Genomic DNA, 72,089 nt, shown 5'->3' with positions numbered 1-72,089 from the left:
ACGCTTCAAGAGGTTTCCCTTCAATCCTTCCTTTTACTGCTTTCTGTGTGCATATTTAAACTGTCATCATGTAGATAGTCAATTTATAATTGCTTAGAATAAATAGGGGTAATTTAGTAATTTTACGCTGTTATTTTAGAAAATAATCTGTCATAGGGAACCCGAAAGGGGCGCTGTGGGGTGCTAACACCTTCCCCACGCGTAACCGACTCCCTTACCCAACTCTGGTTGTAGTGGCCAAAGTTGATTTTTAAATCAATTGCCTTATCCCTTTTTCCAATGTTTTGAGTAAAACATTGGTGGCGACTCCACGAACCCTCCTTTTACGAAAACCACTAATCCATGGAGGGTCCCGCTTGGGATTAATATGGATTGGTGAGCCTTTTAATAAAATTGCTCGTTTGACGAGGTCTCAGTTTGAGAATAAGTCATTCTAGCAATCCACTATTTTTAAACAAATAAACGAGTCCAACCATCCTTCGCGAATGCCGAAAGCCCGTTTCGGGCCGGTGGCGACAATGTTCCTTAGATGTTTCACACCTACAAAACCCCATGGCCTCTGACATACCATCATTACACTTGACGCAACCACTAAAATGGCTGCATGTTTAGGAGGCAAAAGATTCAAAATTTAGAGGTGAAAAACATTTTTTTTGCCACTGACATATTGAACTCTTCTCCCAAGAGTTAAATACTTGGGGAAAAATTATGTACCAGATAGGTCTCGAACTCTCGAAGACCTATCGATTCTCTGCCTAGTACCTAGAGAAGGCCACCATGATTACATAGTAAGGATTTGGATAATGCTCGTCAAGATTGAACAGAGCATTCCTCTAGGTTGAGGACTACTCGGCTTGCTAGATACATTCCTTCAAGACTAAGCCTAGTAGAAAGTAACATCTGACTGTTACACATCAATAAAATGTATTGAATGCACTTAAGTATCCAATCCAATAATGGTAACATTTTCTAACCTATATATACACTTGCATTTCACCTTCAAAGGGTACACATACTCTTGAGATTACATACATACAAGCAAAATACTTACTTAGTTTAGCATCAAAGTCTTTTTTGCATGTACAACCACAATTTTTTATTTCAAGGGTCGAGGATCGAAAACAACCAAGGACTTTGGATAAATGCCTTTTTTTTGCAACACACACACACACACACACACACACACACACACATATATATATATAAATGAGGAGGGATCCACTTACTCGAAGAGTAAATCTTGGTAAAAGACTTATTTCACTCAATAACTTATGTTCTACATCAAATTTCAACAGTCAAATCGTTTAATTAAAAATTCTTAATATATAGATCAAGTGTATATATATTTGAAAAAATGGAAACTATTTGATATTTTATTTCATTAACTCAAATTGACGGATAATCATAAAAAAATTTATATATTGATTTGAATCTATATAACAAAATATCATACAGTTTTTAAATTTTTAAAAAATTTGCAGACTTGATCTATAAATTAAGAACTTTTAATTTAATGGTGGGTTCACTAAAATTTAATGTAAAACATGAATTAATGAATGAATTAAGTCAACCAAGTTTACATATTTTTTTAAAAATTGAAAATGATTTAATACTAAATTTCATTAATTCAAATCAAGGTATAAAATAATTTTCTGAGTATCTTTTAATTTGAAATAATGAAGCAAAATATCAATAATTTTTAATTTAAAAAAAAATTGTAAACTTGATTTATTCATTAAGAATTTTTAATTTAACAATTAGATAACTAAATTTTGATATTAGTTATGAATAGAGTAAGTTTACTAAAATTGACTTTTGTAATAAGTGGATCCCTTTTATTTATTTACTAGAGGAGTCAAGGCACTTCGTACCTCTAATAATTATACGCAGACAAATATTAGAAATTGTAAAAAATATAACTTTTTTATATATTCAAGGACATAAAGGTCTATTAAAAAGTGAAAACTAAAAGGGTGGTTACTAAAATGTATCCCCTTTATAATAAGTATATATATATATATATATATATATATATATATATATATATATATGAAAAGCACAAAGATTAAGGATAAACAAATCAACTCATATATATTAAAAATGAACAATTATTTTTGCACGAGAGTGTCTTTAAGAGTTATTATTCGATAAATTTTATTTAAGAATTCTCTAAACTTCATATTTGATTTAATTTCATATTTATTATGAAATAAATTTTCATATTTTTAAAATAAATTATCAATAGATAAAAGTAATTTTATCTTACAATATAAATTATTTATCTTAAATATAAAATATAATTTATATATTTAAAATATCTACTTATATTAATTTTAAATATATATTTAAATATAATAGTTATTTATATATATAATTTATTATAAATTTTAATTATATATAATAAATATTTAACATGTAAAATGTATGTTTTAAAATACTAATTTTCACATATTAAAGTATTATTTTGATTTATTGACTTATTTGGAGTTACTTCTATATAATCCACGAGTTTCTCTATGACTATATAAGATGTACAACATGTCCAGGCCGTGCTAAGGCAAGACCATTAAGACCTTTGTCTTAGTCCCAACTGATTTATATATATATATATATATATATATATATATATATATATATATATATATATATATATATATAATTTATATAATTATTATTTATAATTAATTTTTTAATACATAAAATTATACAATTTTTTGAAAATCTGTTTATACATATATTATTGTAGAGTTATTGATTGAATTTTTTTTTATAATTAAAAACTTATATTTGTTTGAATTGAATAAAAATGTTATTAAAGTAAATATAAAGGTTAAATTTCATAAAAGTATTATAATTTATAAGAAAATGATAGTGAATATAACAATAAGAACATTTTATTAAAGATTAATTCTTCTAATTTTTATAAAAAAATTTAAAAATATTTTATTTTATTTTTTCACAACTTATTTAAAAATTTTAAAATATAAAATAACTTTAAAATTCTTATTTGAATCTCAATAAATAAGATTTTAAAAAAGTAAATATTGTATTGTTAGAGATTATGACTTTTTTTTTCTAAATTGAAATAAATAAATAAAATATTAACAAATAAATTAGTATTTCATTATAAATATCAAATTATATTAAAAATTATTTTTAAAATGTGTTACATATGTTAATTTATGGAATATTATTAATAATATTTATAATTACTTTTGTAAATCATATTTATAATTATTTTTCAAAATTAAAATTTTTAGATTAGTTAGAGACTATGTTGCAAAATAATTATTGAAAGAATTATCATTAAATGAGATTTTCAAAATTTTAAACTATTGGATTTTATTAACAACTTTTATGAAAAATTAAAATAAAAAATTATCAATTATTTAAGAGTAAATTTCAAATAAAATTTTTGGTTTAAGCCTTAAATTTCTTAGACACGCCCTTGAGCATGTATGAGACACCATTCATCATACCTTCGCAAAGTTGGCCTAGCTAGATCTTGTAATCATCACACTTGTCAAATATTTTTTAAAGGCTTGCTATACTCTAATTGAACTGCTGGTAACTAGAAAAAGATAATTAATATAACACGAGTATGTTGAAAAAAGATCTAAAAATTAGATTATTTTAATTAATAACTATTGTTATGATTACTTATAATTAAAATAAAATTCTATTTCAGTGAGTTTATTGATAATCAATTTTAAGATATTTAATTTTTTGAATATAAAAAAATATAAGTTGAAAAATAATCATAAATTTCAAAATTTTAAATTTTTAAAAATAATTTATTTTCTTTTAAAAAATCTATTTGTAAATTGAAGTTGTTATCTTAAATATACAACTTATTTTACAAATATTTGTTTTTTTTTTTTTTGTAAAAAAAACAGTTGAAATGTTAGATTAATTTGCTCCACTAAGAATAATTCTGCTTAACTATCCTTAATCAACTAATTATTGACATATCGAATCATGCACACTTCACTTAGATTAGCCAATAATCCCATGGAACCCCAAATTCAAAAACTCTATCACTACTGTCATAGATTCTTATCTATATTTGTTCTCACATGCTTCTCTTTATTTGAATATAGAGTTTGTCTTGGTAAAATTTTTCAAGTAATTTATATAAATCCTCTTTTATTAATTTGTTTAAAATCTTATTTTTAAATTCTACAAAAGTTAGTTTTAACTTCCTTAGAATTACTTTTGAAAAAATTTATCCAAAGATACTCCTATATTTTAATTTTTTCTTCCTTCTTTGACTGACATGAGACACATGCAAAGAAATTTAAGATATATATATATATATATATATATATATATATATATATATATATATATATATAAGCAAATATGGAATACTTGGGATTTTGGTGTCAAAATATTATATGTGGCCTCAGCTTTTACACTCACACCCTTTCCTTCTTAAGTTATAACTTAACATAATGGAAGCTTCTAATTAAAGAGATTCTCAACAAACACATATTTCATTATGGAAAGCAACTTATTTTTTAAGCAAGTAACTAAATTAAATTATTGTTTAATTAGCACAATAATCACATGGATGAAAATAATGCCACCTCCACTTATTTATTTGCTATAACAAATTTTCGGGTAATATTAAGTGTGCGTGACCACATTTGCAAACAAAAAAAATAAGAAAAGGATCGAATTAAATTCAAAATCAATGCAACTTATAAACAATAAAAATGCATTCAAACCTAGACACAAATATTAAAATGTTCACACCAATATATGGAAACTGTCACTAACACAATATTAAAATTACAATTTTACCCAAAAAAAAGTATTACAATTACAAAAGAAAAAATAATTAACACACTTGAATGTTGTTTTATGCGAGTTTAATTGTCTTTATTCAACCTTTTACTATTTTCTTTGTTGTATGTGGTGTTGAGTCTCTATGCTTGATTTTTTTTTTTATAAAAGTATTTTATTTTTTATGAAATAAGTTTTTTTTTATTTATAAATTTTTGATGTTATTAATTAAACTTCCTTTTCTAAAAACAAGCAATTTTCTACTCTCTTTTTTTATAAGTAACTTCTATCTTAAAGAATTGTTTTTTTTAAACACTTGTTTGAAATCACTTTTTTCTTTTTAAGTTTAAACAAAATGACTCATTACTTTCTTAATTTCTTAATTTACGTGTATACCATTTTGAAAGAACAATTTTTGTTTCCAAAATAAATTTTTTTTTTGGTATATGAAAAACAAGCATCTATCTTTGATTAAATGTTGATCCACCTAAATCACTTGAGTTAAATCTATATGAAGTGCTATAACTATAAAGGCAACCTTGTGAATTGTAGAGTTCGTGCAATTATTGTTTCCTCTAGCAGCTAGTTATTTCATGGAAGCTGCAACGTTCAAATCTTTGCACCCACCCATTCTCTCACGCTGACCAAAAAACTTTAATTATTATATTTATATTTATTTTACTTGTCTTAAACACGTGTGAACTGTGACCATAACCCAGATATATATATATATATTTATTTATTTTTATTTAAGTCCCAACGTTACTGCTTCTAGTCTTTGCCAAGACTACCACGAACAAAACAAAAACCACAACTTTCACAAACGACGACCAATTTCCGTCACCTCCACAGATTTGAAATCTTAATTTATTTATTTTTCTTAATACTAATTATAACACCCCACTACGCAGACACAGTCCTCCTCTTATATAAATCCAAATTACATGCTTTATTTCTCATCTCAGTGTTGTCTTTTGAAAATTAAATTATTGACATCATATATTTTATTGACATCATATATACATATAATATATTTTTCACATATATACACGTGTTTCTCTTAAACACCTCTTCAAATTATTAGGGAAAAAAATAAAATAATACGTGCTTATATATAAAGTAGTATTCTCGAATTATTAATTTGTTTATGAAGGGTTAATTTTTATAATTTAGGTTAATTATTTTAAATTTTAATCGAGAAGCAATGAATAAATGTAGAAGGTGATTTGATTTTGGATTATGAACACATACATTCATATATAATCAAATCTCATAACGAACACTTGGTGATTGTAGAATTCGTTATGAGATATGAAGGGTCGATCAGATATTCTCAAATTTGATTGTTATTAATGTCAAGATAATGCTTAGATAGTAGAAATCACATCCCACGAGTGTAGGATAATTCTAAATTATCAATTTTAAGATACTACATGAATCATATTCATACAAAATAAATATTACATTCATTTTTATTTATAAGACCCAACTTTAAATGATTATTTTTTTTATAAGAGATTCAAATTATATTATCTCATATTAATTATTTTTTAAAACTTAAATACTCCTAATTAAAGTGTATTTTCTTTCTTTAATAAAATACATTAATTATAAATTATTTAAAAAATATTCATTTTAATTAATTAAAGAAAAGATGAATATTAATTAAAAAATAAAAATAATATAAAACATGCACTTAATTAATTAAAAGATATATAAACATTAAATAGAAAAAATAATTTTTTAATAAATATATATATATATATATACTAATATACATATATATGTATATATTAATAAATAAAGTATTTTTTTTTTAAATTTGGATGAATGATATAATTGAGAGGCGAAGGAAGTGGTGAAATTTGAAACGATAATCTAGAAAATCCAATAGCTAGGGTATGGTATCTGAAATACACAACAAACAATTAATACACAGTAATGTCATTATCCTAATGATGGAGCCGCCTCAGAATTCCACCTTAGACTACTACTGCTACCACCCTCTTAATATTCCAATTTATCTACGCTCATGATGATAAATAAAACTCAATTTTCACGACACACACTTGGACAATTTTCGTGTGGTTCACGACACCATGGCTCTATATATGTATATATCCTTTGGACTTTCTTTTCTCTTTCCTCACATTCGATGTATGTGTCCATAAAATTTGCCACGTTAACATTAAGCGCCGCCCCCACCATTTATATTTGCCCTTCATCTTTTTACCACACCCACTTTTAGTTTCAATTCCTTGCTATCTATTCTATACTTGCTCTTTTTCTCTCTACCTAGGATCACAAAGATATATATACTCACAAGGAAAATTGGGGTTCATTTCAATGGAGAATTATTCCATGTTGTTTCCTTGTCCTGATTCTTCCAGCTACCCAACTGGGGTGGGAAGTTCTCAGCATGGTTTTAGTGGTCAAAGCTCCAATGCGTTTCTTGGTCTAAGGCCTAGTAATGATCAAAGTAGTGATGATCATGAGAAGAGAGGAGAAGATGCCATGTTATTGTCTCAGATCAGTGGTAGTGTTAGTGGTAGCATTAATGTGACCGATCAATTAGGTGGTTCTGGAAATGGTAAAAAGAAAGGAGAGAAAAAGGTTAGAAAGCCTAGATATGCTTTTCAAACGAGGAGCCAAGTTGATATTCTTGATGATGGTTATCGATGGAGGAAGTATGGCCAAAAAGCTGTTAAAAACAACAAGTTCCCAAGGTTAGTTGAACTCTTAATTTGTTTCATACATGTTGTTTTTCCTATGCTTTCTTTTGCTTTTGTTTTTGTTTTTCTCCTTGTGGCTGTGGCGCCTGCTAAATTTGACTTGGAAAAAAATACGTGTGTGATTGTGCTAAGAATATGACAAGACCCCACCATAGTTCTTATCGGTTTGAATGTTGAATTGAATTATTAAAAAAAACATTGAAAAAATAATGGAGTTTGCAATTAATCAATCAAAAACACTGTTCTAGCTAGCAGTCTTGGTTCAATTGGTTTGGTGGGATTGTTTGTTAATTCAGCTAGGATTGGTGTTTTCCAAAGGAGAAATTAAAGTTTTTATCACTTGATCTTCTTTTTGTTCTCTTTGCCGTGATTTTCGTCTTCATTCTTCTATACATGTCTTATCTTCGGTCAAATCAAAAGAGAAAATTAAAGAAATAGAATAAGAACAAAACCATGTGTATGCACTTCTGCGTGCACGCAATATAGTGTATATCAATATATATAATCTAATATTTGTGTATATAAATTTTTAAATAGTAAAGAGAAATTTGAAGAAAGCAGAAGAAAGCCTTGAGATAGTTCAGATGATTGATATGATGAATTGCAAACAGTTAAAGAATATATTATAGAAAATAATGTCATATTATAATTAAAAGGGTTCATATATGTATGAGATAACTGGATATGCAGACGTTCCTTTAAATTTTCTAGAAACCATTGTTTTTCTGTAATAATAATCCAGTCCAAACACGAAGAAACTACATATGGCGCGTGAAATCATCAACAAATCCATAAATTTTTGTCTACATATGCAGAATATTAAAATTAATTAAAGAGAATTTTAGGTCGTAGCAGCTTACCTGATTTTTCTCAAAGATTAGGATAACTTGTGCTCTTTGTGATTTTTCTTTTCTTGCATCATACTGTTTATCTTTTCCATTGCTTACTTTCCTTACATTCAAAACTGTATCTGAATGATGCCACTGTATATTTCAAGTTTCTTGTCTGTAATTAACACAATTTTTTTTTTTCAATGTCACAAGTTTTGAACCGAAATATGATATTAGTTATAAAACATATTTGGATACAGGTTTAGGAAAGAAATTTTGAAAAAAAATTTACTTGGAAAAGCTTTTTATTTTTGGTAAAAATACTTAAAAAAAAATACTCTTCTAAACTTTTATCCAAACATGCTAATATACTCCGTTGAATTATCATTAAAAATTCTTAGGCTTCTTGGATTCATCTTTAAGTAAGCAGTGTTAAATAGATGAAGTAATTAAACTAATGTGTTGATTATTCCATTGCATTTGCAGAAGCTACTACCGGTGCACGCATCAAGGGTGCAATGTGAAGAAACAAGTCCAACGCTTAACCAAAGACGAAGGGGTAGTCGTGACCACTTACGAGGGAGTGCACACACACCCTATTGAGAAAACAACAGACAACTTTGAACACATTTTGAGTCAGATGCAAATATACACTCCCTTTTAATTGAAGCTTCTTTCCGACAAACACTGTCACATGATGAATCTCTTCTTCCAGTTTAGTCAATTGGGAACTTGTAGTACTTTAGTTCCCCCTTTGATACAAAAATAAAATTAATGTGTCAATAGAAGTAAGATCTAGTTTGCATAAACTCTTAGACAATTAATCTTTTTTCCTTCCATTTTTTTAACGGAATATTAGGTTATGTAAATTCAGCTGTCAAGTTTAGCACTGCTGGAAATATATATACAGGTGAATATCCTTTATTCCTTTTATTGTGGTGGTTATTATATTGATGGAATACAAGCTATAGTAGAAATGAAGTCTCGTTTTGTGTATTGAGGAGGTTGGGATCAAAATCTAATGAGATAACTATTTATTTATTTGTTTCAGTAACTACTTTTAATTTCCATATTTTATAAACTATTATAACCTTGAATTATAAAGAAAAAATTAGTAAATTAAAAACTTTGTAATAACTATTATTTTATTTCGCATACAATCAAAAATTAAAAAAAAAAAAAAAGAATATCTACCTACTTCTATTAGAGCATCTACAATGGGGGTTGGTTATAAGCAACTCCCTGTACCACATCACTGCCAAATCAGCTCGGACTTACTCTATGGGTTACTTAAATTTTAGCAGAGTTGCTTGTAGAAGCAACTTTGCTAAAATTTAAGCAACCTATAAAGTGGGTCAAAGCTGATTTGGCAGTGATGTGGCACATGGATTACTTATAAGCAATCCCATTACAGATGCTTTTATATATATATATATATATATATATATATATATATATATAATAGAAGTAGGTAGATATTAATGCATAGATTTATTACATTGATTTGAATTTATGAAACAAAATATCATATAATTTTTAAATATTTTAAAAATTTGTAGATTTGATCTATGTATTAAAATTTTAAATTTAATGGTGGATCATTAAAATTTGATGTAGAATATAAATTATTAAAAAATAAATTTATGTAGATTTACTTTTAAAATAAATAAATAAAAATAATATATATATATATATATATATATATATATATATATATTTGTTCATGAGATGGAAATAAAAGTGATAGAATAAAAATGATAATAATAATGATAATAAATGATATAATTAAAAAAAAATGGATAGAAGTAATATGAAAGAGAAAATGAATGAACGATAATAATTTTTCTCATTAATTCTTAATGAGGCATGGCACGGTACTACTAGCCGTTTTTCTTGTACGATATTTTTGGTGATGAGTAACCTACTAGCCTTTTAACAAAAGTGCATATGATAACTTTTATGATTCCCAAGCATGTATTATTAACCATATTTTAGCGGGTATTGAGCAAACGAAATACAGTAATAGACAAAAGTTTTACTAAAGTATATGTAAGGACTTCTATAAAATAATACACAAAATAGTTAGCTTTTATAAAATACAGTAATATACAAAAGTTTTTTTTAGTATTGATGTATATTAAAAAATCAACGTTCTCGAGCCTTCGTTGGTCATTTTATGAACCATTTATTACTTTTCTCGATTATATAGTTTGTGTACGCACAGATTTACTGACTCTATAATTTGTAAGTTACAAATTTCGGGGGTCTAAAAAAAAGTCAAAATTTCAAATCAATAAAACTTGGATTCAGATTTCTGGCTGCATGGCGAAATCTATGCAACACTCATACATCATATGCTTCATGGAAGAACTAATAAAACAAAATGTTTTTTTTTTTTTTATGTGAAAGAAGTAAAAAAATATATTTGAATATATGAATAAAATATGTTTTCTTATGTGATTCAACAGTAAAGAAGTAAAAAATATCATTAGATATATAAATAATTAAATTAAATAATTTAAATTATTTGATGATAAAATTATTATTAATATATTAATTTTATTTCTTGATGATAAATGATCATTTTGTCTAAAAAAAATCCTCATCACTCTCACTGTTAACTCTAATCTCCTTCTTCCACATCTCATATTGTCATCTCTGTCAATTCCAACCTCCTTCAACTCTTGTCAACTTCCATCTCTTTCTAATCTCCTTCTTCCACATCTCATATTGGCATCAATGACACTTACGCCAAGCCTGCTGTCGTTGACAACCACACCACCTTGTAATCTACAATGCCTACAAGTGCGACTTTCACGTTACCTACACTAGGTTTCATCATGGCAGCAGTGGCAAGAGGTGATCGTCCTCGACAAATGGGTTTATGGAAAGTGCATTACTGTCGAAGTGAAGAGCAAGTAGTGGTCGTAGGTGTTATGTCTAAGCAACTTCTAAAAAAAAGATTTTTTTTAATAATTTTAAACAATTTAAATAAAAATTATTATTATTTACTTGTTTACTGATGGACAATATATATGATAAACTTGTCCATTATAGTCTTCACCTGAAAATATATTCGTAAGAATGTAACTTTAAGAGACTCATCTAATTTATCTTATGTTAAACTAGTTTGACCCTAAAAGAGACTCATGACCGATCCGATCACTTTATTTGAACGGTTGTGCAATTAGTTCGATCGGAACCAATTAAACCAACTAATCTAAATAGGGTTTGATAACACTAACGGGTAGAATTACACCTATTCAATTACATCTCTCGTTTTGGTTGTTCGTAAACATAGTTTTGAAACGTTAGGAAAAAAAAAAAGAAGAAATATATTACCGTGTCTTTAGAAAGTTATCAACATTTTTTAGAAGTTAATCATCGAGTTATTGATACAAAAACCATGTATCTAATTCCTCCTGCCATTGTTTATATGTTACACAATTTTTAACTACAATGCCGGGAAATTTCCTGTTTGAATATATTGGCCTCGAATGATGCCATGCATGAGTATGTTGTTGCTTGTGCAACAAAAGCAAAAGAAATTTTGAATCTGAAAATTGAAATGTTTTGAAAGGACATGGCAAGATCAAGATCATATTCACTACAAATCATAAGTGGTATAAATTTGTTTTCTTACATGTGAAGGAATTTAAATCTAACATTGACTTTTTCACGAGCATTGTTTATTAGAATAATGGATGAGGTCGAGAAAAGTAATAATATGCTTAGAATTTTGACGATATCCATGAAATCGAGAAAATTGTTATTTGTAATTAGATTCAAAGTTTTATCTTGTTCTGATCAATTTAAAAACTAGGAGACCATGACCATTCATGAGTTTGAATGATCTTTAAAATCTTACAAAGATTGATTGAAGAAGAGGGAGTCACAAACCCAAGTCCAAGCTCTTTCATAGTTGGCCCAAGAGCAAGATCGTAATAGTTCATAAGGAAGAGATCATTTTTGCTTTTTAATGAGTAAATTAATAAAAACAAATTTATTTTCAAGAATATTAGAGGTACACTCTCACCTAAGCCTATAAGCATAAGCACACAATTTAATTAATTTGCACCGATAGTAGCTAACAAAGTTATTTCATGCAATGTAATGGGGCCAAAACATACACGAATTTAAAACTAAAATCAAGACCAAGACGTCAAGTGATGAAGAAACCTACAATCAAATTGACCAAATTACAAGACACAATATATTAACACCAAATCTATTTTAACTTTTTTCCATTCAACCAAACCTCTATGTTGAAAAAAAAAACAAAAAAGTGCCTTGTTAACATTGTTTGAATACTGTTAGGGCCAGTCGAAAACCCCATGAGTCGAAAATAGCGTATGAGATCCCTCGAAAAATATTATAATGTCAACACTTACCAGTAACAGAGGTTCAAGGTCGAAAAAGAGTTTGGTTCAAGTCGAACAAAGACATACTCGAAAGATAGTGGAAGAGGTTATTGGTTTCTTATATGGTTACATCAGGGCAGTTATGGCAAAAGTGGGTCGAAGAAGTAGAAAACTCGTGGGAGAACGGTTATGGGAAGTTATCTTTTAAGCCCGCGTAAGCAAAGTAGTGGATAGCAGTTATACTCACCCACGATGATTCTCACGAAATCAACTGCTCGTGATTAAACTCTATAAATATGAGAGTTGTACACCTTCACGGGGGTCGGAAATTTCATACTTGAAACCCTTTCTCAAGCACTCTCCGCCTGCACATATGGCTTTCGTGCAAAGAATCATTTTTGGGTATGACCACTTCTCGGCCACTTTTATTTTCTCTTTTTAGGATTAAGAGTAGTTTAGTTGTCTTTTCTTCTTTTAATCACCTAGCTAGATAACTTTACAATTGGAACTGTAACTCTTTAAAGTGATGTGAACATGATTTGTATTGCAAATATTTGTATCGTTCATTCAGTTTATTTGAGAGTTTATATACATGAACACTATTGCTTGTTAATTATTGATGAATATCTGGAAACAAGTAATTATTAATCTTTCTACTTCATCTTTTATTCTTCGTAAAATTTTAATACCTAAATTGAAACGAATCACGTGCTAGTCCGAATATAAAGAACCCATAAATGAATTCCCCCGTAAACAAATTGGCACGCCCGATGGGACACGTTTAAATCACAAACATAATTGGACTAGTTTTAGGTATGCATGTTGTATGAGACTTAGGAGTGGAAGAACCATGTCTACATCTAATAATCAGAGAGAAACGAACACGAACAATAATAATTACGTAGATGTAGAACAAGCAAACCCCAGCCCTGATAATGTGACTAACGTGACCAGGGGGTAGCATCTTCTCCTGTGTTACTCGAAAATACAGCTAGGCAAACCAATGTGACTTAGGAATTAACAAATGTTGTGACACCCTCTACCCCAATATCATTAATAAACATAAACTATATTTATAAAAGATTTTCATAGAATGATATAAAACAATAAGTATCATAAGGTAGAAGATGCACATTCATAATACATACACATAAATATTACACTCAAGAAGTTATTATAAAACAAAGATTATAAATTAATCCCAGTAAAGGTGGCAGGGCCTCCTAGTTAGGAATTAACTTATAATCTTTTAGTAAAATTATAATATGACAAAAATACACACTTTCAACATAAATAACATAAAAATTACAAAAGAAAAATAATAATAATTTAACAATAAGTCTAGCTAATCCCGATGTCACATCTTATCAGAGCGAAACCCAAACAGAAGCCTAAGCTTTACCACCAACATCCTTAGCCTCATGCTAATTATCTGCATCATAATTTAAATATACACAAAAATGACAAGGGAGTGAGAAACTTCTCACTCAGTTGCAGATATAGAAATAAAAGTTAAATAGCACACACACACGCAATATAATTCACATATATAATCAATCTCACATATATGCTTATGTATAATGATTTTCTTGACTTGACTCACTAATGTATGCATGTGGCGCCATACGGAAGTTCACATATCATCATTGGTGACCCGAAGGCACACCTATACAATTGTCGGTGACCCTAAGGTACACCTATCATTGGTGTTCATACACCTCGTTAGCATATCGTGGGTGACCCAAAGGTACACCTTGTTAGTCGTGGGTATGCGGCCTCAGCGGCACACCTGGAGTAATATGTGCATATGATGCATGTCATACATTCACAGACTCAACCTTTAGCATGTTACACATATCATATTCATATTTCATAATTAAGAATTATTTCAATAATCCAATTTAATAGTCCAATAGTCCAACAGTCCAAACAGTCCAACAGTCCAAACAGTCCAACAGTCCAACAGTCCAACAATCCAACAGTCCAGAGGTTGCTTAGGTATCATATTTTTCAATAATAATATATTAAGATCTTTTAAGTAAAGTAGGAAGCTTAAAAGGTAATATAAGATAATAAGGAGGCTCAGCCTTCCATTTAAATAATAGATTACAAATTTATAAATACTTAGGAGGCTTAGCCTTCCATTCAAATAACAGATTCTAATATGTAAATAAATAAGATATAAAACAAAACACATCAATAATACATATTCAAAGAAATAAACAACAGGCAAGGGATCGGGAGCCAATCCAACAAACAAACTATTTAACAATTATTCCCACACCCCCAAGCGAGGTTTCCCACTCCCCCCTTACCTGGGTTTACAGAAATTTGGGCAGAATCTCCTCTCTTCTTTCTTTAAAAGGAATCGGAATTAGGGCAGAATCTCTTCCTCTTTCTCCTTAAACAAGGCACTAGAGCAGAACCTCCTTTTCTTTCTCCTTCTCTCTCTCTTACTTTCTCTCTCTATTTCTCCAGAATTTCCTTCTCTCTAGAATTCTAAATTTTCAAAACCTTAGGCCCCTATTTATAGAAATTTTGAAAATACTATGCACTATGCACTATTCATTAAAATAATATTATAAATTACTATGCACTATGCACTATTCATTAAAATAATATTATAAATTACTATGCACTATGCACTATTCATTAAAATAATAAAATTTATTAAAATTTATAAACTTCAGATCCGCAGCCCCTCTGTAGCCGCCAGTTACTGTGCACATGCACAGTAAAATACTATTTACAAATACGTAAATACGTATTTATGAATAGTGAAAAACGTATACGTGAATAGTAAAATACATGAATAGTAAAATACGTAAATAGTAAAATACTTAAATAAAAATATGACAAACCTTCTAATAATCTCAATAAATATTTAAAATCAAAATAACTTATTGTTTTATTTATTAAAATTTGGGATATTACATTTTTAAACCCTTTAATAATTTCATAAATATTTAAAATACATAAAAATAACCCTTTTTCATTGAATAAAATTTGGGATGTTACATTTACTCCCCTCCTTTTAGAAATTTCGTCCCCGAAATTTGCTTGAAAATATGAATGAATAAACTTCACGTATCTTGCTTTTTAAATCCTATGCAACCTTACTACCTTATTGATGTACAACTCAAAAGATATCTAAGGATACTCTTATGACCTCCTTCTAGGATTGCTTTAAGCTCTGACATACTAGAAATGCACAACTTATCCTTAAATCTCAAAACTTCATCCACTCCAAATTTAAACTCACTCTCCATACCTTGATTCAATTTCTCTACTTCTCTTTCATCTTAGACCATCACGCTTCTGCTGCGCCACTCTGATACATTTTAGCAACTCCTAAATAAATATTAAGAGTACTCTTATGTCCTTTCAAGTTTACTAAGCATCCAAATGTGTCCTTTCTAATATCTTGCTTACTTGGGTCACTAATAAAGGATCTAACTCCTGGTTCCTCTAATCTCACCCATTAATAAGTCAATGCTACTAGAGATAATCTTACACATCAAGCATAAGTTTCTAAATTCTGCAATCAAATTCACTCCTTAAATCATCAAAATAATAAATTAGTGATCATCGTAATCAAAATATCTGCCAAAATATTGTTTTTACTTCTACGATTATCTATAAAGATCAAGCTCCTAAGCATATGTTACATATATCATATCACTAATTTTACTACTCCATCTACAACCAATTCAAATTTTTATCCATCACCTTATCTTATAGCCTCGTATCTTGTCACCAAAATGAATCAACTAATTATATTTTCTCAAATTTCTTTCAATGATCCACTTGTTACTCGAGTCATACCTAGTTTTACATTACTAGGAGTAATCTCACAAGGCAGACTTAAATTTCTAATTTGAGTCCAAAGATCCATAAGGGAAAATATAAAGGTTTCCTACACAAAACATCGGTTACCACAATAACTTTGGCTCAATAACTTTCAAAATTAAAATCTTATTCCTTAAAGATTTTCAACTATCTCTTTCGGTCAGAAGATATTTAAGGCTCTTATGATCGCTAAATACCTCAAGCTTAGTATTATACCAGTAATGTCTCCAAAATCTCAAGTGTAAACATTACAACCCCTAACTCAAGGTCATGGAAATAATCCATCAAACTTGTCTTCAAAACATCACTCTATACCACATAAAACTCACTAAAGTCCGGTAACGTTATCACTAGTCAATGTTTCCATAAGAGTTGAAACTACTCTCAAACCTACTATTCCACATAAAGATAATACTTCCTCCTAGTGAATGTAGTTAAGGGCAATACTATCCTAGAAATTCCTTTAATAATTCTTTAATAATAATAGGCTAACCTAATAAAACTCTTATCCTTCCTAACTGGCTTAGATATTTCCTCATTTTAAACACAACTTCTACCTAAACAGATCCATATTTACCTCAAATGGAATTTACAGGAACTAGAAAACTTACCTCATATAATAAAATAAAATAAATATAATAGTAATTCTTAGACAATTTAACATATACCCATCTTAGATATATCTTCATCTTCAACTATAATATGATCATATCACACCCTAAAATCACTTTCACTAACTACACGACATTCACCAATTGATCCCTAAGGTCATCTATCCACAAATCAACATGCATGCATATTAAATCATATTAGAATACCTACTTTAAACCTGTTTATATACCATTCATAAGTATGTACATGAACAACCTTTACCACATAGCATCATACAACCTTAAACAACCTCTTAATCCACATGATAACATCCCAAATATCTTAACAAAGTCAATTCTTATCATTGCATTGCCTACTAACCCAAAAATATTATTATACAGCCTAATTTCTTTTTTTTAAATAACTATCAAAGAAAACAACACATAGAGAGTTCAATTCTTCCATTTGATCTTATCCTATCATCAAAGAAAACTAATTGATTAAACTACAACTCTTAGAAAGACATAAGATTCCAAAAAGATCATCTCCTTAGCTAAAGATTCAAAAATCACTTCAAGTATATTCAGCGCTTACAACTAAACTTCTGATCATCGAAGCAGTCATAACTAAAGTTTCAAACCTCTGTTTTATCTTTTTCCAATTCCATTGGGAAAATAATATCCAAAGCCATAATCTTCATAAAGACCGCAAAAAAAAAAAAAAAAAAAAAAAAAAAAAAAAAAAAATCTAATTCTGTCAATATGATACTCAAACTGTCAAAACTGTAGCGAAAATATTTTCTACACCAAACAACATTAGTGTATCAATATATCTAATGTCACAAAGTACCTCAACTCTTTCCAAATTCACTCCTCAATTTCTCGTTCAAGCTTCTCAATACTATCCTCAACCGCAATAACTCACATGCTACCTAAACCATAAATAATTAACTTGTCAATAATAACACTTAAGGGAATTATCATCATTTCGATCTCTCACCAAGGAGACAACCACCCTTAGATTGAACCTGCTACAACTATAGATGTCAAAAACTCCACCAATCATAAACTCTTAGTACACTCAATGTATCACTCACATCCAAGGTTCTAATAGCTCTAGTTGGCTAACACTATCATGACTATCTTTCCTCTAATTACATAGCAATATCAAAATCAACAATATCAACACAAAACAAACATCATCATCATAATACACAACAAATAAAACATAGTCAGAGTACACAACAGAGTCATGATAAGCACATAACACACACGTTCGATTAAATCGACCTGGCTCTGATACCACTAAATGTGACACCCTCTACCCCAATATCATTAATAAACATAAACTATATTTATAAAAGATTTTCATAGAATGATATAAAACAATAAGTATCATAAGGTAGAAGATGCACATTCATAATACATACACATAAATATTACACTCAAGAAGTTATTATAAAACAAAGATTATAAATTAATCCCAGTAAAGGTGGCAGGGCCTCCTAGTTAGGAATTTGTTGAAGATTGAAGAATCTACATCTGGAAGATGTTCCCTAGAAGTTTTAGTTTTGATGTTTTGTTCATGTTGCTTTTTATTTTAAGCCTATGTCAAAAGGATAATGTATTGATTGTTTAAAAGATTAGGCTTGTATGTGTTTGTTTGTTATGTGTTAAAAATTAGTAATTAACATGAAGGTGAAAATATCATAATACTCATTTTTCTTATTTCATTCATTGTTGAGAACATGAAGTATTAATTTACTGAGTGTTTGAGACTTTAAATGAAAACTTGAAAACATCAGAAATTTTCTGAGTTAAGGAATAGATTACCTGAACTGGTAATAGATTACCTGACTCATGTTGAAAAACTGATTGATACTGGATTAATCGATTACCATGTGTGGTAATAGATTACCAAACTGATTCTGATGATTTCAAGAGGAAAAAGGATCGTGTTAATCGATTATCTCTTTAAAGTAATCGATTACCTCTGTTCCAAATGTGAGTTTTGTGTTATTTTGGCATCGTGTTAATCGATTACCATGTTAGGTAATAGATTAAAACAGGAGCTGAAACAATTAGTTCAGTTATTCTAACTCGTGGTAATAGATTACCATCACAGGTAATAGATTATCTCTGTTATGAATATAACTGAAATAACTGTTTCCTTGCACATGAAAATTGTCTTTAAATAAGATTAAAACTGAAGTTTTTTTAGAAAAGAAAAAAGAAGAAAAAAAAGAGAATTTTCACACACGGAAAGAAGTTTTTTTTGAATACACATTACTGCAAAAGAGAAAAAGATTTTCTGAAAAAGAAAGAAAGATCATATCTGCTGAAAATCAACTTTTGGAAAAAGAAGTGTGCAAGATCAATTCAAGAAGATGAAGTTCATATAGAAAATTCATTCTAAACTGGTTTATGTTGTTGAAGATCATATCTACACGAACAGGTGTACTCGTTTCTGATCTTTTATTGTTTGAATGGTTTTAACTCTTGAGATTAGAGAATCTCTGGAAGAGTTGTGTAAAGAGAAATCTTGAGATAGGTTTTTCTCAAGTAGGATATTGTGGGATCAATATTCTTGGGTTATATGTTTCTTGTGGAGTCAAGAAATGGTTTGTTAATCTTGTGGGTGTCAAGATTTGCTTGTTAAATTCATTGATTGGATATTGCTTGTGCAGGGTGCTTGTAAAGAATATCAATAGTGGATTTGACTGGATTTAGAGGTGTATCTAAATCTGAAACTGGATGTAGGCCTTTGGATGGCTGAACCAGTATATATCTTGGTGCATGATTTTCTTAACCCTTACACTCTTTACATTCTGTATAAGTTTCTTGATTAATGTTGTATGAAGAAAAACATTATCTGCAGAAACTGAACTTTAAAGATTCTTGGTAATTGATAAATTCAATCTTTACATATCTTGTTATTCAAATCTTGTTGGATAAGCTGTGCATTTATAACTCTGAATTACCTTTTATGTTTAAAGGTTTGTTTTAAATCAAGATTTGTTTGGTAAAGATTTAGAAAGCAAACAAGAAAAGGAAAAATAACATAGAATCTATTCAACCCCCCCCTTCTAGATTCTAACCGTAGGGACCAACAATTGGTACCAGAGCTGTATCTTGTAAAACATTCAAGACTAGATCTTTAGAAAGGTTAGATGGCTGGTAATCAATTACCGTTTGCTGAAGGTGCTTCTATAAACAGACCCCCATTGTTTTGTGGAGATAACTATCCCTTTTGGAAAGTTAGAATGAAAATTTTCATGGAATCTGTTCATAGAAATATTTGGCAGGCCGTAATCACAGATTACAAAATACCCACTAAGATAGAGGGAGGAAAAGAAATTGAGAAACCATATGATAGCTGGGATCAAAGTGAAATTAGAAGAGCAGAGAATGATGCAAAAGCTTTAAATATCATACATTCTGCACTAAATTCTGATGAATTTTTTAGAATTTCAGCTTGTTCTACAGCAAAGGAAGCTTGGGATTTAATCCAAGTAACACATGAAGGAACTCCAGAAGTGAGAAGAGCTAGAAAGAACACACTCATTCAGGAATATGAAACCTTCAGAATGAATCAAGGTGAAACTGTCATGGATATGCAAAAGAGGTTCATTCACATAATAAATCACCTAAAAGGATTAGGGAAAGACTTCGTGGAAGAAGAAGTAAATGTCAAAATCCTGAAGTCACTAAACAGAAGATGGCAACCAACTGTCACAGCAATTACAGAGTCAAAGAACTTAGCTCAGATGACAAGTGCTGAGTTATTTGGAAAGCTAAGAGAATATGAGATGGATCTGTCAAGGATTGCTGATGAAGAACAAAAAGATAAAAAGGCAAAAGGTCTGGCCTTAAAGGTAAAAGAATCCTCAAGTGATGAAGAGGATAGCAGCAATGAAAGTTCTGAACAAGAAGAATTAAATCTAATGGTGAAGAATTTCAGAAAATTCATGAGAAGGAAGAACAACAATAAGAGATTCTCCAGTCAGAAGAAATCCTTCAAGAAGAATGAAAACTCATCTCCAAAGTTCAAATGTTTTGAATGTGGAAAAGCTGGACACATGAGAGCTGACTGTCCAAACCTGAAAAAGAATGAGGAGACGAAACAAAAGTTCAGATCAAAGAAAAAGAAAGCATACATAGCATGGGAAGAGAATGCCTCAACAACTTCAAGTGATAGTGATGAGGATCAGGAAGCAAATCTCTGTCTCATGACCAAACATAATTCAGATTATGAGGTATATGATTCTGACTCATCTATTGACTCGTATGATGAATTGCAAAATGCATTTGCTGAACTGTATGCTAAAGCAAGGAAATTAGAAAAATCAAACAATGTTTACAAAAAGAAAATGACACACATGAGAGATAAAATTTCTGATTTAGAGAATGATAACAAGAAACTACTTTCAGATATCTCTAAACTAAAGTCACCATGTGAGAACTGTGAAACATTGTATGCTGCATTAAAAGCAAAGGATAAAGAAAAACAGAATGTTAATGTTATGAAATCCATTAATTCCCACTCATGTAACTATTGTATGAAATCTGGTCATAACTACTACAGATGCATGATAAGGAAATTTGGCATTCCTAGTGGAAAATATAAATGGATTAAGAAATTAGATTATGTACTCACTGATTCTCCAGGACCCAAGATCCATTGGGTACCAAAATCAAATTGAATAACTTGTGTTGCAGGTGTGCTTGAGAGCAAAGCAATCAATGTGGTACTTAGACAGCGGCTGCTCAAGACACATGACAGGAGATAAAAGCAAATTTATCTCATTACAGGAAAAAGAAGGAGGATCCGTAACATATGGAGATAACAACAAAGGCAGAATACTAGGCTCAGGAAGTGTTGGTAACAATTCCAATACTCTCATTGAAAATGTCCTGTATGTAGAAGGTCTCAAATATAACCTGCTTAGTATTAGCCAGCTTTGTGACAAAAATTACAATATCTCTTTTAATAATCAATGTTGTATGGTTTGTGATAAGGAATCAAATGAAGTACTGCTTATAGGAAAAAGAGTCAATAACATATACATCTTAGACTTAGAGCATTCATCATCCAATTCTTGTCTCACATCACATGATAATGTAACATGGTTATGGCATAGACGCATTGCACATATAAATGCAGATCAGTTAAATAGACTTGCATCTAAAGATCTTGTTAGTGGTCTTCCAAAGATCAAGTTCTCTAAACAAGGACTTTGTGATGCATGTCAAAAGGGAAAGCAGACTAGAGCTTCTTTTAAATCAAAGAAAGTTATGTCAACCTCTAGACCGCTGGAACTTTTGCACATGGATCTCTTTGGACCATCAAGAACCAAAAGTCTAGGTGGAAACACTTATGCTTTAGTTCTCATTGATGACTACTCCAGATTCACATGGGTTGCATTTATATCCCATAAAGACAATGCTTTTAAAGCCTTTAGAATCATTTCAAAAAGAATTCAGAATGAAAAGGACTTGAAAATTAAATCTTTGCGAAGTGATCATGGTGGTGAATTTCAAAATGAATCTTTTCAAACTTTTTTGTGAAGAAAATGGTATTAATCACAATTTTTCTGTCCCTAGAACTCCTCAACAAAATGGAGTTGTAGAGAGGAAAAATAGATCTCTAATAGAGCTAGCAAGAGCCATGTTAAATGAAAATGGTTTACCAAAATACTTTTGGACTGATGCAGTAAACACTGCATGCTATGTTCTAAATAGAATCTTGATTAGACCTATTTTAAAGAAAACACCATATGAGCTTTACAAAGGAAGAAAGCCTGACATTTCACATTTTAAAGTGTTTGGCTGTAAGTGTTTTGTTCTGAATAATGGAAAAGACACTCTTGGAAAATTTGATGCTAAGGCTGATGAAGGAGTTTTTATTGGATATTCTGCAATTAGCAAAGCATATAGAGTCTTTAACAAAAGTACCTTATCTGTTGAAGAATCTATACATGTTACCTTTGATGAAACTAACATCCTTGAAAAAGGAAAATCTCTTAATGATGAAGATGAGATAGGTGACAGCATTACACAAGAAGAAGAAAAACTGGAACTACAGCAGAAAACACCATCTGAAGACACATCACTACCCAAAGAATGGAGGAAACCCAAAGATCTATCTATGGATAACATTCTTGGAGATATAAATAAGGGAGTTTCTACTAGACACTCTTTTAATCTTCTAAGTGATGATATGGCATTTGTTTCTCAAATTGAACCATTATGTGTGGAACATGCATTAAAAGATGAATTCTGGATAATGGCCATGCATGATGAACTGAATCAATTCAAAAGAAATGATGTTTGGATTTTAGTTCCTTTCAATAAGAATATGAATGTCATTGGTACAAAATGGGTTTTCAGAAACAAACTAAATGAAGAAGGTGTTATAGTTAAAAATAAAGCTAGATTAGTAGCCAAAGGATACAATCAACAGGAAGGTATAGACTTTGGTGAAACATATGCTCCAGTTGCTAGATTAGAAGCTGTTAGGCTTTTACTTGCATTTGCTTGTGTGTTTGATTTCAAACTATATCAAATGGATGTGAAAAGTGCATTTTTAAATGGTTTAATTGATGAAGAAGTTTATGTAGATCAACCACCTGGTTTTGTTGACTGCAAATTACCTAAGCATGTTTACAAGCTCAAGAAAGCTTTGTATGGACTGAAACAAGCTCCAAGGAAATGGTATGAAAGGCTAAGTAAGTTTCTACTAACTCATGACTTTCAAAGAGGTAATGTTGATAAAACTCTTTTCATAAAGAGAAAATCAAAAGATATTCTGCTGATTCAGATTTATGTTGATGATATAATATTTGGATCAACTAACCAATCTCTTTGTGAAGAATTTGTTTCCAATATGCAGAAGGAGTTTGATATGTCTATGATGGGAGAATTAAGCTTCTTCCTAGGACTACAAGTCAAACAAATGGAAAATGGAATTTTTCTACATCAAACTAAATATAGCAAAGAACTGTTAAAGAAATTTGATATGGAGAATTGTAAGATATCAAATACTCCTATGTCTACTAATTGTTATCTAGATAGTGATATTGCAGGAAAAGATGTTGAAGAATCAATGTATAGAGGGATCATTGGATCTCTTCTGTATCTAACAGCTAGCAGACCTGACATCATGTACAGTGTATGTGTATGTGCTAGATTCCAATCAAAACCAAAGGAATCACATCTGAAGGCTGTAAAGAAAATACTGAAGTATTTGAAAGGCACAATCAATGTTGGATTGTGGTATCCTAAAGGTACTTCTCCATCTTTAACTGGTTACTCTGACTCCGATTTTGCTGGTTGTAAATTGGATAGGAAAAGTACAAGTGGAACGTGCCACACGTTTGGAGAATGTCTCATATCGTGGCAGAGCAAGAAACAAGCTTGTGTAGCACTCTCAACTGCTGAAGCTGAGTATATAGCTGCTGGAAGCTGCTGTGCTCAGTCAATTTGGTTTAAACATCAACTTCAAGACTTTGGTTTGAAGATTGATCACATACCACTGAAGTGTGACAACACAAGTGCAATTAACATTTCAAGGAATCCTATTCTACACTCAAGAACTAAGCACATTGAAGTTAGACATCACTTTATCAGAGATCATGTAGAGAAAGGAGACTGTGACATCAAATTCATAATGTCAGAAGATCAACTTGCTGACATCTTTACAAAGCCTCTACCAAAGGAAAGATTTTTCAAGCTAAGAACCAATCTTGGTATCATTAGTGAGTCCAATCTATCCTAAATCTCATAATTAAAGTATGATTGTGTGAATATGCATGAAATTGCTAAGCACTTATAGGTTTAAACTTGATGTATGTGCACTCATAATAGGAAATCACACAAAACACAGTATGCCCTGTATCTGCACACATTTCTCTGTGATAATCGATTACCTATCGGGTTAATCGATTACCATTGGAAGAAATGAAGAAATTGCTGAAAAATCAACAGCAGTAATCGATTATCAATTTTCAGTAATCGACTACCTCTGCTACTTTGATGCAATTTCTGATGCATACCCACTGTGATAATCGATTACCAACTGGGTTAATCAATTACCACTCACTCACTTGCATAATTACCCTGTTTCAGTTGCGAGATAATCGATTACCAACTGGGTTAATCGATTACCTGACGCGAACCCCTATTTTTTTTGTACTCAAAAACCCTCTTTAAATCTGTTTCGAATTCAAATTAATTCAAAACTCTCTCCATTTTTACTTCAAACTAAAACGAACGAAACCCCTGGTTCCCTTTTCTATCTCAAAATCTATTTCAAAACCTAACCCTAAGCCCCATTCATGGAAAGTCTTGGCAAAGGAAAGCGTGTAAAGCACATAGCCAACAGAGATTACCCTCGTCCTACTACTCAAGGTCAAGGTACATCTAAAAAGAAGAAACAAGAGTCCTCTCGTCCAGAACCTGAAGAAGAATATTCTCATTCGTGGTTCACAAGGAAGTCTCAAGAGGAAACTTTCAATGAGTCTTTTGCTTGCAAAGACATTGTGGCTCCAAAGGTACTCTACTCGTCTTGGCTTATAGAGCAAGGTTTTACATTTCCTACTCTGTTATCTAGTCAAGGAGTTAGCAAATTTGTTGGGTTAAGTGGACTGTACTACCCTGATCTTGTTAGGGTCTTTTACTCAAATTTGGGAAAAGATGAAAATGGTGCTTTGGTTTCAGAAGTTAAAGGAATAAAAGTTACTCTATCTGCTGATGTATTTTTGAAGATTGGTGGATTAACCAGAAATGGTATTAAACCTACCTTCAATGAATTAAAGATGAAAAATTTCTTAATAGATAAAGATACGTTTTTTATGAGTATGCTGAGGGATGTTTCAGCCTGGGAGGCTAATAAAGAATACAAAAGAAAAGAAAAGAGGAAAATTACATATAATGCTGGAGGTCTACGAATGGAAGATAGACTCCTACATTATGTAATTGTCTGGATTCTGGCAGCAAGGGGGAGCAATCACGCACAAATCAGTGAAGAAGATATGGCACTGCTCGCAGCTTTTAAGAACAACATTCAAGTTGATTGGGTATATGTGGTAGAAGACATAATGCTAAAGACAAGGAGGTTAATGGACTGCAAGTGTCCATATGCTGTGTTCATAAGCAAGGTATTGGTGTTCTATAAAGTTCCCTTAACTGGTGAAGCAAAAGAGGTCACCAGAGATGTTCATGATATCAAGGATAGAGCTCTGAAAATGATGAAGCTAGTGAAAACAGATGCTGGTTGGATAGCAAAGGAAGATGTTCCTACTGCTGAGACTACAGAGCCGTCTCAACCTGAAGTTCAAATTGAAGAAGAGGAAGGTGCTGAAGAGCCCAAGCCTCTTTCTACTTTTGAGCTATCTGTTCTGGCAAAGCTAGATGACATCAGAGAAACTCAGAGAAGAGATTATCAAGAGCTGAAGGCTTGTTTTGAATCTATATCTGAACGACTGGATGCGATGAACATACCCTACCCTGAAGAACTTTAGTTATGCATTACATTTTAGGCACTGCATTTTAATTTGTTCTGCATAAATACTTTGATTTATATTTCAGACTTAAAGTTTGTAATAGTTGTAGTATTTGTATGCTTCTGAACATTTTTAATGCTTATATGATGAAAGTCTTATTAAGTGCTTGTTGTTTTTGTTGCATAAGTATCATGTTATTTCTCTGTTTACTCTGTTTTTTTTTGGTTTGGTTAAATGTTTATATGGTTGTTTATGTATTGTATAAGAAATAAATGGAAATAGAACTGCATAATGCTTTGTATGGAAGTTTTTGTTCTAGACATATGCAGGTTCAAATTCAAGTTCAAATTTCAAACAAACAAGTGAAACAAAACAACATGATGATTGTGAAAGTCAACATGAAGAGTTTGGCTCATCAAAACCAAAAAGGGGGAGATTGTTGAAGATTGAAGAATCTACATCTGGAAGATGTTCCCTAGAAGTTTTAGTTTTGATGTTTTGTTCATGTTGCTTTTTATTTTAAGCCTATGTCAAAAGGATAATGTATTGATTGTTTAAAAGATTAGGCTTGTATGTGTTTGTTTGTTATGTGTTAAAAATTAGTAATTAACATGAAGGTGAAAATATCATAATACTCATTTTTCTTATTTCATTCATTGTTGAGAACATGAAGTATTAATTTACTGAGTGTTTGAGACTTTAAATGAAAACTTGAAAACATCAGAAATTTTCTGAGTTAAGGAATAGATTACCTGAACTGGTAATAGATTACCTGACTCATGTTGAAAAACTGATTGATACTGGATTAATCGATTACCATGTGTGGTAATAGATTACCAAACTGATTCTGATGATTTCAAGAGGAAAAAGGATCGTGTTAATCGATTATCTCTTTAAAGTAATCGATTACCTCTGTTCCAAATGTGAGTTTTGTGTTATTTTGGCATCGTGTTAATCGATTACCATGTTAGGTAATAGATTAAAACAGGAGCTGAAACAATTAGTTCAGTTATTCTAACTCGTGGTAATAGATTACCATCACAGGTAATAGATTATCTCTGTTATGAATATAACTGAAATAACTGTTTCCTTGCACATGAAAATTGTCTTTAAATAAGATTAAAACTGAAGTTTTTTTAGAAAAGAAAAAAGAAGAAAAAAAAGAGAATTTTCACACACGGAAAGAAGTTTTTTTTGAATACACATTACTGCAAAAGAGAAAAAGATTTTCTGAAAAAGAAAGAAAGATCATATCTGCTGAAAATCAACTTTTGGAAAAAGAAGTGTGCAAGATCAATTCAAGAAGATGAAGTTCATATAGAAAATTCATTCTAAACTGGTTTATGTTGTTGAAGATCATATCTACACGAACAGGTGTACTCGTTTCTGATCTTTTATTGTTTGAATGGTTTTAACTCTTGAGATTAGAGAATCTCTGGAAGAGTTGTGTAAAGAGAAATCTTGAGATAGGTTTTTCTCAAGTAGGATATTGTGGGATCAATATTCTTGGGTTATATGTTTCTTGTGGAGTCAAGAAATGGTTTGTTAATCTTGTGGGTGTCAAGATTTGCTTGTTAAATTCATTGATTGGATATTGCTTGTGCAGGGTGCTTGTAAAGAATATCAATAGTGGATTTGACTGGATTTAGAGGTGTATCTAAATCTGAAACTGGATGTAGGCCTTTGGATGGCTGAACCAGTATATATCTTGGTGCATGATTTTCTTAACCCTTACACTCTTTACATTCTGTATAAGTTTCTTGATTAATGTTGTATGAAGAAAAACATTATCTGCAGAAACTGAACTTTAAAGATTCTTGGTAATTGATAAATTCAATCTTTACATATCTTGTTATTCAAATCTTGTTGGATAAGCTGTGCATTTATAACTCTGAATTACCTTTTATGTTTAAAGGTTTGTTTTAAATCAAGATTTGTTTGGTAAAGATTTAGAAAGCAAACAAGAAAAGGAAAAATAACATAGAATCTATTCAACCCCCCCCTTCTAGATTCTAACCGTAGGGACCAACAGAATTAACTTATAATCTTTTAGTAAAATTATAATATGACAAAAATACACACTTTCAACATAAATAACATAAAAATTACAAAAGAAAAATAATAATAATTTAACAATAAGTCTAGCTAATCCCGATGTCACATCTTATCAGAGCGAAACCCAAACAGAAGCCTAAGCTTTACCACCAACATCCTTAGCCTCATGCTAATTATCTGCATCATAATTTAAATATACACAAAAATGACAAGGGAGTGAGAAACTTCTCACTCAGTTGCAGATATAGAAATAAAAGTTAAATAGCACACACACACGCAATATAATTCACATATATAATCAATCTCACATATATGCTTATGTATAATGATTTTCTTGACTTGACTCACTAATGTATGCATGTGGCGCCATACGGAAGTTCACATATCATCATTGGTGACCCGAAGGCACACCTATACAATTGTCGGTGACCCTAAGGTACACCTATCATTGGTGTTCATACACCTCGTTAGCATATCGTGGGTGACCCAAAGGTACACCTTGTTAGTCGTGGGTATGCGGCCTCAGCGGCACACCTGGAGTAATATGTGCATATGATGCATGTCATACATTCACAGACTCAACCTTTAGCATGTTACACATATCATATTCATATTTCATAATTAAGAATTATTTCAATAATCCAATTTAATAGTCCAATAGTCCAACAGTCCAAACAGTCCAACAGTCCAAACAGTCCAACAGTCCAACAGTCCAACAATCCAACAGTCCAGAGGTTGCTTAGGTATCATATTTTTCAATAATAATATATTAAGATCTTTTAAGTAAAGTAGGAAGCTTAAAAGGTAATATAAGATAATAAGGAGGCTCAGCCTTCCATTTAAATAATAGATTACAAATTTATAAATACTTAGGAGGCTTAGCCTTCCATTCAAATAACAGATTCTAATATGTAAATAAATAAGATATAAAACAAAACACATCAATAATACATATTCAAAGAAATAAACAACAGGCAAGGGATCGGGAGCCAATCCAACAAACAAACTATTTAACAATTATTCCCACACCCCCAAGCGAGGTTTCCCACTCCCCCCTTACCTGGGTTTACAGAAATTTGGGCAGAATCTCCTCTCTTCTTTCTTTAAAAGGAATCGGAATTAGGGCAGAATCTCTTCCTCTTTCTCCTTAAACAAGGCACTAGAGCAGAACCTCCTTTTCTTTCTCCTTCTCTCTCTCTTACTTTCTCTCTCTATTTCTCCAGAATTTCCTTCTCTCTAGAATTCTAAATTTTCAAAACCTTAGGCCCCTATTTATAGAAATTTTGAAAATACTATGCACTATGCACTATTCATTAAAATAATATTATAAATTACTATGCACTATGCACTATTCATTAAAATAATATTATAAATTACTATGCACTATGCACTATTCATTAAAATAATAAAATTTATTAAAATTTATAAACTTCAGATCCGCAGCCCCTCTGTAGCCGCCAGTTACTGTGCACATGCACAGTAAAATACTATTTACAAATACGTAAATACGTATTTATGAATAGTGAAAAACGTATACGTGAATAGTAAAATACATGAATAGTAAAATACGTAAATAGTAAAATACTTAAATAAAAATATGACAAACCTTCTAATAATCTCAATAAATATTTAAAATCAAAATAACTTATTGTTTTATTTATTAAAATTTGGGATATTACATTTTTAAACCCTTTAATAATTTCATAAATATTTAAAATACATAAAAATAACCCTTTTTCATTGAATAAAATTTGGGATGTTACATTTACTCCCCTCCTTTTAGAAATTTCGTCCCCGAAATTTGCTTGAAAATATGAATGAATAAACTTCACGTATCTTGCTTTTTAAATCCTATGCAACCTTACTACCTTATTGATGTACAACTCAAAAGATATCTAAGGATACTCTTATGACCTCCTTCTAGGATTGCTTTAAGCTCTGACATACTAGAAATGCACAACTTATCCTTAAATCTCAAAACTTCATCCACTCCAAATTTAAACTCACTCTCCATACCTTGATTCAATTTCTCTACTTCTCTTTCATCTTAGACCATCACGCTTCTGCTGCGCCACTCTGATACATTTTAGCAACTCCTAAATAAATATTAAGAGTACTCTTATGTCCTTTCAAGTTTACTAAGCATCCAAATGTGTCCTTTCTAATATCTTGCTTACTTGGGTCACTAATAAAGGATCTAACTCCTGGTTCCTCTAATCTCACCCATTAATAAGTCAATGCTACTAGAGATAATCTTACACATCAAGCATAAGTTTCTAAATTCTGCAATCAAATTCACTCCTTAAATCATCAAAATAATAAATTAGTGATCATCGTAATCAAAATATCTGCCAAAATATTGTTTTTACTTCTACGATTATCTATAAAGATCAAGCTCCTAAGCATATGTTACATATATCATATCACTAATTTTACTACTCCATCTACAACCAATTCAAATTTTTATCCATCACCTTATCTTATAGCCTCGTATCTTGTCACCAAAATGAATCAACTAATTATATTTTCTCAAATTTCTTTCAATGATCCACTTGTTACTCGAGTCATACCTAGTTTTACATTACTAGGAGTAATCTCACAAGGCAGACTTAAATTTCTAATTTGAGTCCAAAGATCCATAAGGGAAAATATAAAGGTTTCCTACACAAAACATCGGTTACCACAATAACTTTGGCTCAATAACTTTCAAAATTAAAATCTTATTCCTTAAAGATTTTCAACTATCTCTTTCGGTCAGAAGATATTTAAGGCTCTTATGATCGCTAAATACCTCAAGCTTAGTATTATACCAGTAATGTCTCCAAAATCTCAAGTGTAAACATTACAACCCCTAACTCAAGGTCATGGAAATAATCCATCAAACTTGTCTTCAAAACATCACTCTATACCACATAAAACTCACTAAAGTCCGGTAACGTTATCACTAGTCAATGTTTCCATAAGAGTTGAAACTACTCTCAAACCTACTATTCCACATAAAGATAATACTTCCTCCTAGTGAATGTAGTTAAGGGCAATACTATCCTAGAAATTCCTTTAATAATTCTTTAATAATAATAGGCTAACCTAATAAAACTCTTATCCTTCCTAACTGGCTTAGATATTTCCTCATTTTAAACACAACTTCTACCTAAACAGATCCATATTTACCTCAAATGGAATTTACAGGAACTAGAAAACTTACCTCATATAATAAAATAAAATAAATATAATAGTAATTCTTAGACAATTTAACATATACCCATCTTAGATATATCTTCATCTTCAACTATAATATGATCATATCACACCCTAAAATCACTTTCACTAACTACACGACATTCACCAATTGATCCCTAAGGTCATCTATCCACAAATCAACATGCATGCATATTAAATCATATTAGAATACCTACTTTAAACCTGTTTATATACCATTCATAAGTATGTACATGAACAACCTTTACCACATAGCATCATACAACCTTAAACAACCTCTTAATCCACATGATAACATCCCAAATATCTTAACAAAGTCAATTCTTATCATTGCATTGCCTACTAACCCAAAAATATTATTATACAGCCTAATTTCTTTTTTTTAAATAACTATCAAAGAAAACAACACATAGAGAGTTCAATTCTTCCATTTGATCTTATCCTATCATCAAAGAAAACTAATTGATTAAACTACAACTCTTAGAAAGACATAAGATTCCAAAAAGATCATCTCCTTAGCTAAAGATTCAAAAATCACTTCAAGTATATTCAGCGCTTACAACTAAACTTCTGATCATCGAAGCAGTCATAACTAAAGTTTCAAACCTCTGTTTTATCTTTTTCCAATTCCATTGGGAAAATAATATCCAAAGCCATAATCTTCATAAAGACCGCAAAAAAAAAAAAAAAAAAAAAAAAAAAAAAAAAATCTAATTCTGTCAATATGATACTCAAACTGTCAAAACTGTAGCGAAAATATTTTCTACACCAAACAACATTAGTGTATCAATATATCTAATGTCACAAAGTACCTCAACTCTTTCCAAATTCACTCCTCAATTTCTCGTTCAAGCTTCTCAATACTATCCTCAACCGCAATAACTCACATGCTACCTAAACCATAAATAATTAACTTGTCAATAATAACACTTAAGGGAATTATCATCATTTCGATCTCTCACCAAGGAGACAACCACCCTTAGATTGAACCTGCTACAACTATAGATGTCAAAAACTCCACCAATCATAAACTCTTAGTACACTCAATGTATCACTCACATCCAAGGTTCTAATAGCTCTAGTTGGCTAACACTATCATGACTATCTTTCCTCTAATTACATAGCAATATCAAAATCAACAATATCAACACAAAACAAACATCATCATCATAATACACAACAAATAAAACATAGTCAGAGTACACAACAGAGTCATGATAAGCACATAACACACACGTTCGATTAAATCGACCTGGCTCTGATACCACTAAATGTGACACCCTCTACCCCAATATCATTAATAAACATAAACTATATTTATAAAAGATTTTCATAGAATGATATAAAACAATAAGTATCATAAGGTAGAAGATGCACATTCATAATACATACACATAAATATTACACTCAAGAAGTTATTATAAAACAAAGATTATAAATTAATCCCAGTAAAGGTGGCAGGGCCTCCTAGTTAGGAATTAACTTATAATCTTTTAGTAAAATTATAATATGACAAAAATACACACTTTCAACATAAATAACATAAAAATTACAAAAGAAAAATAATAATAATTTAACAATAAGTCTAGCTAATCCCGATGTCACATCTTATCAGAGCGAAACCCAAACAGAAGCCTAAGCTTTACCACCAACATCCTTAGCCTCATGCTAATTATCTGCATCATAATTTAAATATACACAAAAATGACAAGGGAGTGAGAAACTTCTCACTCAGTTGCAGATATAGAAATAAAAGTTAAATAGCACACACACACGCAATATAATTCACATATATAATCAATCTCACATATATGCTTATGTATAATGATTTTCTTGACTTGACTCACTAATGTATGCATGTGGCGCCATACGGAAGTTCACATATCATCATTGGTGACCCGAAGGCACACCTATACAATTGTCGGTGACCCTAAGGTACACCTATCATTGGTGTTCATACACCTCGTTAGCATATCGTGGGTGACCCAAAGGTACACCTTGTTAGTCGTGGGTATGCGGCCTCAGCGGCACACCTGGAGTAATATGTGCATATGATGCATGTCATACATTCACAGACTCAACCTTTAGCATGTTACACATATCATATTCATATTTCATAATTAAGAATTATTTCAATAATCCAATTTAATAGTCCAATAGTCCAACAGTCCAAACAGTCCAACAGTCCAAACAGTCCAACAGTCCAACAGTCCAACAATCCAACAGTCCAGAGGTTGCTTAGGTATCATATTTTTCAATAATAATATATTAAGATCTTTTAAGTAAAGTAGGAAGCTTAAAAGGTAATATAAGATAATAAGGAGGCTCAGCCTTCCATTTAAATAATAGATTACAAATTTATAAATACTTAGGAGGCTTAGCCTTCCATTCAAATAACAGATTCTAATATGTAAATAAATAAGATATAAAACAAAACACATCAATAATACATATTCAAAGAAATAAACAACAGGCAAGGGATCGGGAGCCAATCCAACAAACAAACTATTTAACAATTATTCCCACACCCCCAAGCGAGGTTTCCCACTCCCCCCTTACCTGGGTTTACAGAAATTTGGGCAGAATCTCCTCTCTTCTTTCTTTAAAAGGAATCGGAATTAGGGCAGAATCTCTTCCTCTTTCTCCTTAAACAAGGCACTAGAGCAGAACCTCCTTTTCTTTCTCCTTCTCTCTCTCTTACTTTCTCTCTCTATTTCTCCAGAATTTCCTTCTCTCTAGAATTCTAAATTTTCAAAACCTTAGGCCCCTATTTATAGAAATTTTGAAAATACTATGCACTATGCACTATTCATTAAAATAATATTATAAATTACTATGCACTATGCACTATTCATTAAAATAATATTATAAATTACTATGCACTATGCACTATTCATTAAAATAATAAAATTTATTAAAATTTATAAACTTCAGATCCGCAGCCCCTCTGTAGCCGCCAGTTACTGTGCACATGCACAGTAAAATACTATTTACAAATACGTAAATACGTATTTATGAATAGTGAAAAACGTATACGTGAATAGTAAAATACATGAATAGTAAAATACGTAAATAGTAAAATACTTAAATAAAAATATGACAAACCTTCTAATAATCTCAATAAATATTTAAAATCAAAATAACTTATTGTTTTATTTATTAAAATTTGGGATATTACATTTTTAAACCCTTTAATAATTTCATAAATATTTAAAATACATAAAAATAACCCTTTTTCATTGAATAAAATTTGGGATGTTACAAATGTCACTAGGGAATATCCCTGGGGGTATGCTGCCAAATTGGCGAAGTACCCAACCTATTCATGTCGAAATGCCAGTACCTTACTTAGGACCAAATCCACAAATGCACCTATCCTCACAGGGATATAATCCTAGACCAAATGGTTTGGGTTTTGCGATGCAAGACCCATATCAACATGTAGGGACAAGCCAGGAAGGGTCCTTGATTCGACAGGGTAGTTATGTACCTACGGGTATTAGTAATCAAGCCATGATGGCTCTTCGACAACAGATGAACCATAGTAATCATGACATGGTCAATTTGTTGTCAACCCAAATGCATAATATTATGACTCCTTTGTATGAATTGATAAACAAAATAGGAGATAAATTAGGTGATGGACCACCCTCGAGAGCCGTGAGTGCAAATCTGAACGAGATGGAAAATCCAGATGGGAATGGGATTTTTCGATAAAGCGTAGGTCGACCTAATAGGAATCCCAATGACAATATAGATCAAATAGTAGAGAGGATATTAAACAGACATGGATTCAATCTAGGTCGAAATGAACGTCCCTATTTTGTGTTGACCTTCCCAGATTACGTAACTCAAGTAGAACTGCCTAGAGGAACAAAAGTCCCAAAGTTTTTGAAATTCGCGGGAGAATTAACTGAGTCTACAGTCGAACATATAGCGAGGTATGTAGTCGAATGTGGGGATTTAGCGAACAATGAATATTTAAAGATGAAGTATTTTCCAAGTTCGTTGACTAAGCACACTTTTACATGGTTCACAACCTTGCCCCCTAATTCGATACACACTTGGGTTCAATTAAAAGGTAGTTTTCATGAACATTTCTTCAGAGAAGAAATGAAAGTTAGTATAGTTGATCTAATGAACATTAAGAGACAAAGCCATGAAACTTTAGATGACTATTTAAATAGGTTCAGGCAATTAAAATCTCGATGTTATACTAATATACCTAAACATGAATTAGTTAGGATTGCAGCAACAGGGTTAGATTTCTCGATACGTAAAAAACTAGTAAATGAACAGTTGAGAGATATGGCTCAGTTAGTAGAAAAGGTAAGAAGGATCGAACAAATCAAGTTAGAAAAGGAAAGATTAAAAAAGTTTGATAGGTTTGTTCGGAAAGAGAAGGTAGCCTACTTAGAAAATACTGAGATGAGTGAGGATAATAATTATGAGATTTCGAGTGAGGATTTTGAAGTTAACTTAGCAGAGTTGCGTCCTAGGCCTACTTATCAATGCCAAATGTTAAAACCAGGAGACAATATTGTTGAGCTTAGGAGAGCTTGAAGCTTTAAGAGTTTTGATGATCACGACATGCAACAACTTGGAGAACACAAAAACAAAGTTAAAGAAGAGTCAAAGAGAATGCTATGAACTGGAACTATGTAATAGAACTTAGAAAATGAATTTTTGTAATTGTGTGTGCTTTGTGCATTGAGCAAATCTTGTCTAGGATTAAGTAGGGAGTAGATGATGATGAGTTAAAAACATTGGAGAGTTATTTTGAGGCTTAAAATGAAATTTTAAGAACTAACTCAAAATAATCGATTATTGTTAAATATAATCGATTATTTCAGCAAATGGGCTAAGTGGCATGCCTTGCTGTAATAATCGATTATTTGCCAAAATAATCGATTATTTCAGAAACAACTCTCTGGAATAATCGATTATCCAGCTAAATAATCGATTAAATTGTTCTTGGTTGATTTCCAGAAATCTGAAGAACAAAATAATCGATTATTCTTTAAAATAATCGATTATCTGGGTTTGAACTTTTATAAATAGACTTGAACTCTTTTGAAACTTAAGACAATTGAGTAAGAACTGATAATCAACTTGTGAAAACGTTTTAGAGAGTCTGTGTGACATCTTGGAGAGTTTTCTTTGTGAAATCCAAGAGAAAAACGTTTGTGAAAAGCTTGTGAGGAAATCATCATCATCATCATACTCTTGAAAGAGGAAGACAAAGATTTGTTCAAGAATTCCAGGTGAATTCGTTCCATTTTAATTCTTTGTGAATCTTTGTGGAAAATCTTGAGAAGGGGTTCTCAAGTGGTGAAGTTTCTTGTAGTGGGATCTACAAGGGTTTCTTTCTTGGGGTCAAGAAAGTGGTTATCTTTTAGTAGTGAAGTATATGCATGTGTGTTTGCTTGTAAACCTTCTTGCTTAAAGATAGTGGAAAAATCTTAATCAGGTGGTGATTAAGGACTGGATGTAGGTCACATGTGGAGTGGCTGAACTAGTATAAAAGACTTGTGCAATCTTCTTCTACCCTATCTCTTATATTGTGTAATTCATTGGTGGAACTTTAAAGAAGATAAAACTTGATTAATAAGTGCATGTGAATCTTGATGGTTTGAATATGTAATTGAATATTATTGCTGAACCTTACTGTGTGGAATCAAGTGAGCACATTGCATTCATATCATCATAACAAGTCTTTAGGAGGGCTTTATTTGAAAATTCTGTCATAGAAAAGTTTTGATTGAAATTAAGATCCAAAAACTCTGATAAATTTTTAAAGGGTCATTAAATCCAATTCACCCCCCTCTTGGATTGTGCCATTCTTTTCTATCAATTGGTATCTAGAGCAAGGTTCTTGAGAGTTATTCAAGATTTCAAAAATGGCCAACAACAACTTACCCTATGGTGAGGGTGTCTCTATACATAGACCTCCTGTTTTCAATGGTGAAAACTATGTCTATTGGAAGATTAGGATGAGAATTTTCATTGAAGCTATTGATATAGCTGTATGGGATGCTATAGAAAATGGACCCTATATCCCTATGAAAAAGAATGATGATGGTGAGCTTGAGGAAAAACATTGGAGTGAGTGGAGTGATGAGGAAAAGAGAAGAGCCCAACATGACAAAAGAGCCAAAAACATCATAACATCTGCATTGTCTATTGATGAATTTTTCAGAATTTCACAATGCTTATCTGCTAAAGAAATGTGGGACACTTTGCAAGTCACTCATGAAGGAACAAGTGATGTAAAGAGATCAAGAAAGCATACTCTCATTAGAGAATATGAGCTGTTTAGAATGCAAAATGGTGAATCTATTTCTGATTTTCAAAAGAAATTTACACACTTGATAAATCACCTTGTTGACCATGGCAGGAAATTTGAGAAGGAAGAGCTCAATTTAAAAGTGCTGCAATGCTTGGACAGAACATGGCAAGCAAAGGTGACAGCCATTGAAGAATCAAAGGATTTGACCTCCTTAACACTAGCCACTCTCTTTGGGAAGTTGAGGGAGCATGAGCAAAAGCTGCATATATTTGATGAACATGAGCAACAAGATAAGAAAGGTAAAGGAGTGTCATTGAAAGCCTTAAAATCTGCCAAAGGAAAAGAGGTGTGTGAAGATACAAGCTCCGATGATTCCGAAACCGAAAATTTCAATTTGCTGGTAAAGAAGTTCAGAAAGTTTATGAGAAGAAAGAAGAACTCTCCCTACAAATTCAACAAAAAATCAAACAAGAAAGAGGAAGCAAGCACATCCTCCTTCAATTGCTTTGAATGCGGAAAGCCGGGACACATGAAAGCTGAGTGTCCAAATACCTTAAAGAAGCAACAAGAGGAGAAGAAGTTTAAGAAAAATGCAAAAGGAAAAAGAGCTTATATTGCTTGGAAAGACAATGACTCAAGCACAACAAGTGAAGAATCCGAATGTGAGGAGAACAACTTGTGTTTAATGGCTGGAACTGCACAAGACACAATTGAATGCTTGAGGGCCAAAAATTTACTGTGGTATCTTGATAGTGGCTGCTCAAGGCACAGACCGGGGATCCCTCCAAATTCTCAAGTCTAAAATTGAAGAATGAAGGGTATGTTACCTATGGTGACAACAATAAAGGCAAAATTCTTGGCCATGGCAATGTTGGTAATTCCTCCTCTCAAACATTGATTGAAAATGTTTTGCTTGTTGATGACTTGAAACATAATTTGCTGAGTATTAGTCAATTGAGTGATAAAGGCTTTAAATATGAATTTGATGACACATGTTGCTTGATTTGTGATAAAAAGAGTAAAGAAATCAGATTCATAGGAAAAAGGATTGACAACATATATATGCTAGACTTAGAGCACTCTATATCAATGTCAAACACTAAATGTCTAATAACTCAAGAAGAAAATATATGGTTTTGGCATAGGAGAGCTGCACACATTCATATGGATCACTTGAATAAATTGAGTAGGAAAGAATTAGTGGTTGGTCTACCTAAACTCAAGTTTGGAAAAGACAAACTATGTGATGCTTGTCAAAAGGGCAAGCAAGTGAAGGCTAACTTTAAAAGCAAAAATCAGATTTCAACATCTAGACCTTTGCAATTAATTCACATGGATTTGTTTGGTCCATCAAGAACAATGAGCTTGGGTGGAAACTACTATGGCTTAGTGATTGTTGATGACTACTCAAGATATATATGGGTTATGTTTCTTGCAAATAAAAATGATGCTTTTAATGCCTTTAGAAAATTTGCTAAGCTTGTTCAAAATGAGAAGTGTTCAAACATCACCTCTATAAGAAGTGATCATGGAGGTGAATTCCAAAACATCATGTTTCAAAAATTCTGTGAGAAACATGGTATAAACCATAATTTCTCAGCACCTAGGACACCTCAACAAAATGGGGTTGTTGAGAGAAAGAATAGGTCCTTAGAAGAACTTGCAAGAACAATGTTGAATGAAACAAACTTACCAAAATACTTTTGGGCTGATGCTATTAACACAACTTGTCATGTGTTAAATAAAGTTTTGATTCGGCCTATTTTAAAGAAAACACCCTATGAAATCTATAAAGGAAAGAAGCCTAACATTTCCTATTTTAGAGTGTATGGTCATTGGACTAACAACTGTGTGCGTTTCAGGGATATGATCGAAAGGGCGATTACTGATGGTCGCCTTGCTTTCGAGGAAAAGGACATGAAAGTTGACACTGATCCATTTGCTGCTCACACACTGGATATGTGGAACCAGTTTCGATGGGGATCAATATGGTTGAAGTCGCTGTCGAGGATGATGAGAACATTGAGCCCATTTCTGATGAGAAGCTCGAAGAATTAATGGATGATTTTGCTAAGGAAGAGGAACCTATCTATCCAAAAGAGGGAGATAACTTAGTTGAGTTATTGTCAAAGAAGAAAGAGGCTGATAGGGAAGTTATGCTGTGTCCCCGATGCAGTGCTGTCTTCGATAGAGCTGCTGCTAAGGCCTTCGAGGAGTCAGAGATGATGAGGAGCTACAAAGCCGAGAAGCTTCGAGAAAAGCCTAAGCTTAATGCTGGATCAAGTGCTGGGTTAACTATGAGGCAGGTTCACATGCCTCAATATAATGCTCCAGTAGGAAAGTTGGAAATGTATAACTCGTCGAGATTCGGCAATACTTTTGTGCCGAATGCAAACGTTCCTGTAGGAAAATGAACTGCTCCACCAAGGCTAATGATGGGTGGCATGGGTCGAGGAAAACAAGTGATGAGTTACACTGCACATCCAATGCAAGGAACTCCCGAAAAAATTTCAAATATAGCTACAGGGCCTGGTAGATTCTCGATTGGAGGTTATGGGCGTGGTTTTCGACAGCCCTTTAATAACTTAACTAAAACTCAGTGGAGAAGACAACAAAGGATGAGAAAGGCTACATTTGATGGGTTCAGAGGGAACCGATTTTCGATTCCTGTACCTCAAAAAAGGGAATCCTCTCGAAAGTTCATCGAAGACGATGAGGATCTAATAACTGATTGTTTCGAGAGTGGATTCGATGATTCCTTGGAAGACATTTGTGGGATAGTGTCAATTCTGTCCTCTGAATATGCTGGAGCCATGGAATCTGTAAACGAACAAGAGGATATCCATCAAGAAGATTTCTTCGATGATCCTAATTATGAGTCCAAGATCGTGTGAGTTAATCAGATCTCGAGGGTTATCCCTAAATTTAATTCAGTTGTTTTCGATTCCCCTACCGAAGAGATGAAGGGGCACCTTAAACCTTTATTACTGACCTTGATGATTGAAGGTCACGAAGTAAATAAAGTGTTGATTGATGGAGGTGCAGTTGTGAATATCTTGCCCAGGACAATGCTGAAGAGGTTTGGGAAGTCCATGGATGATTTGAAGCCTCATAATATATTGATTTCAGATTATGCAGGAAAGTCTTCACACCCTGAAGGCATGATTTTACTCGATGTTCAGATTGGAAGTGTGAAAAGGACTACCATGTTCATAGTAACCCCCTCGAAGGCTAACTTCAATGTGCTATTGGGGCACGAATGGATTCACGGGGTAGGAGCTGTCCCTTCCAAGGTGCACCAAAAGATTTTCTTTTGGAGTGATGATGAAGGGCTGGAAGTTCTCGAGGCTGACTAGAAAACATATGAGGTAGGTATGTATTTTGCTGACCAACAATTAACAGCATTTGCAAAGACCAAGCCTTTTGATGCCTACAATGCTGGAGTGATGGATGAAGAAGAGGGAATTAAAAAGACCTTTTGTTGGGATGTAAAGAAAGGTTTCGTGATTCGAGCCGAAAAAGATTCGGCTCCAATTGGAGAATGAAGGGAGAAGATCCTTATTCGAGCTTCTTAGCTCGAATATCGGCCTACATGGCTGATCAAATGGCCAACATGGCCGAGGAAAGACAAGATAGGGAGGTACATGCAAATGTTGAGATTGATGAAAGAAGAAAAACAAAAAACAAAGAAAGAGGGAATAGATTTCGAGGTCAAAAAGAAAGAAGAAAAATAAAAAAGAAAGAAAGGGGATATAGACTTCGAAGTCGAAAAGAATGAAGAAAAAGAAAAAATAGATAAAAAACGAGGGGACCAGGTCGTCTCGAGACAAACAAAACAAGAAAAAATAGAAATTAAAATGGACCAAGTGGTCAAAAGGTTAAAAGAAGGTAAAGAGCAAGAGTCAGAACTCAAGTTAGATTGTATTTTCGATGATTCACCGTTGGGATTCGAAAGAGCAACCAAGGAAGAACATAAATTAGAATCTCAAGATCCACTCGAGGAAATTAACTTGGGAACTGTCGAGAACAGAAAAGTGACTTACGATGAAATAATTCGAGTTTTGTATGAATATAAAGACTGCTTTGCATGGGATTACGATGAAATGCCAGGGTTAGATCGAGGATTGGTAGAGCATAGGCTACCCATGATCCCTGGAAAGTAACCTGTTAAGCAAAGCTCTCGAAGGTTCGCTCCTGAGTGGATATCGAATGTCGTGCCTGTTATAAAAAAGAATGGAAAACTCAGAGTATGCATTGACTTTCGAGATCTCAACACAGCAACCTCCAAAGATGAATATCCTATGCCCATCGCTGAAACTATGATAGACGCTGTTGCAGGTAATGAAATTATGAGTTTACTCGATGGTTATTCTGGATATAACAAAATTTATATTGCAGCTAATGATGTATCGAAAATTGCTTTTCGATGTCCAAGTGCTTTAGGCGTCTATGAATGGGTGATGATGCCATTTGGATTAAAAAACGCAGGTGCCACTTATCAGAGGGCAATGAATTTAATATTCCATGATTTAATTGGTAAGTTTGTACAAGTCTATATTGATGATATAATTGTTGGGTCGAAACAAAAGGAGGATCACCTAAGCCATTTAAAATTATCTTTCGAGAGAATGAGAAAACATGGTTTAAAAATGAATCCACTAAAATGTGCTTTTGGTGTTACAGCGGGAGAATTTCAGGGGTTTGTCATACACCAGAAAGGGATCGAAGTGAATCGAAACAAGACTAAAGCTATCATGGAGACTAAACCTCCATTGAACAAGAAAGAACTTCAATCTCTCCTAGGTAAAGTAAACTTTATGAGAAGATTTATATAGAACTTGTCTGGCAAAACTAAAGTGTTTTCTCCTCTTTTACGTTTGAAAAAGGAGCAAGAATTTCGATGGAATGAAGAGCACCAGAAAGCGTTCGATGAAATCAAAGTTTATTTGGCTCATCCTCTAGTGCTTGCACCACTCTCTAAAGGGAAGCAACTGAAGTTGTACATTTTAGCTAGCGATTCGACTATTGTGGGCATGCTGGCAAAAGATGATGATAATGGCATCGAAAGAGTCATTTATTATTTAAGTCGAATGTTAGTAGGGGCAGAAATTAGATATACTCCTTTAGAGAAATTATGTTTAAGTCTTTATGTTGCTTGTACAAAGTTGAAATATTATATTAGGCCTTGTGATGTTGTAATATTTTGTCGAAGTAATGTGATTAAGTATATGTTGTGTAAACCTGTTTTACATTCTTGAGTTGGTAAATGGGCACTTGCGTTAACTGAATATTCGTTAACTTTCGAGCCGTTAAAAGAAACTAAGGGACAAGTAATTGCAGATTTTCTTGCAGATCACTCGAAAGAAACTGAAGAAGTTATTTACTTAACCACTAAGCCCTGACAATTATTTTTCGATGGCTCGAAACACGAATTAGGCACTGGGGTAGGTCTTTTAATCATTTCCCCCGAAGGGTTCCCGACTAAATTATCATTAAAAACATACAAAGGATACTCGAACAATGAAACTGAGTACTAGGCACTAATAACAGGACTCGAAATTCTCAAAGAGTTAGGTGCTAGGAATGTATCAATTCGAGGTGATTCACAACTAGTCATCAAACAATTGAATCAAGAGTATAAGTGTTTAAATGAAAAATTAATTGAATTCAAAACTCGAACTGCGCAGTTACTTAATGCGTTTGATGAAGTTGAGTTACAACATATTCCTCGAGACTCGAATACCATTGCAAATGAATTGGCCCAGATGGCATCAGGGTATAAAGTAAGTAAGGAATGTCTCGAGTATCTGATTCATACAGAAAACGAATTGATAGGCCATCTAGAGACTCTAAGTGTTGGTTCTTCGAGTCAACAAGATTGGAGAAGCAAATTGGTCGAATATTTGCAAAATCCCAATTTGAAGGTCGAAAGAAAAATCAAACTCCAAGCCCTCAATTATGTCTTGCTGAATAATGAATTATATAAAAGAGGTTTCGATGGAGTTTTATTCAAATGCCTTGGAAGTCATGAAAGTTATATAGCTATGGCAGAAATACACGAAGACATCTGTGGAGCACATCAAGCAGGTGAAAAGATGAAATGGGTTTTGTCGAGGAAAGGTTTTTATTGGCCAACTATGATTAAAGATTGTATCGAATTCGCAAAAAGTTGTGAAGAATGTCAAAGACATGGACCAATACAAAAGGTACCTGCAAGTGAATTGCATTCAATTATTAAGCCTTGGCCATTTCGAGGCTGGACAATCGATATAATAGGGCAAATACATCCGCCTTCCTCGAAAAATCATAAATATATATTGGTTGCCATAGATTATTTCACAAAATGGGTTGAGGCAATTCCCTTGAAAGAAGTTGAGCAAAAAGACATAATTGATTTTGTCGAAGATCACATTATAACGAGGTTTGGAATTCCCCAAACAATTACTACTGATCAAGGCACAATATTTACGGGTCAAAAAGTTGCTCAATATGCTGAATCTTGAGGAATTAAATTGATGACTTCAACACCATATTATGCACAAGAAAATGGTCAAGTAGAAACTGCTAATAAAGTGGTGATTGGTTTAATAAAGAAACATATCTCGGGCAAGCCTCGAAACTGGCATGAAACTCTTGTTCAAGTATTATGGGCTTACAGAAATTCTCCAAGAGATGCTACAAAAACTACCCCATATAAACTGGTGTATGGGCACGAGGCTATTCTTCCTATAGATATTAATTTGAAATCAATTCATATACAAAAACAAAATGAATTACCTATTGAGGATTATTGGAATTTAATGTATGATGAATTGGTTTCTTTAGAGGAAGACAGATTGATCGCATTGCAAAACCTTGTTCAACAAAAGGAAATAGTCGAGAAATCATACAATAAGAGAGTCAAAGAACAACGATTTCGAGTTGGTGACTTAGTATTAAAAGTGATTCTTCCCATGGATCAAAAATCTCGACACTTTGGAAAGTGGTCTCCTAATTGGGAAGGTCCCTTTATAGTTGAGCAAGTGTATTCGAAAAATGCATACGTGATTAAAGAAATCGATGCAAATGTGAACAAAGTTATAAATGGAAAATACTTGAAACACTTTCATGAGAGAGCAAAATAGTTGTTCAGTACAAACAAAAAAGAAATCAAGAAAATCGAGTTTAAAAAATCTAATTATTACAAAACTTGGTCTTGAAATCTTTAAAAGCCTTATAAGCCTCATCCAAGCTTTGCCTTCGAGCAACACATTGACCTTCCAGATGCTTCTTGTGCTCCAAAGTTTTGGCCAGTCTCGAAGAGATAACCTTGCCTTCCTCTTTTAAGCTCTTCTGGCGTTGCACAACATCTTGACTTTGAGTCTTCAAGGCAGCCTGTTTCGAGCGAAGAACATTCAATTCATGCTGCAAGGCTTCGATGGATGCTGTGCAATCTGTCTCCTCCTGTTGTAACTTCTTTAAAACAGGGATCATCTCCTCCGTGGCTTTTCGAATGGAGATCATATCTTCACGGAGTTTTTCAAGTTTAGCACGATCTCCCTCGCTTTCAACTTCGATCTGAGCCACTTCTTGGAAAGTGGCAGACCACTTTGATCGAAGATCTGAGGTGAGAGTAAAAGCTTAGGTAAACTCTTGTAGCTCGACATGGATTGCAGGAGGAAGATCAGAAAAGGCAAGCAAGTCTTCGACCATCTGCTCAACTTTGATTTTAAAGGCTAGGTCGAGGAGGGCTTTATCTAAGTCATCTGCATAGGCCTTGGACCTGAAAGACTCGAGCACAGGTTGGTAAGATGGGTTTGTCTCGGACACTTGTTCAACTTTCTCTTTATCTTTTTCTGACCCAGATGGACCACTCGTCCAGTTGTCGAGAACGTCGAATATACTATTGATATCCTCATCCTCTTCGTTGAAAAAGCTCATCAAGTCTAAGTCAGTTGAAGGGATCGAGGAAAGCCCTTGTATAGAAGATTTGACGCCACCTTGGGTCGAAGGAGAAGTAGTGAAGGGCTTAGGAGATTCAGTCGAATCTATGATAGACAAACAATATGTAAGACAGAGTTTCATTATGATTCATGAAATGATAAAAGTTTGAAATAAAAGAAATGTACCCTTGTTTGGACTCAAGGGAGGTTGGAGCTCGAAAGAAGGTTCACCTTGGGCAGACTCTTGCAAGATCTCCACATTCGCCAAAGGTTCAGATTGGAGAACCTTGTCCTCCTCGACCTGAGGAGGAATCTCTATCGAAGCCACAACTGAAGCAATCTTAGCAATATTCAATTGAGGTGTGGCAAGCTGCAAACAAATGATAGGATTAGAAAGAGAGTACAAAGAGGGACCCAAAAGAGAAAGGTGAAAAGGAGGAGACCTGTTGAGATACCCCGGTGACGGGAGGAATGTCTCTCGACATTTCCCGAGAGGAGTCAATTTGAATGACCTCGACATCCTACGATAAGAGATGTTAAGAAATTCAAAAAGTCAGAAAGACATGATCAAAGACGAGGCATAAAAATACCTTGGGAATTGATTTCATTGCATCCTTAAGCAACTTCTCGACGGGAGGTTTCTGAGTTTTCTTGGGAAGAGGAACCACCAATTTCCCCTTCCCTTTATCGGGTTTTTTCGTGGTCGAGACCTAGAATTGGAAGAACAATCTTTTTAGTCAAGACTCGAAATAGAGAGTAGCAAAGTATATTAAGGCAAAATAGTGTACTTACAGTTTTGGTGCTGCCCGAGTCCACTTTTTGTTTTTTGGAGGTTTCAATACTCTGAAATATCAGAAACAGAGTAGGTAAAGTGAAACAAACAAATCAAGAAATATGTTTAACAAGTTAGCTCGAAAAGAAGTATACCTTGGTGCGTAAAGAAACCTTGTCGGAAGCGGTCTTTCTTTTGCGACCTTTTAATGATGATCCTTTCGCATCATCATTATCATCACTCGCCCAATCGGGAGTTTGTTCAACATGTTGTGGAACACGTTGAGAAATAGCAGCTGTATAACAACATAGAAAGAAGATGAGATAAGTACAATGAAGAATTTGAGAAATTTTCTTGGTTATAGTCATTTACCGGGAGGAGGATTAGTGTTATCGACCGAACATAGTGGCCACCATCTTCTTCGAGGAAAATCGTACAGGGAACATCTCGCATAAGTAACTCGATTCTTTACAGGGATCGCTTTATGCTCGAGGTGAAGTGGGTTGAGTGTTTTTACCCAAGGGGGTAAGACAAATATTTAGCTAAACCAAAAAGAGCATTTAGAAGAGGAGGTATATTTTTAGGACAAAACTTTTCGAAATCAGTTTTCCCTCGAGGATTAATTACCTTTTTCGAGCGGATGTTCCTCTGTACCATTTTTGACAGAGAGACAGATGCATCGAAGATGGTTCGACTCATGTTGTCAGGTCGATAACAGACTTTAAAAAATTGCTCAAATTGATAAATAATAGTTTGGTTCTTGAAAGTACCTGATTGTTTGGGACCCTGCGAAGAAGAAAGAAGAGAATTGATCAGCTTCCTTAAAAAACCATCAAAGTCGATAATTTTATCTAGATAATATTCACACCACCATCGAAGATAGCATCTCGAGACTAAGAAGGAGGGAGAAAAAGAGCAAGGTGTGAGATGGAGCTGTTTATCAGGGCGTAAGATAAAATTCAAGACTTCTTCATAATTTCCTTTCTCGACACAAATATCTGCATCAATGCCCTCTTTGCGTCGAAGAGGAAGGGGTTTCATTTGACAAAGACCAAATTGTCGAGCAAATAGTTGAGGTTGGTAGGGGTAAATTCTAACATCCTTTTGTCGCATGCCTAACATGATCATGTCCCAGGATAAAAACCCAAACCACATCTCGACAGAATCATATGTCATATTCCAGACTTGATTGTTTCGACGAAGCCAAGGGGGACCTGTTAAAGAGGTGCGTATGAACGGAGCTAAGTCTTCGCTAAACTGGTTAAAACTGAGAATTGCATCAATATATTTCGCGAAGTTATCGATTAAACGCTTTCAAGGAGTAAGCGTGGTTAGGCGAGCTCCTTCAAGTTCACACGTTGGCGTGAAAGATGAAGTCAGTGAAAGTTTTCTCTCCAAAATTGCATTCAACCATAATTGTAGTAGCCATAAGGGTCCAGAGAGGTTTCGAGGGCCAGACTCTCGGAAAAGGCTTCCCGAGGCTTCATCAAGACATGTATATAGAGAAGCTAATAAAAGTTTACTTAAACAAATATTCTTTTTTAAGTGTAAGGCCTGTGCTAAAACGTAATAATATTTCGGAACTTGAAGAGAGGGAGTACAGGAAACACAAGCAGATAACCAATACATCAAAAAAGCAATATGTTCAGACTCTGAAACAGGGGTACCAGGTTGTCCTACATGAGCATTAATGAAAGCTATGTAAGTCTTCTTGTCCCAGGTTATCGAAACTTCCTTGATCGAAATTTCTTCTTCGACAGCATCAGGGTGAAATCTATCTCCTATAGGGGTTAAGCCGGTTATCGCTGCAATATCCAACAGTGTAGGGCAAACGAAACCACAGGGGAACTCGAAGGCACGAGTCTCTCTATTCCAAAAGAAAATGGCAGAAAGGAGCATTTGAGGGTCAAAGAGATGCAGATCAAATTTGGCGAGTTGGATAAACTCGAATATGCCAGCTTCTACCCAAGAAGAGCTCATTGCTTGTTCTACACGGAGTAACCACTGTAGGTGCCTATCTTTAAGAGGGGGAAAAGCCCTAAAAATCTTAGTGGTATCGCTAAATAAAGACAGGTCTATTTCTGAAGAATGGATGAAGGGTAAGGTAGTTGAGTCTTCAGGTAACAGAGTATTCCCAAATTTTTTATTATTTTGACCCATGAACGGACCTAAAAAAGCATGAGTACTACCATTGCCAAGAGTAAAAGGAAGGAGTACCTGGGATTGGAAAATTTTAAGGCTTGCTTCCTCCATGCCTGGGATAGGGACGAAGGTATCGTCCCCGTCTTTGACTTTGCACACTTGAGCATCAGCCTTTAAGAGAGGAGCAGCCTGAGTAGAGGTTGTTGAGGCCATTACAGGAGACGTCGTAGTGACCGTGGTAGGAGATGAAGCGGAAACCATGGTTGGAGATGATGCAGAAGCTGCGGTAGGAGAAACGGCGGAAGCCACATCGGCAGAGGTGGATGCAGTAGAAGAGGCCATGACGAAGAGCAAAGAAAGATGGTGAATAGATGATTAGAAGAAAAGTATGCAAGGTCGCCAGAGAAGAAACCAAGAACCAGAGCAAGAATAGCAAGGAGGGAGGAGAACACTGAACCAGAAACTTACGCGCAAAGGAAGACAATGGTGAAAACAGGTGTTACCGTAAGGTGAAAAAGGGTTTTAACGGGCTTAAGGTGAAAATAGGCCCATAAATGAATTTAAAATTCAAACTAAATGATCAAAAACAGCCGCCAAAATGGTTTTTGAACAAACTCATGGGGAAACGGAAGCACGCGCCGTCAGGGCTATCAATATCACATCCAAACGGTCAGTGCATTAATTGATGACAGATATAGGTTTTCGTCGAAGAAGTACCAGTTACAAACAAACAAGAACAATTCGAGGAAGAATCGAAGGAAAATCTCAATAGGAATTCAGCTTCATTTCATCAGTATTCATCAAGACTGAATTCCTAGGGGGGCATTTGTTAGGGCCACTCGAAAACCCCATGAGTCGAAAATAGCGTATGAGATCCCTCGAAAAACATTATAATGTCACCACTTACCAGTAACAGAGGTTCAAGGTCGAAAAAGAGTTTGGTTCAAGTGGAACAAAGACATACTTGAAAGATAGTGGAAGAGGTTATTGGTTTCTTATATGGTTACATCAGGGCGGTTATGGCAAAAGCGGGTCGAAGAAGTAAAAAACTCGCGGGAGAACGGTTATGGGAAGTTATCTTTTAAGCCCGCGTAAGCAAAGTAATGGATAGCAGTTATACTCACCCACGATGATTCTCACGAAATCAACTGCTCGTGATTAAACTCTATAAATATGAGAGTTGTACACCTTCACGGGGGTCGGAAATTTCATACTTGAAACCCTTTCTCAAGCACTCTCCGCCTGCGCATATGACTTTCGTGCAAAGAATCATTTTTGAGTATGACCACTTCTCGGCCACTTTTATTTTCTCTTTTTAGGATTAGGAGTAGTTTAGTTGTCTTTTCTTCTTTTAATCACGTAGCTAGATAACTTTACAATTGGAACTGTAACTCTTTAAAGTGATGTGAACATGATTTGTATTGCAAATATTTGTATCGTTCATTCAGTTTATTTGAGAGTTTATATGCATGAACACTATTGCTTGTTAATTATTGATGAATATCTGGAAACAAGTAATTATTAATCTTTATACTCCATCTTTTATTCTTCGTAAAATTTTAATACCTAAATTGAAACGAATCACGTGCTAGTCCGAATATAAAGAACCCATAAACAAATTCCCCCGTAAACAAATACCCAACATGCATACAGTACTCCCACCCAAACCAAATGAAGTTGTCAAATGAAAGAATCATACCATATATAAGTACACCGATGAAACTCATTATTGTTACGTATGATTTGGAATATTTCCATATTTGATAAATAGTTATAAATCATTCTTTAAATTAATGATTTAGTTAATATTAATAATTTATAATAGAAGATTTATGTTATTTATATTTTAATATAAATAAGTGAATAGAATTGTAATAATTTATTTGAAGTAGAATAGTGAAAGCAATAAAATTTAATCCTTAGAGAGCATTGTGAGAGATAAAGAATTCATTGAAAATTATTTTTGTAATTTTGTTCTTTTCTTAATAATAGAGATCCTTAGTGTCAACTACCTTTTATATAATTATATTACTACATCAAATACAATTTTACCATAATAAACTCACATTAGAGCTATGACATCTATGAAGTTTGAGGTTGAGAAATTTGTTGGAAAAAATAATTTCTATATGTGGTAGGCAAAGATGTTCACTCTCCTCATGCAATAAGAATATGAGTTGGTATTGGAAGGAGAAACAAATTTGTTAGCCAATCTTACATATGCACAAATGAATGCGATAATGAAAAAAGCGTATAACATAATATTGTTATTGTTAGTTGATGAATTTTTGGGAGAAATCTTAAGAAAAAAAGACTATCAACAAGCTTTAGGCAAAACCTGAAAATTGGTATATGACAATCTCTCCATAATAGTTTTCACTTGAAGAAATAATTATATACCATGCAAATGCATAAAGGTGAGTTCATTCACAATCATATTGATAATTTCAACCAAATTGTTCTTAGTTTAAAAAATATTGATGTGTGGTTGATGATGAGGATCAAGCTATTCTTCTCCTTAGTTCTTTGCCAATGGCTTATGAAAATTTTGTAGACATAATAATTTTGGTAGAAGTTGATGGCAATTCTAGGTGAAGGAGATTGTTCTTCACCTTAGACTTGCTTCGACCACTTGTTCTTCTCCTTGAAGCTCGTCGAACGTAAATTCCAGCTTGAATAGAGGTTTGAAACAGATTGAATGAGGAGGGAAGCACCAAAGCAAAGTGAGCAATGGATTGCTCACAAATGGATTAGACATACAGGCTCTCAAGGAACTATTCTAGGTGTGAAAAGGAGACTTTGAGGAGAGAAAATGGTTGACTCAAATCTGATCAGAATTCTCTATATTTTTCAAAGTGAGTACACAAGGGAATGAAACACTACTTATAGGTCCAAAAACAAGATAATTGGCACCAAGTCCCAAAGGCTCACAATTGGCTCCAAGAATTCAAAATTCAAATGGAATTTGAGTTCAAATTCTTGGTGGCCATGTCCAGCTCTGTGTAACTAGGTTTTCCAAGCATCTAAGTGTTATTTGGAAGGCATTTAGGGTGCATTTAGACGTGCACATGATTAGCCACACTTGGCTTAAAACATGTGACTCAAATGCACCTTAAATGATACTAAATGAAACCTAGATTTTAGTTTCTTGACCTATTTAGTATTTCATCAATAATCCTACTCTAATGGCCTAAATAAAATGGCTAATCAAATACATTCAATAGAAAATAATAAAAGAAGTAAAATGAGTCTAATATTGAGTACCAAAATATCCAAGGCCCATGAAGCCCAAAAAGTAGGCCCATGAAGCCTAAGGCCCAAAAATCCTACTTTATGTGGTCCAAAATACAAGACCAAAATATATGAAACCTATACTAATACAAATACAAGACAATGTAAATCTCAAGGCGTGACCCATGTGAGGGGCAGCTTGGGTCCACTAAGCCCATCAAGCCCATTGGGCTCTCAACTAGCCCAAATCTTCATGTCTAGCCCATTCTTCTTGGATCCTTCAATGTGTCACCTCTTGCCCTCCTAGGCATGATTCCATCCGAAGTTCACTATCGATGGAGGGAATTAAAACAACGTTACAATCTTAGGAGTTGAAAAGGCATATTACTGATTTATATAAAAATACCAACTCAAGTTAAGGTCTAATGGTAAAAGGAAGAACAAAGGAAATGAATAAGAGTTTCCAAAGGAGGCGATCTAAATCACGCAACAAAAATAAGAACAATAATATATGTCATAACTATTAGAGAGAAAGGCACTAGAAGGAAAATTGTCCTAATGAGCTCAAGAAAGATAAAGCAAATACTTTAGAGTATGGTGAACCAATTGTGTCCTCGAAAGAATCAGATGGTGGAAATGTTCTCTTTGTCTCATCTAATATAAGTAGGATGTCCCAAATGACATCCTAGTGTAAGTATATGTGCCAAAAGGATAGGTGAATGTGGTCTTGTGTTGGTCCTATAGTGCAATGTGAATCTACATGTAACCTGAGACTCCATCTAAAAAGTAGTAGTGGGATTTACTTGCAAGTCTCTCAAAGACTTGATCAATGAATGGAATGTTAAGTTAGACGAAGCAACTTCCAGTAAGGTTTTGAATGAGACAAATATAATGCGTATTGTTATTTCTAACAAGTGTGTTAGTATTTTAGATAAAGACATGAGTACAGACAAACTAAAGAATAAAGAATATACATGCATTACCGTCTACACCAAAACCAAGAAATATGAGCTAAGCATCGGATAAAGGCTGATCAAAAGAAGGAAATACATCAGACAAAGACACCCACAAACGCAGACACAAAGGAAATAAAAGACAAGAGCACGAGCAACCAAGATGAAGGGAAAAAGCTAACAAGACGTCAGATGAGGAGATCAAACGATCAAACAAAATCAAGCCCAACATAATAAGGAAAATAATGAAGCCTTAGATGATACAAGACCATGGACGATGACAACTGACCAGACGAAGAATCAAATACACAGACGAAAACCAAGAAGGCTGGATTGCGTCTAAAGTCACAACGAGAAGAACTACCTGGCATCCACACTCTTAGAAGATCACATGAAGTCATCAAAATAGAAGAAGAGAGAAGAGCAAAGTGGACTAGCGCTTATCCACAAATCAAAGCTGCATGTGTCAGAGCAAGTACACCTACCAGTCAACAAAGGACAACACCTTTGTAGCTACAATACCAGTAAAGTACAGAGATATCTAGGTCATGATTAATGTCAGATATAGAAGCAAACAAACGGTACAAAAGACTTCATGAAATGCAAATTCAACAAGCAAACATTTAATGCAATATCAGATGCATTAAATGCAAGAACCCATGAAGCCTATGCAAACTAAACAAAAGAATCAGATGATGGCTAGTCAAGCATCAAAACTAGGTCTGCTCACAGATGGAATAACATTCAACAAACACCAGATGAGGACTACTACCAGGAAGAGACATTGAAGTATTAGAAGAAAAGCCAAAGTGAGACCAAACATGGAACAAGAAAAGCTGTGGCGAACATCAGATGAAGCCAGATGATCAACTCTGTTAAAAGAATAGTTAAGGCAAGGCATATCATAAGAACTAGACAATTCAAGCTAATTGAATAGACAAAGTACAATATGTGCACCAGATGACTATGAGTCCAATATCAGATGGATGTGTGTCAAGAACAACCTCTAGTGCAACATGAAGAAATGGACCAAGCATAAGACAACGATAAGAAGAAAGTCAATTATGCATCAAACGCAGGACAACACAGACGGAAAGACACTCTAGAAGGAAACAATGTCTGTCTATCCACATTATTGACCAGATCAAAGAAAAGTCAAAGCATTAAACTCAGACACTAAGACGAAAGTCAAGATGGAGATTCACATAACAGATGAAGAAGAAGACTGCCACGCAAGAAATTAAAGAATCAAGTCTCAAGAGACAAACCAAGGCATCGTCTACGATCACACAAAACCTTACAACGTAAAATGCGTGATCTAAATGAAGAAATGAAGAAGAAGAGAAGCATGCAAAAGCAAAAGCATGCATGTGTTAGAAAAAGTGCGTTACTTTTTCTAATAAGGACAACGGCTATATTGTTGCATGACCAGAAAAAGACAAAACAATTCTTAGGTCTTAGATAAAGTCAAACACTACTACCAACAGGACAGAGAAGAATACACGCAATGTTTAAAAACAGGAAACAACATTTAATGCAAGATCAAATGCATTAAATCAAAGGATCAAACTAGTCATGAACGACTATATCAGCTTCAACGGACATATGCAACAGGAAAATTTTACAGGCCTATAAGTATGCAATAATATTAAACCGAAAAAGGTTGGCAAGAAGCAACGAAAGAATAACTATAGGCGTTGCCCTGGGCTTTTAGCATTAAGCACCAAAAGTAGTATCAAGCCCAAAAGAAAAATAGAGAAATCAGAGATCGATTCCTCATAGTCAAACCTACAATGTATCATTGTATTCATCTCTGTAGTCTAAGGTGTTCCAAGTGTATCTTAGGAATGAGATCTTAGTGAGTGTTATAATCTTATGTATCCTCTTTGTAAAGAGTAAATCACACACTCATAATCTCTATAAGACTAAGGTAGTGAAACCTTAGAGAGTGTAGATCATATATGTATCCTCTCTGTGAGAGTAATCCAAACACTCAAACCTGATTATACGTCTATCATTTGTAAAGCCTGAAGAGGCTAGGGAAAGAATACTTGTAAAGCCTGGAGAGGCTAGTCAAAGAATACTCACTACTAGCCAAAAGTGACTGATAAGAATATACTAGCGCTGGTGAGTGAAGCTGGCGGGTCAGGAGTGGTCAAGAATACTTGGGGAACCAGAAGTGGTTTAAGAATACTAGAGCTGGTGAGTGAAGCTAGCCAACTAGGAGTGGTTGAGAATACTCGTGACCAGGAGTGGCCGTGACCAGGATGGTCTAGAATACTCAAGACCTAGAGATGTCGAGAATACTTGGACCAGGAGTGGTTCTGACCTAGGTGGTCCATAATACTCATTGCGAGCCTAAAGAGGCTGATTAAAGAATACTAGCACTGGTGTGATGGAAAACTTGTTGAGAAACCGGATTGATGTTGATTCCTCTTCAAGCTTTTCCCTAGATCTTTGCCTCCTTGATTCTTCTCAAGCTTCTCCAAGGCTTCCAATGGAAGGAGAAGTCTTGGAATCACCACGGTTGGTGAAGAACACCCTTCAAGAGGCACCACTCCTTGGAAGGAAGATAAGCCCCTTCAATTAATCCTCACCACACTCTTCTATGAAAAGGATAAGAGAATTGGATGAATATCAAAAAGGTTTAAGACTTTTGGAAGAGAGAATTTTCGTGCAAATTCTGATCTCACTCAATCAATATCATCAAAAGTGATTACAAAGGTAAGAAAAAGGTTTATATAGGGTGGGGGAAACTTATGGTGCAAGCTAGGCTAACTATGGTTCAAGAGAACCATGGTTAGCTTGGCTTGACCATCCTAGATGGTTTAGGAGGCTTGTGGAGCAAGCTTCTAACTTAGAAGCTTGGGAAGCAAGCTAAGTTAGAAGCTTGTAGCACAAGCTTCCCAAGTGTACAAGAAACTAAGCAATTTCGGCCAAAGGAAGGCAAGCTAGGTGGCCCACTTGTTTTTCCATATTTAATCCAATCCAAAAACTTGGAGTTGGTTTAGTTAGGTTCACCATATGATGGTGAGACCTAGCTAAATCAATTCCTTGGAAAATATGGAGCAAAACAAGCCCAATATGTAAAATTTGGCCTAGGCCCAATTCTGGCCCAATTACTAGTTGCACCTACACACCTTGCTATTTGTCACCCCACTTTTACTATTAAAAATACAAAAATGAATGACCCTTAATACAAGGTCAAATGGAGAAAAAGTCTCCAAGTTACATACCCTAAATTCCAAAAATAAAAGAAAGAAAGTGCCTCACAAATACAAAGAAAAAATACACCTATACAAGTATCTACTATATACAAGGTACAAGAAATCAAACTATACAATGTATGTACAATAGAGACTATGAGACTGTCGCCACCCGCCGAAACGGACTATGGCATTCGCGACGATGGTTGGACTCCTTTTAATTTTTGAAAAGTGGTGGATTGTTAGAACGAATTATTCTCAAACTGAGACCTCATCGAACTAACAATTTTATTAAATGATTCACCAATCCATGTTAATCCCAAGCGGGACCCTCCATGGATTAGTGGTTTTCGCAAAAAGAAGGGTTCTTGGAGTCGCCACCAATGTTTTACTCAAAACATTGGAAAAAGATATAAGGCAATTGATTTTTATAAATCAACTTCGGCCATTACAACCAGAGTTGGGTAAGGGAGTCGGTTACGTGTGAGGAAGGTGTTAGCACCCCACAACGCCCCTTTAGGGTTCCCTATGACGGATTATTTCATAAATAACAGTGTAAAATTACTAAATTACCCCTATTTATTATGAACGATTACGAATTAAATATTTACATGATGGAAAGCTATAAACGTGTAATGCAACAATCAGAAAGCAGTAAATAAAAGCGGTAAAAGAAAGGATTTGGATAAGAAACCTTTGAAGCGTGCTTTTATATATTCAGATGAAGTCTAGGAGGCTTTTTGGCGCTCCTTCCCACTACAAGCTCGCTCGCTTCTCTCCTAAAAGATAATTTTTACTATGGAAATCAAAAAGATTTCCCTTCGACTAGTTCGAATCCTCAAGCTAAATTCTCAGAACTCAAGAACTTTGTCGGATCGGCTCTTGGAGAGACTTCTAGGGCAGAACACTGCTCAAAAACCCCAGAATACTCAGCAAGAGGGTGGAAAAGGTGTGGAAAAGTGTCCAAATGTGTGGAATGACGTCCAAATGACGTCCTATATATAGGAGTGAGGCGCAGTACGGCCTCTGACATCAATACGGCCCGTACTGAAGTTTTGAACTACAGTACGACCGTATTGAATTCAGTACGGCCGTACTGAAGTTCAAAAACTTCAGTACGGCCGTATTGGTTTCAGTACGGCCGTATTGTAGTTCAAATTGTTCAGTACGGCCGTACTGAACTTCTAGGAGGCCGTATTGAGCTCCAATCCTCCCACATCCTTATTTTAAGCTACTCTAAGACTTCTACACCTATGAAGAATCATCCTAGGGTCTTGCAGGGTCTTCCAGGAGTCCTTTCGGCTGACTTTCCTTCGGTCTTCGAGAGTCTTCGAGTCTTATTTCCGACCCGGACAATTTTAGGGGTCTACAGCTGCCCCCCCTTTACTTAGTCAAACAGCTTTTTGGTGTACCGGTTGACAAGTAAAGGAGTTGACCCAATTGTCCGGGGAATAAGCCATCCTTCCAACTTGTAGTGTCTTCCGGTGGAAAATTGTTGAGTAGCCTCTCCAGGTTGAGTATTAGTCGTCGCCTCTCCAGGCTCGTGCATACCTCGATGTTTCTGACAACCTCGGTAGCTGAGTACCACCTCTCCAGGCTCTGCCTCCGTGTTTCTGACGACGTTAGCAGTTGCACACCTCCGTGTTTCTGACGACGTTGGTGGCTGAGTACCGCCTCTCCAGGCTCTGCCTCTGTGTTTCTGACGACATTGGAAGTTGCATACCTCCGTTGTTTCTGACGACGGGGTAGCTGAGTACCGCCTCTCCAGGCTCTGTCTCGGTGTTTCTGACAACCTTGACAGTTGCATACCTCCGTTGTTTCTGACGACGGGGTAGCTGAGTACCGCCTCTCCAGGCTCTGCTTCGGTGTTTCTGACAACCTTGGCAGCTGAGTTTGCCCTCTCCAGGGTCTGGGGTTTGCCCTCCCCAGGGTTGCATACCTCCGTGTTTCTGACGACGGGGTAGCTGAGTACCACCTCTCCAGGCTCTGTCTCGGTGTTTCTGACAACCTTGACAGCTGAGTTTGCCCTCTCCAGGGTCTGCGGTTTGCCCTCCCCAGGGTTGCGTACCTCCGTGCTTCTGGTCACTTTGGTAGCGTGAGTTTGCCCTCTCCAGGGTCTGCGGTTTGCCCTCCCCAGGGTCTGCCTCCGTGTTTCTGACGACGTTGGCAGTGTGAGTTTGCCCTCTCCAGGGATTGCGGTTTGCCCTCCCCAGGGTCTGCCTCCGTGTTTCTGACGACGTTGGCAGTGTGAGTTTGCCCTCTCCAGGGATTTGTGATGATTTTGTCTCCACAGTCCACGATGCTGCTTCGACGGTTGTTTTTGATTTTGGTGCCGCTGAGGGCTGGATAGCGCAGGGATCCGTCTAGGGGATGTGCAGTTACTCATAGGTTCTTGTGTCCCAACTTTCCATTGCGTAGTTGGTGCCCACTGGGGAAATTCTGATTCCTTGGGGATGTAGACACAAAGATGCTCTTTCTGATGTGAGCGGTGCCTTATGGTTGGCTGACGTCCTTTCGACGGTGGTGGAGTATCCCGGTTATCCTTATTCGGGTGACTCTTTTTGATTTTCTGGTTTTATTGCCTCTGCGTAGGCTGTTATCCGCTGGGGGATTCTATTGTGATTTTGATTGGCCTCTTCTGTTAGGCGGATTATCTTGGCGTTCGGTGTTTGGCTGAATGCCGAATTCCGTTTGGGGAATGGTTATTGATGTTTTTGATTTTTCTCTTTTTGAAGGAGTGCCTCTGAGTAGGCGAATGATCTTGATGTTCGGTGTTCGGCTGAGTGCCGGATTCCGCTTGGGGAATGGTTATTGATCTTTTGATTTTTCTCTTTTTGAAGGAGTGCCTCTGAGTAGGCGAATGATCTTGATGTTCGGTGTTCGGCTGAGTGCCGGATTCCGCTTGGGGAATGGTTATTGATCTTTTTGATTTTTCTCTTTTTGAAGGGGTGCCTCTGAGTAGGCGAATGGGGATTGAGGATCTTATGTATCCCAGAGTATTATTTAGAAAGCCTCTTCAGGCTTAGCTTCACTCGTCGCTCGAGTTGGAAAGCTATCTTCCACTGAGGAAGTCTGAGTCCTTTGACTCGGATATTTCGTTTGGATGATCATTGCTTCCATTGGGGGATCTTACCGATCTTGCTTTGATAGCTCTTACTGGGGATTTGGTCCAAGAGTGTGAGCTGAGAAGTCTCTGGGGAGTATTATTTCGGCAAGCCTCTCCAGGCTCAGTTATTCTGTACGATTGGGGAGTATTATTTCGGCAAGCCTCTCCAGGCTCAGTTATTCTGTATGATGAGGGAGTATTATTTCGGCAAGCCTCTCCAGGCTCAGTTATTCTGTATGATGCGGTTGATTTTCTGAATTTTTGCCTTTTTTGTCGTTTTTTGGCTTTTTCTGTTGACTGCTGTCATACACAAGCAATTTTTTTTTCTACTTTTCTATTTTATGCGACTGCCTCATGATAAGGTCTTTGAATGTGCAACTAATGTGTGTGTGATGCACAAATGCAAGTTTAATCATTTTGTTAATGTTTTTTTTTTTTTTTTAGAAAAATGAATGGCTCTCCCTATCCTCCTCTTCTTGGAGGAATTTCTGTTGTCGACGCGAGGGAATATTTTTGTGAGCCTTTTACGCAGGAGATTACGGATTTTATAGGAACCCCTCCAACTTTCTTTATTGACCGATTATTAAAGGAATTTCGTACAATTTTTAGAAACACCAATTTAGAGGCATAATCACATGGTCAAGAGAGAAGAGAAATGAATAGATATTTTATTGATATTCACAAATGGTTTTACAGAAAGATGTACAAAAGGAATTTCTGAAGAATGGCTGGCCAGGGTAGGCTATATACATCAGGCTTAACAATTATATCTGTAATCGTTGCTCTTACGTTCCCCTAATTGCTTCGGGTGAGATGCCTGAGCCAGGAGTGTAGATACTGCAAGACGCTTGCTTCTAGAAGATAATCATCTGAACCGCCTTTCGGTTTTCGATTCAAGTGATCGTTGCTTGCTTTGTTTTTGTATCTTATTCTTTTGCCCCTAATTTTTGCCTAGGACGTATCCTAGCGGGGATAAATTCGCCTTTGTTTTGCCTAGTACCCTTGTACTGGCGGGCTTTTTATTTTGCCCTAACTTTTGCCTAGGACGCCCTTTTCGGGTTTTCATCCTAGCGGGCCTATGCAAGCAACGTCTTCAAGCATAGTACTTTTTTACCACGTCAGTGTTGACTGGGTATCGAAGTTCTTCTCCATCCATGTCCGTGAGGATCAATGCTCCTCCTGAGAAGGCTCGCTTTACCACGTATGGTCCTTCGTAATTCGGGGCCCACTTTCCGATTTTGTCCTTTTGAGCTGGTAGCAATTTCTTCATTACCAGCTCTCCCTCATGGTAGACTCGAGGGTGGACTTTCTTGTCAAAAGCCTTTTTGATCTTCCTCTGATAGGCTTGACCATGGCATATGGCGTTCAGCCGTTTCTCTTCGATAAGATTCAATTGGTCGTATCGGCTTTGAACCCATTCTGCCTCGGAAAGTTTTGCTTCCATGATTACCCTTAGCGAAGGTATCTCGACTTCAACAGGTAGAACTGCCTCCATCCCATAGATGAGGGAGAATGGAGTAGCTCCTGTAGATGTGCGTACTGAAGTCCTATAACCATGAAGAGCGAAGGGTAACATCTCATGCCAGTCTTTAAATGAGACAACCATCTTTTGCACTATTTTCTTGATGTTTTTATTGGCTGCCTCGACTGCCCCATTCATCTTTGGCCGATATGGGGAAGAGTTGTGGTGTTGGATCTTGAATTCTTGGCACAGTTCTTCCACCATTTTGTTATTCAAATTAGATCCATTATCAGTGATGATTTTATCGGGAATACCGTATCTGCATATAATGTTCTTCTTGATGAAGGATGTTACCACCTTTCGGGTCACGTGAGCATACGATGCCGCTTCTACCCATTTGGTGAAGTAGTCAATGGCAACAAGGATGAATCTATGTCCATTGGATGCTTTCGGCTCGATGGGTCCAATAACATCCATGCCCCACATTGCAAATGGCCAAGGTGAAGCCAATACATTGAGTGGAGTCGGTGGGACATGAATGTTGTCGGCGTATGCTTGACACTTATGGCATTTCCGCACGTATTGGTAACAATCCTTTTCCATGGTCGACCAATAGTATCCCGCCCTGAGGATCTTTTTAGCCATTGCAGGTCCGGGGATATGGGTACCGAAAACCCCCTCATGTACTTCTTTGATCACATTTTGAGCTTCGACTTGGTCTATACATCTCAACAAGACCGAGTCATAATTTTTCTTGTAGAGGGTTTCGCCGACTAGCAGAAAGCCCATGGCCCTTCTTCGGAAATGCTTCTTGTCATTATCATTGGCCGCATCAGGATATTCCCCTTTTGTCAAATATTGCTTGATGTCATGGAACCATGGATGATCATCAGCAGCTTCTTCTATCAGAAGACAGAACGCTTGCTTATCGTGCCGCCGGATATTGATGATGGGCATTTCATGCTCACTATCCAAGGCGAACATTGACGAGAGCGTAGCAAGAGCGTCAGCAAACTGATTTTCCTTCCTTGGAATGTATTCAAAGATGACACTTTGGAAGAGATGTGTCAAATCTTTGATGTGCTCAACATATGGTATCAGTTTAGGATTTCGAACTTCCCATTCACCTCGTAGTTGGTAGATGACTAGGGCCGAATCACCAAATACTTTGAGCTTTAGGATACCATTGTTGATGGCTGCTTGGATTCCCAACGCGCAAGCCTCGTATTCAGCCATATTGTTTGTACAATCGAAGTTGAGTCTTGCCGTTATGGGAATGTATTTTCCTTGTGGAGAGATTAACACTGTGCCAATCCCTCGTCCAAGCATATTGGAGGCTCCATCAAAATACATGGTCCATGCATCATCTTTAGGCTCTTCATGTTGTAGATTCATTATATGCTCATCGGGGAAATCATCCTGAAGGGATTGGTAGTCGTTGGTCGGCCCGTGTGCTAGGTAATCAGCTAGGGTACTGCCCTTGATGGCCTTTTGTGTGACATGTATGATGTCAAATTCTGATAACTGTACTTGCCATCGGGCAATCTTCCCAGTGATTATTGGTTTGTCGAACACGTACTTAATCGGATCCATTTTGGAAACCAACCAAGTAGTATGCCTAATCATATACTGCCTGAGTCGTTGTGTTGCCCACGCTAACGCACAGCACGTCTTTTCTAACGGCGTGTAGCGGGTTTCATAGTCGAGAAATTTCTTGCTCAGGTAGTAGATGGCTCGTTCTTTCTTTCCCGTTTCATCTTGTTGTCCTAGCACAGCTCCCATGGATTCATCAAGCACGGTTAAGTAGAGGATTAATGGTCTTCCCTCGACAGGTGGCACCAATACTGGTGGATTGGCCAAGCACTGTTTGATCTTTTCAAAAGCTTGCTGACAACCCTCATTCCAAGATTCGGAATGATTTTTGCGCAACAGCCTGAATATTGGTTTGCACGTGTCAGTCAACTGTGCGATAAACCTTGCGACGTAGTTCACCCTGCCGAGGAATCCTCTTATTTCTTTCTCGGTTTTAGGAGGAGGCATTTCCATTATTGCCTTTGCTTTATCGGGGTCCACTTCTATGCCTTTTTCACTGACGATGAACCCGAGAAGATTACCCGACCGAACTCCGAAAGTACACTTAGCCGGATTTAGCTTAAGTTGATACTTGCGAAGCCGGTTGAATAATTTTCTCAAATATTGGATATGGTCCATTTCGTCTTTCGACTTTGCGATCATGTCGTCCACGTATACCTCGATTTCTTTGTGGATCATGTCGTGGAATAACGTCACCATCGCTCGTTGGTAGGTGGCACCCGCATTTTTGAGTCCAAAAGGCATCACCCTGTAGCATAAAGTGCCCCAGGGTGTAATGAAGGAAGTTTTCTCGCGGTCTTCCATATTTATCTTGATTTGGTTGTACCCAGAGTACCCATCCATAAAGGAATAGAGTGTGTTCGTGGCTGTATGATCCACTAGTGTATCGATGTGTGGTAAGGGAAAATCGTCCTTTGGACTGGCACGATTCAGATCCCTGTAGTCAACACAAACTCTAACCTTTCCATTCTTTTTAATGACTGGCACGATGTTAGCCAGCCATTCGGGATACTGAGATACAACCAAGAATCCCGCGTCTAATTGCTTTTCGACCTCCTCCTTGATCTTTAAAGACCACTCGGGCTTGATTCGTCGGAGCTTTTGTTTGACGGGTCGAAACCCTTCTTTTAGTGGTAATTTGTGCTCGACGATGTTAGAGTCCAAACTGGGCATATCATGATATGACCATGCAAATACGTCCTTATATTCCCTTAACAATTGGATCAAGTGTGCCCTTATTTCATCACTGATATGGGTCCCAATGTTGATCTCTTTTTTCTCTTGGCCCTGCCCCAAATTCACGGTCTCCAATTTCTCTTGATACGGTTGGAGTAGACGAGCTTCTTGATCTAGCAGTCTTTGCAGGTCCGGAGAGATGGTCTCCTCATCACTGTCCAACTCAACCCATTCACCCTCAACTTTCGGATCCCGGTCGGAGCGAACAATCACAGACATAATTGTTTTATTGGTTCTGTTTTTGGTTTAGAATTATTAATGTTAATGAGAGAAAGAGAGAAAAGAACAAATGAGAGAATGATGTGTGAAAAATGCCTCTTTATTGATATGTATAAAAAACTGTACAAAAAACCCTTATTTACATGAAAAGGGTCTCATGATCTCGGGTACTGATCATGAGTCCCAAAAAAAAAATGTGGGGGGGCCCTATCGTGGCTTGCTCTTCTCTCTACTCCTGCTTCGGCAGAGGGTTCTTGCTCACGTCGGGCGCTGTCGAATCAAAAGTGACCCACCCAGCATCGATAAGGTCTTGGACCTTATATTTGAGAGTTCTACAGTTCTCCGTTGAATGCCCCGGTGCCCCCGAATGGTATAGACATTTGTCTTGCGGATTGTACCAATCGGGGTAAGGTGGATCAATTTTCCTTGGTGGAATGTAAGCTAGAAGATGAGCTTGTACTAGCTTCGGCAGGAGGTCGCTATATGTGGTCGGAAGTTTATCAAACTTCTTCACAGGGTTGTACTGCGACTTTCCCGACTTCGAAGCGGAGGAAGATGAAGAAATAGTTATGGCGTTGACTCCTCCCTCCTTCTTCTTCCCAAAGGTCTTCTTAGCTTCAAATGATTGGGAATGCTTAGCTAGCTTCCCACTTTTCAGCCCTTGTTCCACTCTTTCTCCAATGGTGATGATGTCCGAGAAGAGTGTTGTCGTGTTCCCTATCATCTTGTCATAATAGGGACCGGTCAACGAGTTTATGAACAAGGACACCGTCTCCTTATCCGATAGCGGGGGCTCTATTTGTGCCGCCAACTCCCTCCATCGTTGGGCGTACGCCTTGAAGGATTCATCATTTTTCTTGCTCAAGGCTTGAAGATCGGACCTATCGGGTGTTAGGTCGATGTTATACTTGTAGCGCTTGAGAAAGGCGTCGGCCAACTGCCTCCATGTACACACCTGATTTCCATCCAACTGCATATACCAGTTGAGTGCGGTGTCAACCAAACTCTCTTGGAAGCAATGGATTAAGAGCTTTTCATTAGTAGCATATGCAGCCATCTTTCGGCAATACATAGTGAGATGACTTTTGGGGCAAGTCGATCCCACATACTTTGGGAAATCTGGCACTTTAAATTTGGGAGGGAATTGGATGTCCCTCACCAAGCACATGTCGGCGGCATCTTTGATATCGAAATCATGCCCCTCCATAGCCCTTAGCCGATCCTCGAGAGCGTGGAATTGTTCCTTCGAAACCTCGGGCTCTTTAATTATAATCCCAGCTCCAAGGGGTACAGCTCGTGGAGGATCTAGCTCATGCTCTTCCTCCTCCTCATGATGGGACTCATGGTCACTGTGGTGAGACCCATGTACATTATGGTGACGCATGAGTTCCATCATTTGCGCCATTTGCTCTTTGAGCTGTGAGAGCTCGGCCGTAAGCTTCTTATTTTGTTCCTCCAACGCTTCCATTTTCTTGAGTTTCTGCGCGCGCGTGAGGACAGAGAGATGACCAGCCACTTTCTAAAATGAATGCTTAATCTAATTAGTTTATTTATGGAATGAATACACTCTTGACATGAGCTTGGTAACCTTCCATCTTTAAGGCGCTGCCTTTTTAAGACGGAGGTTTACCACCCTCTTGACTTATGATCTCTCCCCAACGGAGAATCTCAATAGTCATGGGTCTCTTTCACTCATGTCAAGGGGTATTGGTGAGCCTAAAATGAATGGTTATGAGGATGCATGATGTCTTATTGGTAATGATGCACATGCTCCTCACTTTTATTATATTTTCACACATGGTCTTTCCTCTCATGTCATGATATTTTTCATGCATGGGGGTTATTCTTAGACCTTATCACGAGGTTTATTATTAATGCACAAACAATGTCACATAGACCTATACACAAACAATTCACTCATCCACGAACAGTCACGAGCGAATCACGAGGTAGGGGTATCCTGCAGAAAAGTGCATATTCAAGGAGGTTCTAACTGTTCTCACCGGTCTGAGGCCCCCAAGGTGCCCCCATTATAGGGACCCAATCCCTCTCGTCGTAAGTCGATGGAAAGTTCCAACGCACTGTCGGACTTGAGTTCATGGTTTTCACCTTGAGTGATGCTTTCCGACAACGGTCTACGGGCACCTATAGACCCATTCGACAACCGGCCGTACTAACATCCACTCCCTATGGCTTTCCACTCATGCCCCCGGGTATAGAGGGAACTGTTGTGTGCAAAGGTTTGTGTGCAGTTTTTATTTCAAACAATTGCAAAAATTTAAACATACAACAGTTATTAAAAACCACATAGATAAAACATGTTATCATACAAGCGAGGGGTAATGAAGTAATTTTAAACTATTATTTTAGAAATAATCCATCACTAAATGGGACTGACTCTCGAGGCTTCCCCAGTGGAGTCGCCATCTGTCGCCACCCCGCCGAAACGGACTATGGCATTCGCGACGATGGTTGGACTCCTTTTAATTTTTGAAAAGTGGTGGATTGTTAGAACGACTTATTCTCAAACTGAGACCTCATCGAACTAACAATTTTATTAAATGATTCACCAATCCATGTTAATCCCAAGCGGGACCCTCCATGGATTAGTGGTTTTCGCAAAAAGAAGGGTTCTTGGAGTCGCCACCAATGTTTTACTCAAAACATTGGAAAAAGATATAAGGCAATTGATTTTTATAAATCAACTTCGGCCATTACAACCAGAGTTGGGTAAGGGAGTCGGTTACGTGTGAGGAAGGTGTTAGCACCCCACAACGCCCCTTTAGGGTTCCCTATGACGGATTATTTCATAAATAACAGTGTAAAATTACTAAATTACCCCTATTTATTATGAACGATTACGAATTAAATATTTACATGATGGAAAGCTATAAACGTGTAATGCAACAATCAGAAAGCAGTAAATAAAAGCGGTAAAAGAAAGGATTTGGATAAGAAACCTTTGAAGCGTGCTTTTATATATTCAGATGAAGTCTAGGAGGCTTTTTGGCGCTCCTTCCCACTACAAGCTCGCTCGCTTCTCTCCTAAAAGATAATTTTTACTATGGAAATCAAAAAGATTTCCCTTCGACTAGTTCGAATCCTCAAGCTAAATGCTCAGAACTCAAGAACTTTGTCGGATCGGCTCTTGGAGAGACTTCTAGGGCAGAACACTGCTCAAAAACCCCAGAATACTCAGCAAGAGGGTGGAAAAGGTGTGGAAAAGTGTCCAAATGTGTGGAATGACGTCCTATATATAGGAGTGGGGCGCAGTACGGCCTCTGACATCAATACGGCTGTTGAGATTTCCGTTGAAACACTTTTGTTAATATTTGTAAATTCGTTTAATTCTATCAACGGTCTCAAACACGGCAAGTATACCGGCCGTTCAAGTAGTAAAAATATCGTATCCACAGGGATTAGAAGGTAAAATAAGCATTTATTGACTATTCGTGACTAAAGAATAATTCCAATTTATAGTTTGTCATGTAAATGTGAGATGAAGAGCATGACTATTGGAATGTTAAAACTATAAAAAGATTAGTTTTAGAATGGGAAAGAGTAGAAATGGGATAATGGTATTGTGAGGCTGTGGGGGTCAGATTTCACCAAACGTAACACTAATGTATCCTTAATCTCTTGTTGAATTCATTGCTTAGTCAACCCAAGAGTTTACTCAAACCTAATCCCTTAGAGAAAGAGCCTAGGTGCGGATATTGAATATCAATCCCTTGAGTACCCAATATCTACACCCGCATTACGGGCTAGGGTTTAAGACTACTAATGGGTCAAGCTCTATCCCTAGATACAATCTCCACTAGGCATATGTTCCAGAACTAATTTCAAAGGTATTTCCCAATACTCAATGGAACCTTAAATCATGCAAAGGGTGATCAATCCAAAGCAAGCATTAAGCAAAGAAACAAACACAACAATGAATGAAACAACAAATATATATATATCATTGAAAACGTAAGGATTACAATAGAGTATGTTGGCTACATCTAACCCCACAAAATGGGTGAAACCACTCAACAAAGAGGGCAAATACAAAATAGAGATGAAAGGAGGATGAAGAACCGAAGGAAAGACCCACACACGAACGGCTCCAAGCTCCGGGAATCCCTTCCACAGCTCCCAAAACGCGCCCAATGTGTGAATAAGGGAGAAACCCTCGAAAATGGCTTCAAATACGAGCCTGGGAGGTCAGATTAGGGTTTTGCGCCCGGCGCATAAGTTGTCGCGCCCGGCGCATAGTCTTCTGAGCACTTTCTGCCTCGTTATAAGCCCGGCGCAATTACTTTTTACGCCCGGCGCAGTGTCTTCCAGAGACTTTCAAGCATTCTCTGCCTTAGAGCGAGCCCGGCGCAATTCTCTATTAAGCCCGGCGCAATTCGTTCTAGAGAGTATTGAGGTACTCTCTGCCTCGATCACGCCCGGCGTGGTGGAGTCTCGCGCCCGGCGCATGTACAACTTCCAAAAGTCCACTGCTCTGTTCTTCTCAAGCCCGGCGCAGCGTCATCTTACGCCCGGCGCAGACACTCTGCTCTGCTCCTTGGCTCCTTATGTTTCCAATCCAAAAGATCTTCAATCCTCAAATCTCTAGCTCAATACCTGTACAAAAAATGAGGTGGATTAAGGTATTGTTAGATGAATTTGGGTTAGTTATATCTGCATACAAAATGAACCAAAAAGAGAACAATCATATTGCAATGGTTCAAAGGATGAGTGGAATTTGTTCAATAAGTCTCATCAAAAAGAGGTAAAATTGAGACTTAACAACTCCCCCAAACTTAGAACCTTGCTTGTCCTCAAGCAAAAGGTAATTAATCTAGCAGATAACAAGTAATGCAAGTGAGTCAATTTCTACATCCTAGTTCACTTGTATCTTCTTTTCGCAAGCATGAACCTCAGATGAATTTCCAATCACAATTATTGCAATAGAACATGACAAGGTGCAAACAAAGGTTTCAAAAGAGATCAAAGAGCTGAGAGGAGTAATGACTATCTGTGTATGCATCCTCACTAGGAAAATGTTTCTCTCTATGCACACTAGTGTATCAGGGTGAGTGTTTCTCTCTAGTCTACTACTCACGCCACAAAATTCAACTTTGCTCTTCGTTTCCAAATGAAACCAGTGGTAAAACAAATGCAGACACTTATCACAAGGTCTTTATTAGGGCAATCTGGGTCAAGCAGGGTCAAGCGGGTAGCAGTTTTATGGTTTTTCAAGGATTGAAGGTGCTATAGCTTAAGAGAGCAAATAAGATTTTACAATGATGTCCCTCTCCATACCCCATTACAACAATTTGGCACATGCCCTTTACCTGATCCAAGCCATTAGCCTTTATGAGATGCATATTTACATTTTTGCATCTTAATATTTTTGTTTTTGTTTTGCTTTTTTTTTTCTCTTTTTTATTTTTTTTATTTTTTATTTTGTTTTGTAATGGCTGACCACATACTTTCTTCTTCCCAAAATTCCCCATTCTTCAACTCCCCCAAACTTATTTGATGTCATCAGTTTGCTCTCTTAACCAAAGCAAGGGTTATGATTAATTTTTCATGGTTTGGGACAAGTGGAAGGTGTGGTGTTTAGGCTTAGAAAGGTATGGGTCAAGTGAAGAGTGGAGATGGCTTTTTGGCTTAGATGGTTAACAAAAGATGGAAATGTGAATGCCTTGATCATATAAGTGCACAACATAAGCAAACCACCAGGGAAACTCAAGCAAAGTCTATCATGCAACCTAAGCGTAGTTCACTCATCAGTGTTTAGGCTCAAACCTCACCCGGCTATGCATGCACAACTATCAAACTCAACTCAGTTCTATGATCAACATTGAAACCCGTATGCAACTAGTTATGAACTAAAGATCTAATATGACTTGAAAATGTCTAGGGTACATGCACCATAACATCAAGCAAACTACAATCCAGAATTGACCACAAGCAACGCAAGTATCAACAAGATTAAAACCTGTGCTAAAGCAGAATATTCACAAAAAGAACCAACAGTGTAATCACCAAAAGAGATAGATATAAAAATAGTTAAAATACTGAAAATAAAAGACAGAAAAATAAATTGCAAGAAACAAAGGCAAACTAAGGTGAGCTCCATCTGCTTCCATCTATGGGGTCTGGTCATCATCATCTTTAGGGGCTGCTCCACCATCAACGGCTCCGTCTGCATCAGCAGCTCCACTCCCCCAAACTTAGGAGCCTGGTCCCCAGGCCAACCAGTATATGCCTGAAGGTCCTAGAAACCAAGAGTGGTCGCGGAGTATAAGCATGAAAAAGAATGGTGAGCACAAAAATGTATACATAGTGATGACCAAGCGACTATAACACAATGGAGAATATCCTTAGACCAAAATTAAGCACAAAATGCATGTACATAGAAATGGACTAAGACAATGCAACACAAACAGAATACAAAGAAACATGAATGAAAAGTAGTTAAATACAAGGTATCAGGAATGCTTTTGCGCCGGGCGCAAAACAGATGCGCCGGGCGCAAAACAGATGCGCCGGGCTTCATATCAGTAAAACTCAACGAGGTCCAAAATCTGATATCGCGCCGGGCATGCATTAAACGCGCCCGGCGTGGTGGTTCTAGAGACCAAAAATTGAGTACTAGGCCGGGCGCAAAAGAGTCACGCCCGGCGCGTAGTCACTTTAAAAGGTCAATTTGCCCAGGTTTTAAATTAGGATCAGGCCTTATTTCCACCTAGACACAGAATTGCCTCATTCCTCACATTCCAAACAAAATGTACCCTATATTTACCCATTCAAACATGATTCTAACAACTAACACATAACACAAACAACATATACCACAAAACATATAACACAAAACACAACACATAATACAAAACAACACTTATAACACAGAACAACATGCAACAAAAATCTAAAACACAGTTCAGATCTCTGGGTTGCCTCCCAGGAAGCGCTTGTTTACTGTCCCGAGCCTAACAGTGACCAACTTGAAGTGCTCTACTCTCCTTCTCCTCCTGTTGCTCTTGTTCCTCCTTGCTTTGTGCTCAATCTGAGGACTGTTCAGCAACTGCTCAGAGGAATTGGTCATTCTAATTTGAACAGTACCTTGCATACAAGAGAAAGCTGAAGACTAGAGTACACAAGTTAGCTTCATCAATTCATTGCTAACAAAAAAAAATAACAGAAAACAATAAAGGATTAAATCACAAATAGCTATAAATACTAAATCGCCATTCTAATCCCCGGCAACGGCGCCAAAAACTTGTTGAGATTTCCGTTGAAACACTTTTGTTAATATTTGTAAATTCGTTTAATTCTATCAACGGTCTCAAACACGGCAAGTATACCGGCCGTTCAAGTAGTAAAAATATCGTATCCACAGGGATTAGAAGGTAAAATAAGCATTTATTGACTATTCGTGACTAAAGAATAATTCCAATTTATAGTTTGTCATGTAAATGTGAGATGAAGAGCATGACTATTGGAATGTTAAAACTATAAAAAGATTAGTTTTAGAATGGGAAAGAGTAGAAATGGGATAATGGTATTGTGAGGCTGTGGGGGTCAGATTTCACCAAACGTAACACTAATGTATCCTTAATCTCTTGTTGAATTCATTGCTTAGTCAACCCAAGAGTTTACTCAAACCTAATCCCTTAGAGAAAGAGCCTAGGTGCGGATATTGAATATCAATCCCTTGAGTACCCAATATCTACACCCGCATTACGGGCTAGGGTTTAAGACTACTAATGGGTCAAGCTCTATCCCTAGATACAATCTCCACTAGGCATATGTTCCAGAACTAATTTCAAAGGTATTTCCCAATACTCAATGGAACCTTAAATCATGCAAAGGGTGATCAATCCAAAGCAAGCATTAAGCAAAGAAACAAACACAACAATGAATGAAACAACAAATATATATATATCATTGAAAACGTAAGGATTACAATAGAGTATGTTGGCTACATCTAACCCCACAAAATGGGTGAAACCACTCAACAAAGAGGGCAAATACAAAATAGAGATGAAA

At 35.4% G+C, this 72,089-nt stretch overlaps 2 protein-coding genes and 1 long non-coding RNA gene across 3 annotated transcripts; 2 read left to right on the top strand and 1 right to left on the bottom strand.

Annotated features, from left to right (window-relative positions):
* Window positions 1–6,937: 6,937 nt before the first annotated feature.
* Window positions 6,938–9,400, top strand: LOC109792402 (putative WRKY transcription factor 75). Its single transcript, XM_020351813.2, has 2 exons — window positions 6,938–7,514; window positions 8,837–9,400. Exons 1-2 carry the CDS (start codon window positions 7,135–7,137, stop codon window positions 9,012–9,014), a joined length of 558 nt encoding a protein of 185 aa, XP_020207402.1. The 5' UTR covers window positions 6,938–7,134; the 3' UTR covers window positions 9,015–9,400.
* A 4,405-nt stretch (window positions 9,401–13,805) lies between these two features.
* Window positions 13,806–35,145, bottom strand: LOC145956729 (uncharacterized). Its single transcript, XR_014432973.1, has 2 exons — window positions 32,132–35,145; window positions 13,806–17,461 (listed from the first exon to the last, which is right to left on the bottom strand). It is a non-coding gene; the product is annotated as an uncharacterized LOC145956729 (long non-coding RNA).
* A 6,031-nt stretch (window positions 35,146–41,176) lies between these two features.
* On the top strand, window positions 41,177–41,572 carry LOC109792403 (uncharacterized). The gene has a single exon (XM_020351814.1). The coding sequence runs from the start codon at window positions 41,177–41,179 to the stop codon at window positions 41,570–41,572; it is 396 nt and encodes a 131-aa protein (XP_020207403.1).
* Window positions 41,573–72,089: the final 30,517 nt, after the last annotated feature.

This window comes from Cajanus cajan, chromosome 4 (genome assembly GCF_000230855.2).
Source record: "Cajanus cajan strain Asha chromosome 4, NIPB_CcT2T_4, whole genome shotgun sequence".
Classification (NCBI taxonomy): Eukaryota; Viridiplantae; Streptophyta; class Magnoliopsida; order Fabales; family Fabaceae; genus Cajanus; species Cajanus cajan.
The sequence above is the reverse complement of the archived record's forward strand: the minus strand, read 5'-3'. Positions and strand labels throughout refer to the sequence as shown.

Excerpts from the sequence above, each read along its gene's own strand:
- LOC109792402 (XM_020351813.2), top strand. The coding sequence starts at position 7,135 with ATGGAGAATTATTCCATGTTGTTTCCTTGTCCTGATTCTTCCAGCTAC. Across the intron at positions 7,515-8,836 it reads AAAAACAACAAGTTCCCAAG|AAGCTACTACCGGTGCACGC; the intron begins GTTAGTTGAACT and ends TTGCATTTGCAG.
- LOC109792403 (XM_020351814.1), top strand. The coding sequence starts at position 41,177 with ATGAAGGGGCACCTTAAACCTTTATTACTGACCTTGATGATTGAAGGT.